Consider the following 72,089-nt stretch of genomic DNA (forward strand, 5'->3'; position numbering starts at 1 on the left):
ACATGCACCTGGTCATTTATTCGTATTTGACTGACTCTCAGTTGCAGTTATTTTATTTGATTTCCATTGACTAAATAATTATTCTCTTACAAAGTGTAAAAATACATGGCTTTACTAGTATGCCATTAATGAACTTGTCATGAACAACAATGTTCATTTGTTTCTTTGACCAGAGTACAGAAAAACTATCAATACCTACTTTTATTTCTCCTGTTAGTTGTCAGGATCTGTTTTCTGAAATGTCCTTGCCCTTTAACAAATAAATGAAATTGTTTGAATTTTTAATGACCTGATTGAATTTTTAATGAGTTAATAGAGAGGGTTGATGTGGGCAATGCCGTTGATGTGGTGTACATAGACTTCCAAAAGGTGTTTGATAGAATGCCACCTAACAGGTTTGTTGGCAAAGCCAGAGCCCATGGAATTGAAGGAACGGTGGCAGCACAGAGGGATGCCAGAGTGACAGTAAACAGAGGAGTGGACTGGAGGAAGGTATGGAGCGGCATTCTCCTGGAATCACTTCTGGAACCACTGCTTTTCTTGATCGACATTGACCACCAAACGTGGGTCTACGGGAAACCATTTCAAAATTTGCTGATGACTCATAATATGGCCATATTCAGAACTATAAGCAGGATAGTGAGAAACCTCAAGAGGACAGACAGATGGCATGGCAGACAAGTCGCAGATGAAATTTAATGCAGTGAAATGTGAAGTGATGCATTAGTACCGAGACTAAGGAGAGGCAATATAAAGGGATACAATCCGATAGTGGTGATGAGCAGAGGGATCTAGAGACCATGGGCGGGATTCTCCGACCCACCCTGCCGGGTCGGAGAATCGCCGGGGGGCGGTGCGAATCCCGTCGTCTGCCGAATTCCCCGGCGCCGGGGTTTCGGCGGGGTCGAAGGAGGCACTTCGGCGCCAGTTGGTGTGGCGCCAAACACTCCGGCGCCGGCCTAGCCCCTGATGGTGCGGAGGATTCCGCACCTTCGGGGCAGCCCGCGCCGGAGTGGTTCACGCCTCTCCTCGGCGCCGGAGTGGCCCGCCCCGCCGGTTCACGGAGAATCCTGCCCCATATGTGCTCAAACTGTTCAAGCTAACAAGACAAGTTGGGAAAGTGGTTAATAAGGCATTAGGGAGTTTGCACTTTAAAAGCAGAGAAATAGGTCAGGATTTTTGGATGGTAGGGTTTCCCACCCCTGCCACCTGAAGAGTGGGTGGGAAGAGTGGGGATAAGCTGAGGGGCATTAATTGGCTGGAGAGGGAACTACCTTTCCCCCTCAATTTGGTGTAAATCCAATCAGATTGGCTTCCAGCTCTGTAGTCTCAGCAGCTCCAGCAGCAGTTGTGGCCAGGACTGGGGCTACAAGCAGTCTCTAGATTCGAAGAGTGGAATCTTCTTCTCTCGCCACTGGCAGGCACCATGGTAGGTGGGGGCAGGCACCATGGTGGGTGGGGACGGACAATCCCATGGGAAATTAAAATGCCACGGCGGGATATGATGACAGGAACTTGTGGTCCCAACTGTTGTGGCGGGACAATGGCGCACCGCTAATCCCATCACAGGCCATTAGGAAGCTCTTTTGCATCCCATTGACGAGATTCAAATCAACAGCCACTCCCCCCTCCTCCCACCGCCTGTACAATAATTCTCACCGCTGTCATGAGCTTGTCTGGATCAAGTCTGGACCAGCATGGGTATTCTTGTCGGGACTTACCTGGATGGAGGCATGGGAGAGCTCTCAGATGCTGGGAAAAACTCTGAAGCTGTTGGTTTCCTGAGCACCACATAGTCCAGCGATTAGGTAGGCCATTGTTCAGGTGGACTCTGCGAGAAGCTGTCACATCGATCGGGTGGACTCTCCAGCAGTTAAGTGGCAGCATGAGGTTGTCTGATGCAGCAATGATCTTTGTATTGTGGGGCCAAGAAGGTGGGGAGGAGAGAGAAGAAGAGGTGGGTGTATGCGGAGGCCTAGAGGAGGATAGGGAACACTGGAGGTCACAAGGGGGAAAAGAATGAAACATTGCAGGGATCTGGGATGGGTGAGGTGGTTTATGAAGCAGGACTGTGGGAAGGTCCATGGTGGAGTACAGGCAGTGATGATGGAAAGGGTGGGGTGGGGGGTTGTGTAAATGGGCAATGAAATGGAGGTGGAATGTTTGGAGGTATGAATAGACAGCGGGGGTGGGGAAGGGGATCAGGCAAAGAGGTTTGCGGCATCTACTGCTGGGTCAAGGGGGTATTTATGATATGAATAGATGGTGAGGGTTAAAGGGGGCAATGGGATTCTGCAGAGAGGGAGGGTATGGGTTCTGTGATGGTGGGTGAAGTGTGGAAGAGGGTTGTTGCAGAGCAGATGGAAATCAACGTGGATTTTGGGGGCCGGCAGGACAAGGGGCATCTCAGTTGTTACTGGAGTGGGTTCCTTGGAAAGGAAGAGGTTGGTAATGTTAACCTGCACTGGATGAAGAGTGATGGGAGGTATATTCTAGGGTGGCAGTGGAGCGGTCAAAGGTTACATCAGGAGGATCAGTGATTATGGGGGGAGGGTGTGGGTAACTGGAGGGAGGGTGAAAGGTATTGGATTGTGCCTCAAAATTGATGCATGCCATGGCTGCTCACAGCTATCTGGTGCTTCGTGGTGGATATGCCAAGAGGCGGGATGGGAGTTGAGTCATCAGGTGGGTGCTGCTGCAGATCAGCTCAACTGGACAACTGAAGGGGGAACCCCAGCCTGTAGTTCTGCGGAGGCAAAGACTTAGGAATTGTGCAGGGGGTGAATGGTAAAGTAGTATTGTGAATGGGAGGCTTCTCATGGCTGGTAATGTCTCTGGCAAAGGCCAGTGCCTCCCTGCTTGCAAGGGGCATAGGCCCAGTCTGGGTTGTCCCCCTGAATATAGGGGATATGCACAGTCTTGCTGACTAGGAAACATAATCTTCTTATTGAACTTAGTAATTTTCTGCCAAAAAGTACAAAAAGTCCAAACAAAATAAACTAAAATAATGAAAACCATAAGCTAGTAAACCAACATTCCATTGCTCCCCTGCCCCCTCAACCAGCTAACAGTGACCAATATCTTGAAATACAATATATTCGGTTGCCATTTCCGGTAGAACCCTTCAATTGACCCCCTCACTATGTTTTTTACTTTCTCGAGGTGCATAAACCTCATTAAGTTGCCAGGTGATGCAGAGGCACTAGGTGGCGTCACCAGCTCCAACTCATCAAGATTCGCCTCCGAGCAGCAAGCGAGGCTAAGGCCAGGATATCTGCCCCCACGGCCGTCCACAGCTCCGGCAGGTCCAATACCCCAAATATAGCCACTAAAGGACAGGGCTCCAGCTCAATGTTCAGGACCGCCGATATGGGGCTGAAAAAAGAAACACAAAACTCCCAAGCTTGGGACTGGACCCCGTGTGATTCGCAGGCCCTCTCAAACAGCACTGGCACCTATCCTCAACCCCTGCAAATAAATGACTCGGTCTGGCTTTAGTGAGGTGCGCCCTGAATGGTACCTTAAGCTGTAACAGGCTCAGCTTCACACACAATGATGCGGCATTCACCCTGCAAAGGGCCTCACTGCAGACCTCCTTTAATATAGGTCCCAGCTCCTCCTCCCACTTGACATTCATCCCATCCGCCGAGACCAGTTCCTCCCCCAAAATCCATTCATATATGCCAGACCTACTACCTTCTTCCGACCCCGCAAAGGATAGAATCCTCTCTAGTAAGATTGATGGTGGCAGCTACACCATCTGTAATCACAGAGGCTGACGCTGATGGGGTCACTCTCAAAGGTGAAGTTGAATGGCTGCACACCCAAAGAGTCCAGAGTGGAGGCCCTAGGGGTGTCCAACTGCAGCTTCTCTTCCCTTTGGGTGTCTGAGGGCCCCTCACTGACTATTTTAGGAGTTGGGCACTTGGACGGAGATCAAGGTGGCCTGTCACCCTCTCACGTAGCCACTGCAAAACTTCACCCATGGAAAGTGTGATGGAGTATAAGTCTGCCTGCACCTCTGTCAGAAATAGGTGGCACGGTGGCACAGTGGTTGGCACTGCACCCTCACAGTGCCAGGAAAGTGGGTTCTATTCCAGCCTTAGGTGACTGTGAGGAGTGCACATTCTCCCCGTGTCTGTGTGGGTTTCCTTCGGGTGCTCCGGTTTCCTCCCAAAGTTCAAAGATATGCAGGTTAGGTGGATTGGTCATGATCAATGCCCGGGGTTAAGGGTTAGGACAGGGAAGTGGGCTGAGATAGAGTGTTATTTCGATAGGTTGGTGCACACTTGATGGGCCGAATGGCCTCCTTCTGCACTGTAGGTGTTCTATGGATTCTATGAAACTGGGCATTCTATCAGACAAGTGTCCGCCACCCTCCCCATGGAGACCTCAATGCGCATACATATCAGTACAAATTTATCAGAGAGCTGACGGACGGACTCCTCCACCTTACATGCCACTCTGTTGAGGGCCTCAAACGCCTCTGCCTGATGTTCCCCCACCTCTTGTAGGCTTGTGCAGAAAGTAAGGAGGCATGGGATAGTGGGACATTTGGCCAGTTGGATAACAAACTGGCTAACCGATAGAAGACAGAGAGTGGTGGTGGATGGCAAATATTCAGCCTGGAGCCCAGTTACCAGTGGCGTACCGCAGGGATCAGTTCTGGGTCCTCTGCTGTTTGTGATTTTCATTAACGACTTGGATGAGGGAGTTGAAGGGTGGGTCAGTAAATTTGCAGATGATACGAAGATTGGTGGAGTTGTGGATAGTGAGGAGGGCTGTTGTCGGCTTCAAAGAGACATAGATAGGATGCAGAGCTGGGCTGAGAAATGGCAGATGGCGTTTAACTCTGACAAGTGTGAGGTTGTCCATTTTGGAAGGACAAATATGAATGCAGAATACAGGGTTAACGGTAAGGTTCTTGGCAATGTGGAGGAGCAGAGAGATCTTGGGTTCATAGATCTTTGAAAGTTGCCACTCAGGTGGATAGAGCTGTGAAGAAGGCCTATGGTGTGCTAGCGTTCATTAGCAGAGGGATTGAATTTAAGAGCCGTGAGGTGATGATGCAGCTGTACAAAACCTTGGTCAGGCCACATTTGGAGTACTGTGTGCAGTTCTGGTTGCCTCATTTTAGGAAGGTTGTGGAAGCTTTGGAATAGGTGCAAAGGAGATTTACCAGGATGTTGCCTGGAATGGAGAGTAGGTCTTACGAGGAAAGGTTGAGGGTACTAGGTCTTTTCTCATTAGAACGGAGAAGGATGAGGGGCGACTTGATAGAGGTTTATAAGATGATCAGGGGAATAGATAGAGTAGACAGTCAGAGACTTTTTCCCCGCGTGGAACAAACCATTACGAGGGGACATAAATTTAAGGTAAATGGTGGAAGATATAAAGGGGACGTCAGAGGTAGGTTCTTTACCCAGAGAGTAGTGGGGGCATGGAATGCACTGCCTGTGGTAGTAGTTGAGTCGGAAACGTTAGCGACCTTCAAGCGGCTATTGGATAGGTACATGGATTAGGGTAGAACAATGGAGTGTAGATTAATTTCTTCTTAAGGGCAGCACGGTAGCATTGTGGATAGCACAATTGCTTCACAGCTCCAGGGTCCCAAGTTCGATTTCGACTTGGGTCACTGTCTGTGTGGAGTCTGCACATCCTCCCCGTGTGTGTGTGGGTTTCCTCCGGGTACTCCGGTTTCCTCCCACAGTCCAAAGATGTGCAGGTTGGGTGGATTGACCATGATAAATTGCCCTTAGTGTCAAAAATTCTATGATTAACCTAGGACAAAAGTTCGGCACAACATTGTGGGCCGAAGGGCCTGTTCTGTGCTGTATTTCTCTACCTATTTATCTATCTTGCTCCATTCCAAGCACCTTGTTTAGGCCTGTCCCCAGATGTTCATCACCTGATTTTGACTTTGCAGTGGCCTCTTTCCCAGCAGTCCTCTGAGTGTGAGTGAGTTTGACTGACCCTGCTTCCTCCTGGTGCAGGAAACTGTCCATGCGATGACCACTAGAATGTGAGACTCTTTCTGAGCTAATTCTCGTAACCAAAAAGGAGTGCATCTCTGGGCTTGTGGAGGGTGCAGGTTACTGCTCTAACAGCTCTATAAGTACAATTTCAGCTTGGCCCTCAGCAGCCTAGCTCTATTGGCTGGAGCTAGTTGTGGAGTCGGGTGGAGGGTCTGGCCTCACCCTCTTCTTGCTGATACCTGCAATTGCACGAGGAGATAAATAGTGACAGCATGGGCTGCCTCCAAATTGGAACCAGGCATGACCCTTAGGTTTCTAGGTCGAGGCATTAAACATTCGTCCTTACTGGATGGAGGCAGATGCCAACTCGCCTGAGTTGAGCCATGCCCTCATCCATCCTCCCTCTCTCACACTTGCTGTGCACAAACTTATCCTACACAGGGAGACAAGATGGTTTGAGAGCACTTGGGATACAGCTGGCGTACACATGCAGCCAGTCGACACCAGGAACCCACTGCTTACTGTATGCCATGTGAAAGATGCACTGCAGTGAGTTTGCCAGCATTCTTTGGCAGCACCCTCTCAAGGGGAGCTCATGCAGATAGATGGATAAGCTATGAGGAGGCATGGCATCAGTTGTGCTTGCTGGTGGCCTCTATGCCAGACCTTGCCTTCCACAATATGATTTCTGTGTGGCAGGGTCAAATACCTGCAGTTGCCTCACCAACTGCAGACTACCTGTAAGGCGGAATGGCTATGAGGTATGAACGCTTCACTTTGAGAAGCCCTTTAGGCAGAACAGGTATTGGCCTGTCCACTGAGGCCCACATCCCAGTTTCCACTCTGTGAGTTGAGTTGAAGTAGTGGAGGGCTCACTTACCTTAGGGGTGTGGACGAGATAATTCATCCTTTTCCTACAGTACAGGGCTGTCCTCTGGCAAGGATTTTCCAGCCAGGCATGAAGGCCCTGCCATAGTGGATGTGGCGAGCTAGCCAAAGGTCCATTGGCTTTGTAGTGCCATAAAGCCCCACCCCTAGTTAGTGATCGTTGCACTCATGACCCTGGTGGCTGCCTCCCATACAGGAATGATGAGTCCGGTGGGCCTCCTCCTTCTATCCCTGGAGTAGAGGATTCCCTACCTGTCCTCCATTGCATTCAGCAGTGCTTCAGAGGATGCATCGCTGAATTTTGGTGCCAGGACTGCCTGGGGTCTCTGACTACAGTTCAACGTGAGATAAAGCAGCAGATTTCTGTCACAAAAAGGTTGGGAAAACCACCGGCTGCATAATTGATGAGCACAGCATTGCACAATTCAGTGTGATTTCCCACTGAGCTCCCACTGATGGGAAATACGCCCACTTCCCACCCCTACCATAGGACTTAGGCCCGGAGTAGAAAATCCAGATTTGGGCAAGTGTGGGTGGCTTCTTGGCAGGGGAGGGAGGTGGGGCCTGAAAGGTGTGGGGATGGGGGGGGGGGGGGGGGGGGGGGGGGTGCATTGGCAAACGTGATGGAAAGGCTGAGGGGGAGGGTGCACCCATGGTGGGCAAGCTTGAGGGAGATTCCCAATGTGGAAAGGCGATTCCCTTACTGCCAAAGACCCGAGCAGGCTGACTTGCCAGGCTTCATTCTTGCCCCTGAATTCCTTCAGCCAGCCTCAAAATTAAGGTCAGGCAGGAAGAAGGCCCTAGCTAGGGAAAAAGATCATAGGTGGCATGAGCTGGTGTGGTTTTGCAGAGATCCAATGAATGTATGAAGTTGACTTCATCATCTTGTGTAAGAATGACCTTTCCAAATCATTAGTGCAAATCATTCATTTTAAAGTCATTCTTACTGTATTCAACATGAACCATTTGGCAACCTGGAGTTTTACTTTGAAATGATAAAACAGAATCCCACTGTAATAAATACTAGAATATGAAAAGTGAAAACATTGATTATCATTTTGGTTGTATAACTTCTTTCAAAACCACGAACAGGTTGCAGCCAAAACCTTTGTTCCTCTTTCCCTTGCTCTGATGTTGATGAACCTTTTGCATATTTCTAATCACACTGTGCCAAAAAATCTTTGAGCCTTCCAAGATACTGTCACAGTAACTACAACTAGGGTGCTCCAAAAGGGCTGGGACTCCGCAGCTTTGAGCTTCACATTGAGATTTCTGTGGGGCCTTTTAGGGGACAAATTCTTCCACTACCCATTACAAAACTACTGCTGAAGGAGAGGATGAAGGGACGAATGGGGTCTCTGAACATCGGTTCCTGGGCCATGCAAATGCAGTGGGTGGGATTCTCCATTGCCCGCCGCCGAAATCGTAATTGGTGATCAGGCGGAGAATCGATTCTGCCGCTGGTATCAGGGCTGGAGGCGGTTTGACGCCGGTTTGCGATTCTCTGCCCCCTCCAAACCGGCATCATCGTGACACGTGCTGCATGCAGTCACAATGCCGTCGGCGCCTCATTGTCTGGCCCATCCGCGATACTCTGCCCCCAAAGGGCCAAGTTCCTGACGGCGTGGGACACGTGTGGTCTGAGCCGGCGTGCCGGCTGCGGACTGTGTCCAGCGCTGCCACACTCTGCTGGGATCCATGCCACTGGCCGGAGGAGGTGTGTGCCAGGGCTAGGGGGACTGGTGGGGTGTGGCCGTGGGGTGGCCAGGGTGTGGGCTGTGGGGTCGCGGTCGTTAGGTTACACTCATGGCCGACGCCATGTTGTACGGCACAACTGGTGCAGGTTGTGAGTCACCCTCATGTACGGCTCGGGACCCGGCCATTCTCCGGCCGTTCTCGATGTGATCCACGGGTGTTTCACGTGCCGCCGGTGCTAGCCCCTTACCGGTACCAGAATCGGTGAGGAGTTTGCAACGATTCTTTTGATGTGAACCTCCTTCGAATTCTCCTTTGGAGCCGGCACTTAGTCACAGGAATGGAGAATCCCACCCAGTATCTTCCTATTGACCCCATAAATTCGGGTCTGGTCAATAGGTGTGCGCTGGCATGTGGTGTTCAAAATTACGAGAGACATAGATAGGGTAGATAGGAAGGAATTTTTCCTCTTATCAGAAGGGTCAATAACCAGGGGGCATAGATTTAAGGTAATGGGCGGGAGATTTAGAGGGGATCTAAGGGAAAACCTTTCCATCCTGGGTATGGTGGGAATCTGGAACTCACTGCCTGAAAGGGTGGTAAAGGCAGGAATCCTCACAACATTTAATAAGCATTTAAATGAGCACTTGAAATGCCATAACATACAAGGCTACTGACCAAGTGAGTGCTGGAATTAGAATAGATAGGTGCTTGATGGCTGAAGGGCTTCTTTTTGTGCTGTAATACTCTATGACTCTATTAATGTTAGATTTATGGCCTCTCTGATATTATTCCACCCAGCATTATGTTAATTTAAGCAGCTGTTAGAATTACCAGACCATCGGTAGGTGAAGAATGAAATTGCATTCAAAGCCACAGTCAAATAAATCCAAAATCCTGTGTTTACAGCTATACGATATCTGGAGCTGAAACATTTTGATTGATTCTGTCATAAACTGGTTCCTCCTGGTTGTAATAGCAAGTCTCAAATTGCAGCCTCTTTTCCATTATGTGGCCTTCCCGTAATCCTTGAAAACAATTGCTTTTTCCTTAAATACTTTTCAATATTTTTCCATGCAAAATCCATGGTTTTTGTAAATTACTCACAGAATTTATTGATTATTTCCCCTTTAACAAAATATTCTACTGTATCCAGTAATTTAGAAAATGCGCTTTAATACCGAATATATTCACTACATTTTAAATTAGTGCTTGAAAATTATTCAGATATTAGAAAATCCAAATCGATAGTGATAAATATTATTCAATAATGAAAAAAATGTCAACATTGTATGAGCATAATTTTGTTCTGAGAAGAGAACATTTTTTATTTCTTTATAGGATGTGAGCATCCCCTGGTAAGGCTAAAATTTATTGTCTTCCCAATTGTCCTTGAGAAGATGGCGGCGAACAGTCTTATTTAACTGCTGCAGCCCTTATGGTATTGGGTGAGTATGCTGTTGGGGAGGAGTTCCAGGATTTTGATCCAGTGACAATGAGGCCACAAGAATGTATTTCCAAGCCGGAATGGTGTATGACTCGGAGGGAACCTTGCAGTTGGTTATGTTTCTATGAACTTATTCTTCTAGGTACCAGATGCCACAGCTTTAGAAGGTGCTGTCAAAGGATCCTTGGTGGCAAGTTACAGTGCATCTTGGTATTCACTGCTGCCACTGTGCAATGGTGATGGAGGAGTGACTGTTTAAGGTAGTGGGAAGGAGTACCTCTCAAATAGGCTTGTTTTTTAACTGGATGGTGTTGAGTTCCTTGAGCATTGCTTGGAGCTGAGCTCATTCAGGCAGATAGAGAATATTCCATCACTCTCTGACTCTGCCTTTTGATGGTGGACAGGCTTTGGTGACTCTGCAGAATTCTCAGCCTCAGATTTACTCATCTCCACAGTATTTATGGCTTATCCAGTTAAGTTTCTGATTAATGATGCCTCCCAGGATGGTGTTGATGGTGGGGGATTCAGTGATGCCAATGCCATTAAATGTTAAGAAATGATGGTTAGATTTTTTTATTGCTGGTGATTGACATTGGCTCTCAATTGAGTGGCATGAATGTTACTTTCCACTTGTCAGCCCAAGCTTGAATGTTGTCCCGATCTTGCAGCACATGGACATTCTCTGAAAAGTTGTGAACGGATGTGAATATTGTTCAATCATCAGTGAACATCGCGGGCCGGATTCTCTCAGCCACGCCAGGCCGGAGAATCGCCGGAATGGGCACGGACCACGCAACGCCGCCCCGACGCCAGTCCGCCCATCCGGAGAGTGGAGAATTGGCGCCATTGGCCCCCGGTGACTCTTCGCCCGGGATGGGCCGAGTGGCCAGGCAAAAAAATCTGAGTCCCGCCGGTGCTGTTCACACCTGGACTTACCCAGCGGGACCTCGGCGTGCATGCATCTGGGGGCGGCCTGGTGGGGGGGAGGGGAGTCCAACCTCGGTGGGGGGGGGGCCTCCGCTGTGGCCTGGCCCGCGATCAGGGCCTACCGATCGGCAGGCTGGCCTCCCGGGCTGGGGGACTCTTTTGTTCCGCGCCGGCCCCTGTAGCCCTACGCCATGTTGCATCGGGGCCGGTGCAGAGAAGGAAGCCACTGCGCATGTGCGCATTAGCGCCGGTCCCACTGCGCATGCGTGCATTTGGCGCCGGTCCCACTGCATCGGCAACTGGAGCACCGTGGGTCGCTCCAGTGCCGTGCTGGCCCCCTGTAGGGGTCAGAATCGCTGCTCCTGAGGCCATGGTGACGCCGTTGAGAAACGCGACGGCGTTTACAATGGCGTCAATACTTAGCCTCAGGACCGGAGAATCCCGTCCCTCATTTCTGACCTTATGATGGAGGACAGGTCATTGATGAATCGACTGATGTTTGTTAATAAAGGGATATGGGGTTCTGGGGAGAAGGCAGGAGAATGTGGATGAGAAAAATATCAGCCATGTTTGAATAGCGGAGCAGACTCAATGGGCCGAGTGGCTTAATTCTGCTCCTATGTCTTATGGTCTTATGGTTGGGCCAAGGGCACTACCCTGAGGAACTCCATTAGTGATTTCCAAGGGAAGAGATGATTGACCTTCAATAACTTCAAACATCTTCTTTGTGCCACAAGTGATTCCAACCAATGGAGAGTTTTCCCTCTGAACACCACTGTATTCAAATTTGCTCAGTTCCTTGATGTCACACTCAGTCAAATGCTATCTTTTCTTTTAGCGTATCTTCACAACCACAATACTTTTTTTACCCTTTGTGAAATAGTGGGGGGAGCAGTGGAACAATTCCTGAGCTGGTTATCACTCCGTTGAACCGTGTTCAATGCTCCTTTCATGGCCAGCAAATCCTGGTGTTGGACTTGAATCCAGAATTCTGGTCCAACGACAGGGAAGCGACCACTGTACCATACGGACTGCACAAATGCCATCATGGTGTTGAGGACTGTCAGTCTGATCTCACCCCTGGGAATATACTCTTTGGTCCTTGTTTGGATTGAGTCTGGAGCCAAACTGCACTGTAAACAATATTTTCAAAATTTTGTAAATGATTGAGAGTAGAATGATGGAAGCAATAATTTGCTGGATTGGATTTTACCTGTTTTTTGCAGACAACCTGCAACTGAGCCAGTCTTTTCAGAGTCTTGATGTCACACTTGATCCCAAGATGAGTTTCTTACCTCGAATTTATGCCATTGCTAAGTCCGCATATTCCCATCTTCACAATATTGCCTGACTTTGCCCCTGCCTCAGCTCATCTATTGCTGAAATCCTCATTCATACTAATATTACTTCTAGATTCAACTATTCTAACACATGCCTGGCTTATCTTCTACATTCTACCCTCCATAAACTTGAGGGGTGGGATTCCCCATTAGCCAAAATCAGGAAAGGCGATTTGGCGGAGAATTGGTTCAAATGCTGAAATCTCAGCAGGTGCCGATTTGACACCAAATCGCAATGCTCCAGCACCTCGACAACGGCGTCAATGCAGTCCGGAACGCACTTACAGTAGACACTGTTTGCTTTTCATTAGCGGGCACAACCCGGTATTTTCCGGGGCCTCCGTGATTCTCCGCCTCCAATGGGCCGAGTTTCCGGTGGCGCGGTTCACTTGTGCTTTTAGAAATCCTGACACCGCTGTCCTGGCTGCAGAAGGAGAGCGAGGGGATACGGAAAGTGTCCAGCATTGCCATAGTTTGCTGACAGTTGTGCCGCTGGCCGAGGGGGCTTCTGCCAGGGCCGGGAACTGTAGTGGGAGGTTGCCAGGAGGTGGGCTGGGCACGGAACACCATTGCCGCAGCCAGGAAGGCAACCATGCAGCTAACAAACCATTTTGAATTTAGTGCCATGGGTCGTATAGGTCTCTCCCCGCACTCCCCCAGGACACCGCCTTGGTGCCCTCTGGCTCCAGTCGACCTATCAGCTGAATGGGAGCACGCCATCTTAACCAGTGCCATCTTATTGGCTGGAATAAGTGTGTGGGGAGTGTAATGTATATATGCGGCTGCATATATCAGCCTTCCGAGTGTCAATCACGGACCCAGCGAATCTCGCACCATTTTCCATTGGAATTGATTGTTCACATGGCACTAGTGCTAGACCCTTAATAGTAGCGGAATCAGTCCATGTGTGATGCCAGTTCTGTGTTATGAAAGTCTACAAATTCAGCGTAGGCGTCAGCACTTAGTCTCAGAAATGGAGAATCCCACCCGAGGTCATTCAAAACCTGGTTGCCCATGTCTTAACTTGCAGAAAGTTCCATTCCCCTATCATCCCTGTGTTCTGTGACCTACACTGGCTGCCGGTCAAGCAATGCCTTGACTGCTGGTCAATCTCATCCTTATCTTCAAAACCCTTCATAGCCTTACCCCTTCCTTACTGTGGAATCTTCGCCATCCTTATAACCCTCTAAGATATCTGCAGTGATTTAATTCTGGCACCTCATACGTTCCCAATTAGAATCGCACCATCACTGGTGGCCGTGCCTTGAGCTGCCCCAGCCCCAGGTTTGGGAAGTTCCTCCTTACCTCACTTTCCTCCTTTAGGACATTACTTTTGTGACTAAGATTTTGATTATCTGATATACTAACACTTTATGTAGTTCAGTGTCATACTTTGTTTTAAACTGCTTCTGTAAAGTGTCTTGGAATGTTACATTAAAGGTGCTATATAAAGTTGTTGAATGCGGCTTGATGGTTGAAATTTAATTTGGCGATGCTCCTACATGAGACACCTCATTTTGTTAAAAAATGCATTTATTGCTATTGGATGATTGATCATTTTGCCTCTATCGTCCAAACAGAAAGCAATTCCAGGTGTTAATAAATCTATGGAAGATATGTTATCCTACATTAATGGCTTAACTTATGAACATATACAAAACTTTTTCTATACTTTTAGCATGTTGTACACCTCTATAAGGTCTCCTCTCATTCACCTCCTTTCAAGGCTGAAGGTTACAAATCATTTTAACCTTTTCTCATAACAGCCTGTGGTACTAAACGGTAAATTAGAACTCCTTCCACCTGACACAATTAGGCTGAATTGAAGCGTCAAATTAGTGGGGGCGGCATGTGGCGCAGTGGTTATCACTGGGGCTGCGGCACTGATGACATTGGTTCGAATCCCGGCCCTGGGTCACCGTCCGTGTGGAGTTTGCACATTCTCCCCATGTCTACTTGGGTTTCACCCCCACAACCCAAAGATGCGCTGGTTAGGTGGATTGGCCATGCTAGATTGCCCGTTAATTGGAAAAGAAAAATAATTGGCTACTCTAAATTTAAAAAAAGCTAAAAAAAAAATAGTGCTCTATGTAAACATATGAACAAAGAGCAGGAGTAAGCCATTTGGCCCCTTGAGCCTGGCCCACTAGGTCCACTACTTAGAAAGATCATTGCTGATCAGATAGTAACATTGGGCGGGCTTCTCCATCTCGGGACACCTTGATCGTGTTCCCCAGTGAGTGGAAAATCGGGCGTCAAGGTACAACTGCGATTGACGCCAGCCATCGACCGATCGTGATGCTCCGGCCCACGCTGACAGGGGGGGGGGGGGGGGGGGGGTCGAGACCTCATCTGCGCGCCGGCAGGAGAATGTAAATGAATTCAATGACCCATTTACATCCCGGCACCCTTTGCTCCGGCCCTCCGTGATTCTCCGGTGCCCGTGGCTAGGTGTCACGTAGGTCCGGATCACTTGTGGTCTCTACCGGCGTGGCCCTGACGTTGTGGATCTCGCAGTTAGCTTGATTGAGAGATTGGAATGCACTTAGTGCTTGGGATGCACTTACCTCTCTTTGGGTGGTCAATGTTTGTAAACATTAGGGTTTCACCACTTATGCCAATGAACCATAAGGAAGATGAATGAATCAAAGCTGCAGATGGTTTGTAGAAGCTGTCAATCACAGACCACTACTAGAAAGCTATGAATGGCTTGCAGCTAATGGATCTGTGGGAACCAGACACAAGTCACAGCTGCTGTTCTTCCAGGAATGGGCACATGGGGGGGGTCTCCTATTACAGGGGCATTGTGGGGGGTCTCCCTATTACAGGGGCATTGTGGGGGGTCTCCCTATTAAGGTAAGTGTTACAGCTGTAATTCTTCTCACCGCCTCTGTCTGTACTGCTCTGTGGCCTCAAGACAGGAATCTCTTTTCCGGCGATGGGTCTGTATTGGGGGGTCTGTAAGGGGGACCCTTTAGGCAGGGGAGTCCCTGCGGGGGTATCCCTATTACAGGAGTCCCTGGGGGCATCTCCCTATTACAGGGTATTGTGGGGGGTTTCCCTATTACAGTGGTCCCTGTGGGGGGGAGGGTCTCACTATTATAGGGGCATTGTGGGGTGGTGTCCCTATTACAATGGTCACTGTGAAGGTCTCCCTATTACAGGAGACCCTGGGGGTGTCTCCCTAATACAGGGGCACTGTGGGGGTCTCCCTATTACAGGAGCATTGTGGGGGGGGGGGTCCCTATTACAGTGGTCCCTGTGGGGGTCTCCCTATTACAGGGGTCCCTGTGGGGGTCTCCCTATTACAGGGGTCCCTGTGGGGGTCTCCCTATTACAGGAGTCCCTGGGGGTCTCTGTTTACAAGGTTCCTTGTGGGAGTCTTCCTGTTTAATAATCTTTATCTCTATTGGTATCACATGTAGGATTACATTAACACTACAATTAACTTATTGTGAAAATCCCCTAGTCGCCACACTCAGGCACTTGTTCGAGTACACAGAGGGAGAATTCAGATTGTCCAATTCACCTAACAACCACTTCTTTTGGGACTTGTGGGAGGAAACTAGAGCTCCCGGAGGAAACCACACAGACACAGGGAGAACGTTCAGATGCTGCACAGTCAGTGAACCAAGCTGAGAATCGGACCTGGGACCTGGAGCTGTGAAGCAACAGTGATAACCACTGTGCTACCGTGCCGCCCATTACCGTGACCCCTGTATGGAGCTCTCCTTATTACAGAGGTCCCTGGGAGGTCTTTTTTACATGGGTCCCTGTGGGAATCTCCCTATAGCAGGAGTTCCAGGGGGAGTCTCCCTATTGCAATATAATAATAATCTTTATTATTGTCACAAGTCGGCTTACATTAACACTGCAATGACGTTACTGTGAAAATCCCCCAGTTGTCACACTACGGCACTTGTTTGGGTACACTGTGAAGCAACAGTGCTACCACTGTGCTACCATGCGGCCCAGTTGTCGCTGTGGGGGATCTCCCTGTAACACAGGTCCCTGGAGGCGCTCTCCCTATTACAGGGATCCTTAAGGGGGAGGGGTAGGGGAGGGTCACTGGACGGGTCAGGTCACCCCTATACTTGGTGGTTGGGTGGGACACCCAGGCAATCCAGGGGGTGGGGGCTGCTATGCAGTGTGTGCAGGGGAGTAGGAGGGAGAGGTTTGGGGGGGGGGGGAGGGTTGTTGGGGCTGATCCGTGGTGTCGGCTTACCGAGAATCTATCCACCTCTGCCTGAAGAATATTCAGCGACTCTACATCCAATATCTTCTCAGGGAGAGAGCTCCCAAGTCTCACGACCCTCTGAGAGAAAATATTTTGCCCCACTTCTGTTTTAAATAAGCAACTCGTATTTTTAAATAGTGACCTCTAGTTCTAGTTTCTCCCTCATGAGAAACTACCTCTCCACATCCACCATGTCAATACCCGTGGTTGATACTCCACTGCGCTACACAACTGGTTTAGCCCAGCTCTTTTTGCCCATTGCTTAGACATTGGACTGGATTTCCCAATGCCGCGGAGAATCCAGCATCAGGGAGAAAATGGCACTGATCCCTTTCCGATACTCCAGCTCCTCGCTGGCATCGGGATTGAGGTTTGCACCCGTGCGCCAGCGGATGGATGCAAATGAGTCCTAACGGCGGGGAAGGCTCTTTATTTAGGGTTCTCTAGGGGTAAGTCCCTTTATTTAGCAGGTCTCTGGTGGCTCTCCTTATTTAGGGGGTCTCTGGGGGGTCCCTTTATTTAGAAGGTCTCTAGGGGCCTCCTTATTTAGGGGTTCTGTGAGGGAGTCCCTTTATTTAGGGGTTCTGTGAGGGAGTCCCTTTATTTAGAAGGTCTCAGGGGGCCTCCTTATTTAGGGGTTCTGTGAGGGAGTCCCTTTATTTAGGGGTTCTGTGAGGGAGTCCCTTTATTTAGAAGGTCTCTGGGGGCCTCCTTATTTAGGGGGTCTCTGGGGGGGGGTCCCTTTATTTAGGAGTTCTGTGAGGGAGTCCCTTTATTTAGAAGGTCTCTGTGGGAGTCCCTTTATTTAGGGGTTCTGTGAGGGCGTCCCTTTATTTAGGGGTTCTGTGAGGGAGTCCCTTTATTTAGAAGGTCTCTGGGGGCCTCCTTATTTAGGGGGTCTCTGGGGGGGTCCCTTTATTTAGGGGTTCTGTGAGGGTCCCTTTATTTAGAAGGTCTCTGGGGGGTCCCTTTATTTCGGGGTTCTATTGTCTTTCTTTTCCTGGGTGGCTCTGCTCTAACTACGGCACTCAGTGGGTTTGCCCTTCTTTCTTTTGGTATCTATGTTTCTAATGCTCAGAGTCGCCAGGTACCAAATGATACCACCACGAGGCTCAACCGGCTATCGATCAAAGAGCCAAACACCAGTTAGTTAGTTCAAGGTTAAGGGTACTTTATTTACACACAATTAGTCATGCACTACTAGTTAACTACACCTATTGACTAAGACAACCTGTACTTAACTTCAGGCACCCGGCTTAGGTCAGAGGTACAGTGGCCGTTGTTCGATTCTGGATCTATCGAGCCTGGAGAAGTAACTGCTGCTCAGCTGGGCTCATCCATCTGGTAGCGGACATTGAACTTGGACTTGCTTCTGGTGGTGCTGCGATTGGAGATGGTCGTTGCCAGGGTGCCAGGTCCAAAAGAGGACGAACATATGGCGAACACCCTTTCGCGCTCTTTCGGGTGGTCCTTCAGTTTGGACCCCACTAATTGGATGATCCCTGATCACTCTGTTCGATTCCTAACCTATAAATGGGCAGGGGTTTGGATGGCTGGGCGTGTCCCAAGCGGTCACTGACCCCGTTGTTTACGCTTCCCTTGGACAGGGAGTGGCGCCGAAATGTCTGGGACTGTACCCTTGCTCGAGTACCAGTCCTTTGTCTTGGTGAAGATGGGCCATCAAATGCTAATCGGCCCATCAAAATGCGAATTGGTCGGAGTTTCGATACCGTCTGGACTCCTTGCCCCGCAAATATACATTTCAGGCTCTGAGCCTGCCTGAGGCTTGGCTTGTCCATTTTACCCGCTAGGCTTTGCGAGTTTCTCTGTTCCTGGTTGTAAGTGGCCATCCCAGATGGCTACACTTCTGTGGGGGGAATCCCTTTATTTAGGGGTTCTCAGGGGGCCTCCTTATTTAGGGAGTCCATAGGGGGCCTCTTTAGGAGATCTCTGGGGGGTCTCTTTATTTTGGGAGTCTCTTTGAGGGAGGCGGGTAGGGTCACCCCCATACTTGAGGGAAGGGTGGACACAGAAAATCTGGGGGTGGGGAGGTGAATTGCGATGCGGGGGGCTGAATTGCGATGGGGGATGAGGGTGTGGGGGGCTGAATTGCGATGCGGGGGCTGAATTGCGAAGTGGAGGTGAAGGTGTGGGGGGCTGAATTGCAATGCGGGGGCTGAATTGCGATGGGGATGAGGGTGTGGGGGGCTGAATTGCGATGCGGGGGCTGAATTGCGAAGTGGAGGTGAGGGTGTGGGGGGCTGAATTGCGATGCGGGGGCTGAATTGCGAAGTGGAGGTGAGGGTATGGGGGGCTGAATTGCGATGCGGGGGCTGAATTGCGATGGGGGAAGAGGGTGTGGGGGGCAGAATTGCAATCCGGGGGGCTGAATTGCGAAGTGGAGGTGAGGGTGTGGGGGGCCGAATTGCGATGTGGGGGGCTGAATTGCGAAGTGGAGGTGAGGGTGTGGGGGGCTGAATTGCGATGTGGGGGGCTGAATTGCGAAGTGGAGGTGAGGGTGTGGGGCGCTGAATTGCGATGGGGGGATGAGGGTGTGGGGGGCTGAATTGTGATGCGGGGGGCTGAATTGCGATGGGGGGATGAGGGTGTGGGGGGCCGAATTGCGATGCGGGGGGCTGAATTGCGATGGGGAGATGAGGGTGTGGGGGGCCGAATTGCGATCCGGGGGCTGAATTGCGAAGTGGAGGTGAGGGTGTGGGGGGCCGAATTGCGATGCGGGGGTTGAATTGCGATGGGGGGATGAGGGTGTGGGGGGCTGAATTGCGATGGGGGGATGAGGGTGTGGGGGGCTGAATTGCAATTCGGGGGGCTGAATTGTAAAGTGGAGGTGAGGGTGTGGGGGGCTGAATTGTGATGCGGGGGGCTGAATTGCGATGGGGGGATGAGGGTGTGGGGGGCTGAATTACGAAGTGGAGGTGAGGGTGTGGGGGGCTGAATTGCGATGCGGGGGGCTGAATTGCGATGTGGGGGCTGAATTGCGAAGTGGAGGTGAGGGTGTGGGGGGCTGAATTGCGATGGGGGGATGAGGGTGTGGGGGGCTGAATTGCGATGGGGGGATGAGGGTGCGGGGGGCTGAATTGCGATCCGGGGGGCTGAAGTGCGAAGTGGAGGTGAGGGTGTGGGGGGCCGAATTGCGATGCGGGGGCTGAATTGCGAAGTGGAGGTGAGGGTGTGGGGGGCTGGATTGCGATGCGGGGGGCTGAATTGCGATCCGGGGGGATGAGGGTGTGGGGGGCTGAATTGCGATGCGGGGGGCTGAATTGCGAAGTGGAGGTGAGGGTGTGGGGGGCTGAATTGCGATGTGGGGGCTGAATTGCGATGGGGGGATGAGGGTGTGGGGGGCTGAATTGCGATGCGGGGGGCTGAATTGCGAAGTGGAGGTGAGGGTGTGGGGGGCTGGATTGCGATGCGGGGGGCTGAATTGCGATCCGGGGGGCTGAATTGCGAAGTGGAGGTGAGGGTGTGGGGGGCTGAATTGCGATGGGGGGATGAGGGCGTGGGGGGCTGAATTGCGATGGGGGGATGAGGGTATGGGGGGCTGAATTGCGATGCGGGGGGCTGAATTGTAAAGTGGAGGTGAGGGTGTGGGGGGCTGAATTGTGATGCGGGGGGCTGAATTGCGAAGTGGAGGTGAGGGTATGGGGGGCTGAATTGCAATCCGGGGGGCTGAATTGCGAAGTGGAGGTGAGGGTGTGGGGGGCTGAATTGCGATGCGGGGGCTGAATTGCGAAGTGGAGGTGAGGGTGTGGGGGGCTGAATTGCAATCCGGGGGGCTGAATTGCGAAGTGGAGGTTAGGGTGTGGGGGGCTGAATTGCGATGCGGGGGGCTGAATTGCGAAGTGGAGGTTAGGGTGTGGGAGGCTGAATTGTGATGTGGGGCGGGGGATGGCCAACCCCGGGACCTCGCTGTCAGGCCGGCCACTTCCCTCGGGAATCCCTCACAATCCCCGCCATGCATAAATTTGCATGGCTAAGGATTGGGAATCGCTTCCTGATCTGTTCTCCCGGCAGGAGCACAAATCAGTTGCAATTCAGTTCCGATGGGAGAAGCCTCTCCAATGGAGAATCTCGCTCACTGTCTGTATCAGATGGGAGCCTCTTTAGTACATGCTAATACAGGTCTTATGATACTAACCCTGATAGCATTTTAACATTACATTGAAAACCACTCATTAAAACAGTCGGGAAAAGGGCGGCAGGCTGGTGCAATTCCAGGTTCAATCCCAGCCCTGAGTCGGAATTTGCACATTCTCCCTACGTCTGTGTGGGTCACACCCCCACAACCCAAAAAGATGAGCTGGGTAGGTGGATTGCCACACTAAATTACCCCTTAATTGGGAAGAAATGAATTGGGTACTCTAAATTTTAAAAAAACTGTTCGGAAATAAGCATCGGCTCTAAAACTTACCTTTGGGGTTAATGCGCTTCTTCAAACCCCACATTGAAAACCTGACTCTCTTTCCAGCAAGCCTTGATTTACCTGTGTGTAAAACAGAATTGTTACGGCACAAAAGGAGGCCATTTGGCCCATCGTGTCTGCACCAGCATCATGACTTTGTGCCATTCCCCGGTTGTTTCCCTGTACCCCTGCACATTGTTTCTATGCAAGTAATCATCTAATGCCCACTTGAATGCCTCGATTGAACCTGACTCCTCCACATTTACATTCAGTGCATTCTCGAGCTGAAACACTTGTTGAGCAAAAAAAATATTTTCGAACATCACATTTGCTTCTTTCACAAATCACTTTGTATCTGTGTCCTCTTGTTCTTGATCCTTTTACGCATGGGAACAGTTTCTCCCTATCTACTCTGTCCAGCCACTATCATGATTTTGAACATCTCTATCAAATCTCCTCTTAGCCTTATTCTCTCCAAGGAGAACAGTCCCAACCTCTCCAGCCTATTAGTAGGCTGTGGCACCCTTTATGTTCCAATGGGGCTTAATTCGGGCAGCACGGTAGCATTGTGGTTAGCACAATTGCTTCACAGCTCCAGGGCCCCAGGTTCGATTCCGGCTTGGGTCACTGTCTGTGTGGAGTCTGCACATCCTCCTCGTGTGTGCGTGGGTTTCCTCCGGGTGCTCCGGTTTCCTCCCACAGTCCAAAGATGTGCAGGTTAGGTGGATTGGCCATGATAAATTGCCCTTAGTGTCCAAAATTGCCTTTAGTGTTGGGTAGGGTTACTGGGTTATGGGGATAGGGTGGTGGTGTTGACCTTGGGTAGGGTGCCCTTTCCAAGAGTCGGTGCAGACTCGATGGGCCGAATGGCCTCCTTCTGCACTGTAAATTCTATGATATAAAATGCCCTCTTAAGAATAAACGTCATCGTCCTTTTTTTGTACCACTAACAAGCTCTGGATATTTCTCTTGTGCCTTGGTAACAAATAGTGAAGTATGAATAATAAAACAAATAATTGTTTGGCTTGAAATTAAATTTTTAGCGAAGAGCTTCTCCGTGAATCACCTATTGTACTCATTATGCAAACTAGAAGAATACATCTGAAAGGATATATATAACCCTTCATTCTAAGTGCGATTTGGTAAGGACCAAAAATAAAACTATAAAAATAAAATGAATATTTTTCTCCCAACGCAGTATCTGTAAGACTCCAGACATCACTGGTAGAATGGTAGTTTGGGTCACACATTGGTCAAGACTTGTTGAAAAAATAGGGGCAGCATGGTGGCGCAGTGGTTAGCACTGCTGCCTCAATGCGCGGAGATCCCAGGTTCGATCCTGGCCCTGGGTCACTGTCCGTGTGGAGTTTGCACATTCTCCCCGTGTTTGTCCCACAACCTAAAGATGTGCAGGGTCGGTGGATAGGCCACGCTAAATTTCCCCTTAATTGGAAAAATGAATTGGGTACTCTAACTTTATTTAAAAAAAACATCTGGGGTGGGATTCTCCGTCCAGCGACGCTGGAATCGCAAAATGCACGGTCGTACAGTGGGTAGCACAGTTGCTTCACAGCTCCAGGGTCCAAGATTCGATTCCTGGCTTGGGTCACTGTCTGTGCGGAGTCTGCACGTTCTCCCTGTGTTTGCGTGGGTTTCCTCCGGGTGCTCCGGTTCCCTACCATAGTCCAAAGATGTGCAGGTGAGGTGGATTGGCTGTGCTAAATTGCCCTTAAATTCCCCCCCAAAAAGGTTGGCTGGGGTTACTGGGTTACAGGGATAGGTTGGAGATGTGGGCTTATTTTGGATGCTCTTTCCAAGGGCTGGTGCAGACTCGATGGGCCGAATGGCCTCCTTCTGCACTGTAAATTCTATGATTCTATGAAGTGGGTGGCGAATTGCATGTCAGAGCGTAAATTGTGGCTGGCGTAGGCGCCTGATAGAATGGCATGCTTCCATGCCTTGACAGCGACGTCAATGCATTCTATTCCGCATGTATAGTAAGTGCCGTTGGCATATTATTAATGGACACAACCCGGTATTCTCTGGGGCTCCCATCATGCTCTGCCTCTGCCAGGAGGAATTACCAATGGCGGTTTCATTTGTGGTTTCAAAAATTGGGAAACAGGCGCCGTGGTCGCTGAGGGAGAGATAGGAGGTAGGATGTTCCCAGGGGCGCGACCGTGACCTGCTGGTCCTGCTGCTGGCATGGCTGGTTGGGGTGGGTAGGGGCGACGCCTACCAGGACCAAGTGGAGTAGCAGGGGTGACGGGTGTGACCAGGGGATGGGCCGTGGGGCCGAGGTATCCCCCAGGGCCAGAGAGTCCAGGCATGGATCGCCACTGATGTAAACTGCAACCCCACCATGGCCTGTGGTGGCACAGAGTGACACCAGCCATATGGGCGCTGCCAACCCAGCTACTCCCTCTACCCCACCAACCCCCCCTTACCCCCACAACCAGATGACACCTGCCGGTGGGACATCCCGCGGCCCCACAAGGGCACATCCACGGTAACCCCTAAATGAGGGTGGTAGACTGGGCCACAGAGCATGTGCCACCCCTGCCACCAGAAGCGGGTGCCAGGACCAGAGGTCCCCGGGGTGATGGGCACTAACAGGGCCAGGGGGTGCTGTGTGGAGGACAGAGTGCCGGGGAAACGGCTGGAGAAGGGTGTGGGGGAGGAGGAGAGTAGGGGGATATGCGAGGGCAGGGGCTGCAGTGCAGGCCTGGACCATTGTGTAGCCCATGTGTAGCCCGATGGTTGGGCATGGGGATACACACCATGCTATCATGTCTGTCTTTCACCGCTGCCGAAAATGGTATTCGGAATCCTACCAGGAATGGTGGCCTTCATTCTGGCTGTAGTAGGCCCTGGGGGATGCACTGAGGGCAGGAGTTGCTCGGGGAGGACACTGAAGCAGCAGAGCCTGCCCCAGTGGTACAGGAGCCGAGGATGTGGGACTGGCCTCGCAACAGGAGGAGATGGGAAGGAGGTGCCGCGTGAGGCCTCGTGTGCACTGGCAGCGCCTGTCATTCGACGACTTGCTGGACTCGGACCGGGCATGCCTTTGAAAGCTCCAGCTGAGCAGGGGGACGGTGTGACATATCTGACAGATCATAGAATCGTAGAATTTACATTGCAGAAGTAGATAATTCGGCCCATCGAGTCTGCACCGGCCTTGAAGAGAGCACCCTACTTAACCCCAGACCTCCACCCCATCCCTGTGACCCCATAACCCCACCTAACCTTTTTAACACTGAGGGGCAATTTATCATGGCCAATCCACCTAACCTCCACATTTTGGCCTGTGGGAGGAAACCGCAGCACCCGGAGGAAACCCACACAGACACTGAAAGTGCAGACTCCACACAGACAGATCATGGCATGCCTGTAACCACGGGCATGTGGGGGAGGACACCGCTCCCGGTGGCCGCCAAGGCGATAGTTCTCCTGAGCATTTCTGGCGTCCTTCCATGCACCGAGTGGGGACCTGTCCGGAAACACACAGACCACGGTGTATCGTGCATCTGCACTGTCACAGAGGCCCTATCAGATCAGTGGCCTCAATCCATCCATTTCAATGGCCTCTGCGAGCCATACCCCTTTGCTTTGCTGGTGGTGACCCTCCTCCCCTTTGAACCTCAATCTCTGACGCTCTTCCTGCTATCACTCATCTGTGCCTGGGTCCCTCCTCGAGCCAAAGTCTCAGGTGGATGCAGTACGAGCCACCACCTCCCTGCTGGCCTCTGAATAGCCTGCAGTTCTTGGCAAGTGGGACTTCTACCTACCTGGGTTCTTGAATACAGGGGAAAGACCACTCGCAGATCTTTAGCTAATGGCTGAAGCCCCCACAATATTCTGCCCACAGTCAGGTTCAGATGTGACTTTATTCAGTGGCCCTGTACTGAAGTATAGAATTAGTAGTCAATGTGCTCCATATCCCATTGATGCTTGTTATCAGTTTTAGTTCATATATAAGCCATAATTTAATTGTTCATAGTTCATATTTAGTGTCTATATAAAATGCAGAATGTTCTCACCTGAAATTATGCTTTCTATATTTCAGGGAAGTGTTGAAAATCTGCTGGAAAGTTTCATGCATGACATGTTCAGAGATTTTAGAATTAGTATACGTCATTCATTTTAAATCGTCTCAATCAAATCTATCTTTCTCCTTATTTGGTTTTGAATGCAACATCTGTTGGTAATTGCTAGCAATGGGCAATCAACAGAAGATTGGATCCATGAAGAATTACCTTTCTGGTCTATGTAGTTCCCGGCCGGGATTCTCCAATCCCGCGATAAAGTTCTGACGCCGGTGTGAAAAGTAGCGCCAACCACTCCGGCGTCCCCGATAATGAAGAATGTTCCCCTTCCTAGGGGGCTAGGTCAGCGCCGGAGTGGTCTCGCAGCTCCAACCGGTGCAGAATGGCTGGCGCGAGTTCGCCCATGTGCGCTACGGCCGACGTGATTCCCCGCATGCGCGTGGGTTCTCGTCTCCGGGCTGGCACCCGGGAAATATGGTGGAGCCCTACAGGGGCCCAGTGCAGAGGAACATAGGCGCCCACGGAACCAGCCCACCCCCCCGATCGGTAGGTCCCGCCGTGTGGGACCTGAGTAACCCACGCCGGCGGGACTCAGCCAAACTTAGCAGGCACTTGGCCTTTGGGGCCCGGAAAATCGCCGGGGCGGGGCGCTTTTAACGGCCCCCGACCGGCGCGGCGGCGATCCCATGGGCGCCAGAAAATAGGTAAGACAGCGCTGGGGTGGCTGGGCGTGATTCTCACTTCCCCCCTCGTTCCTGTCTTGTCCTGAAAAAGACATGAGTGTACACTTTGGGCTGGATTTTCCCGAATCCCCTGAAGGCCCGATGGCGGCGTAAATAAAATGGCGCAAAGCACTCCAGCGCCGGGCAAGCCGGAGTTGCAGAGTCCTCCGCACGGAGGGGTTGGCGCCGTGACAACTGGCGCCCCGCGAGTTAGCGTATGCGCAGGACCGCCGGCGTGGTTCCGTGCGTGTGTAGACTGGCTGACGTATACTGGTGCATGCGCAGGGGGGTGTTTTCTCTGCGCCGGCCATGGCGGAGCCCAACTGAGGCAGGCGCGGAAGGAAGGAGTGCCCCCACGGCACAGGCCCGCCCGCAGATCGGTGGGCCCCAATCACGGGCTAGGCCACCGTGGGAGCCCCCCCCTGGGGCCGGATCTCCCCCTCTCCCCCCCAAGGACCGCACCAGCCAGCCTCCCAACCAGGTCCAACCGCGTGGGACCATGTCCATTTCACGCTGGCGGGACTGGCCAGAAACCGACGGCCGTTTGGTCCATCGGGGCCTGGAGAATTGCTGGGAAGGGGCGCTGCCAATGGCTCCGACCGGCGTGGCGTGATCCCTGTCCCCGCCTGAAAACTGGCACCAGAGAATACAGCAGCCGGCGTCGGATTGGCGGGGCGGGAATCACGCTGCACCCCCCGGGGATTCTCTGAATCCCGCCCCTTCACTTTCTGGGATACTGGGAACTGGACTGTCCAATTCGGAGACTAAGGGACGGGTTTTGGAGACTAACGGGCGGGAATCTTCCGCACCTTCAGGGGCTAGGCCGGCGCCTGAGTGGTTTCGCCGTGCCAGCAGGCGGGGAAGGGGCTTGGCTCCACGTCAACTGGCGCCGAAGTGCCTCCGCCGGCCGGCGTGAGTTGGCGCTTGCGCAGGAGCACCGGCTTGTGCACGGGAGTGCCAGCGTATGCTGGCGCCATCCCAGCGCCTGCGTGGGGGGGGGGGGGTCATCTCCGCGTCGGCCTTCGCGGAGGAATAGAGTGTCTCATGGCACAGGCCCGCCGGCGGATCGGTGGGCCCCGATCGCGGGCCAGGCCACAGTGCGGGCACTTCTCGGGCCCAGATACCCCCACACCCGCCCGAGGACCCCGGAGGCCGCCCGCGCCACCATGTCCCGCCGTTAATGACCTACTCTAATTTACACCGGCGGGACTGCCAAAAACAGGGGCTGCCACTCGGCCAATCGTGGGCTGGAATATTGCCGGAGGTGCCGCTGCCAGCAGCTGCTGACCGGCGCGGCGCGATTCCCGCCCCCGCCAAATCTCCGGCGCCGGAGAATTCGGCAGCCATCAGGGGCAGGATTCACGGGGGGGGGGGGGGGGGGGGGGGGGGGGGGTAAGAGAATCCCGCCCTAAGTGCAGATGCCGGCATGGGAACGGTGGCCTTTTACGACCGAAAAATGGCACAAAACAGCCCCTGTCTGGTGGGGAGCTAGCAGGCAGGCAGCGTAGAGCACCCGGCTCCAGCTGCTGACAGGGCCAGAGAATTCCCGGGTCCGTGGCCGCGCATGCACACACTGGCGGCCTGCAGCAGCTGTGCCGTGCATCATGGCACCTGCCACACGCGGACCCAGCCTGCCAAATAGTGATCTCCTTTGGCCAGGCTTGCTACCCACGGACACTCCCTGTCAGTGCCCGCAGCCCCTGCCAAAGTCCCCCCAGCCTGCAGATCGGCTCTCCCCCTACTGTGGCGATGCTGGATGCAGTCTGCAGCCGCCACGCCTAGTTCCCGACAAAAAATAGCATGAGAGATCCATGCCATCGGAAACTCGGCCAGTGGGGGGCGGAGCATCGGGTGAAGGGCCTCAGGTATCATCTTGAGGTCGTCCATACGGCGTGTGCCATATTCCAAGAGTACGCCATTTTAGAGGGGGTGGAGCATCGCAAAAACAGCGCCACCCCCAATTTTGGCGCCAACGTGGATTCTCCGGCCGATCACTGAACGCACTTTCAGAGTCGAAGTCTGGAGAATCCCGCCCAGTGAATCAGCATCCACGTTACATCTTTCCCAATTTTATTTTCATTTATTTCATTCCCTTCCTAACAATTCCAGCTCCCTCCTCAGTCACGATCTCTAGTTAAACCTCACTGACCACAGTGTTGTTTTGTTGTTTGATTCGGAACTGATTTTCAGACGCTATGGCTGGGATTTTCCATTCCTCTTAATGTCAGGTAGGTTCAGCAGCAGGAGTGGGAAAGGCTAAGGTTTTACATTGACGTGAAAGCTTGACGCATCCTCTCATTTGTTCAGCCGTTCAACATCAGGAACATCATTAAAATACATTTGCATCTCATTATCGGGTCCATATATCTGAATCACATCCCTCCCCCCATCAGAAAATCCAGCCAAGGTGGCGTGATATCAGAACTATTCGCATCATGACTGGCCCATGGCCGAGCAGCAGATGCCATTCTCAGGAATAGTGCAAGGGGAGCTCGGAGGTGAGCGCAGTGCTCACGGAGCAGCTCCTCATATTGTGGGGGCTGACTTAGGGGAGTTGACTCTGACTGGGGGTGACCAGCCTTTGACCCGGGGGGTACCGGCTTCACTTGGGGGGGTAACCAGGTTTGACTTGGGGGTGACCAAGGTAACATTGGAGAGAGACCGGGGTCCAAGTCAGAGGTACCAGGGGGAGGATTCCAGGGTACCTGTTGGAAGACTCCGAGGTACCTGGGGGAATATCCCAGGTAGTAAAGGCCTTGTGATGAAGACTGGGAGGTTGACTTGGGGGAGATTGGGAGGTTGACTTGGGGTCATCGATTGGAATGAAGGAGTTGACTTGGTGGAGACTGGGGAGTTGAATTGGGGCAGACTGAGGAGTTGAATTGAGGGAGACTGGGGTATTGCCTTGTGGTAGACTGGGGGGGTGGGGGGTGGGGGGTTGCCTCGAGGGAGACCAGGGGGGTTGACTCAGGGGAGACTGGGGGAAGACTGTCAAGTGTGAAAAGCACCATTCCTGAAGTTGCGTTCCAGTGCTGGGCCATGGGCTTCTTGGAGGGGCCTCACAGAGGGAGCGGAAGTCTGAGGCCATGCAGCGGGTGGGTGGGGAGTTGTGAAACACTGACGGTTCCACTCAGATATGGGGGTATGGGTGAGGCTTCCGGAGGCAGGATGTTGACAAGGGCAAGGCTATTGGAAAGACATGTCAGTGATCATTACTCCATTGCAGCTGAGATAGTTCAGCTGTAACTCAATTGACATTCCTGGAGCCTAACTGGTCACGCAATTATGGCCACTCAAGCGCCACTTACGTACATGAATGTCACTTATCGCTGAACAGCAATTAAACCTTGGCGCACTGACTTCCAGAAACACTGACTGCCATGGTGTGCCCGTACCATTGGCTGACTGGGCAAGTAACGTTCCCTTACAGATTTGACAATGGCACACTGCCCGAGGAGACCCTCCTAATCCTTGGCTGTGTGCTGAGGTGCATATTGACAAGTTTCCCCCCCCCAATGCCCAGGTTCAGAGCAGAATGCGAAGTAAGGACTGGGCATTAATACGATGGTCAAGACATTAATCAGTGAGCTTTTAGAGGCAGCTTCAGATGATGAATGAGAAAAGAGTTGTCCTCAGGACACAAACGCTAACCGTCAAGTCTCACTTTTTGACACTGCAAAATATGGAGTCAGGTGAACTCACTGTTATTTATTGCACTCTTGGCAGGAGAGGAGAAAAATATGTTAACAGAGGCACCTGACTGATGTGTTCAGTCACTGTGATGGGACACCACCAATGTGCTGGGAATCTTGCACAAAGCACAGGGAGGAGGGCCTGGACTGAGCACCCTGCTTTTTTGTGGAGCAGGCATCCAGTTTCATATTGGGACTACAGGAACACAGCTCATCAGAACAAGCAGCAATAGAAAGGGTGTGATTAGTGAGAGTTTATTTACAGTGGTAAACATTATATACAAGTGCCTAACACCCATGCCCACATTATGCAAATTGAGCTTCTTAGCCTTTCTAACCCTGCTCTCCTCTTTGGGATAGAGGGGGAATCGGAGTGAGTTCAAGAAGCCCTGCTCTCCTCTGGCATGGATCCCAGCAAGTGCCTGCACCATGGAGTGCATATCCTGCTGCAGTGCAGGACAAAACTCTTGCACCAGTCTCCATGATGGCCGCCACCCTCGCTGTGATGTCATTGTTGCCTTACAGTATCAACACAATCACCTCAGTCATAAGATAAAAGCAAACTACTGTGGATGCTGGAATCTGAAACCAATGGGAAAATGCTGGATGATCTCAGCAGATTTGCCTTTGACAAAGGGTCATCTGGACTCAAAACAGCAGCTCTTTTCTCTCCCTACAGATGCAGCCAGACCTGCTGAGATTTTCCAGCATTCCCTCTTTGGTTTCACCTCAGTCATAAGGTGGACAGACTCCTCCAATCAGCCTTTCAATCCGGGAAGTTTACCAGACATCCCTTCCTGAGTTTTCTGGGCTTGCCTTTGGAGCTCCAGCAGCTGGGGCATGACCAAGTCTGGAGGCTCGTTATCTGACTGGGACTCAGCAGATTCCTGGCCTCCAGCAATCCTCTGAAGACTGGTCCACTGAGTTGTTCCTGCCTCCGCCTGCTGTTGATCAGACAGTGTGATGTGCTCACCAGATTGTGACCCCAAGAAAACTCTGGAGGTAGGTCCCACCAGTGGGTGTGTCTGCACTGGCGGAGGGTGTGCGTGAGCGCTGTGATGGTCTTCAATATCGGGGGTCTATGAATCCCTCCTCTGTGGTGTTGTTGGGGCTGCAGTTGAAGTCCTGGCTAATGGATTCTGGGCTGGGCTGGTTCTCAGATGTGCCTGTGAAAGGAAGGAGGGGTCTTTATTTCATGGCAGAGGCCTGAGAAACAGGAGGCATGACTCACAGCACTGTCGTCTGATAATAAAAATAATAGTCTTTTTTGTCACAAGTAGACTTACATTAACACAGTAACTTCATTTGAATCCTACTTGTGACAATAAGCGATTTTCATTTCATGTAATTTCATAATGTTACTGTGAAAAGCCCATCATCACCACACCCCTGCGCCTATTCGGGTACACAGAGGGAGAATTCAGAATGTCCAAATTACCCGGAGCACCCGGAGGAAACCCACGCAGACACTGGGAGAACGTGCAGACTCCACACAGACAGTGATCCAAGCTGGGAATTGAACATGGGACACTGGCGCTGTGAAGCAACAGTTCTAACCACTGTGCTACCGTGCTGCCCATGATGGATGATGCAGTGCTGGATCCTTACTTGGTTTATCGCTGCTGACCTGATCATTAGCATAGGAGTGGACCAGGGAGGCGCTTGAAATCCCAGGGGAGGACTTTTGGGCAACCATCACTTCCCAGCGACCTGTGAAGTGTTGGTGATGATTGCAGCGAGAAGGTGATGGCAGGGCAGTTGAATCAGAGGCCGCCCCACCGGTGATATGGCATAGATCCTGTGGCTGAAACGTTTCGGCACCAAGTGCCAGACTACACAGCAGGAAAACCCTCATTGCCATCGGTAAGCTCAACTTTCCCCGCCTGCTATCGGTCTTTGCCAATTTCTGAGAAAATCTTTCCCTATGTCTCCTTATCATTACAACTGCCTATTTCCTCAGAAATAACTAACTATGGTTCATGGAGTAAATAGACTGAAAGATGTAATGGTAAATGAACAATGGGAAACATTTAAAAAAGAAATTCAAAATGTTGAATAAAAATACATTCCATCGAAAAACATAAACTCAGCAAGAAAGACCCATCTGCGACTCACTCAGGAAGTTAAGAATAGTATTAGGTTCGATGAACCATACAGTCTATTCCTGTTCATATTTCTGCTGTTCTTGAGTTCCTTCTCTGCAATATTAATCCCCTCATTCTTTGGGTGGGGTTCTCCGTTCTTCCAGCCGCGTTTTCTGGCATGGCGCATACCCGATGGCAGCAGGATTCTCCGCTCCCACAGCCGGCCAATGGGGTTTCCCAGCGTGGCCACCCCATGCTGTCGGGAAACACGCGGGCTTGGGTGCGCTGCCGTCAGGCCGGACGAACCAGCTGGCGGAGAATTCAGCCGCTTATCTCAGTCCCTTTGCTGACAAAACCCTCATACATTCTTTTATTACCTGTAGTCAAGATTGATGGTCGATCAATTGCACAAAGACGAGGGTTGGATACAACTGAGGCTTTATTGCTCTAAGATGTGTGGCCTCCCACAGCAGCTGGCGAAATGGCTGCAGCACGGAGGACACGCACATTTATACTCCGTCTATTGGGCGGAGCCAGCAGGCAGGGACTACCGACGTACCTGCAGTACAGGTCCTACCATACATCACCTAATATAGATGCAACAGTGGTTTACCACAAAGACTATTCAAAAGCTTCTATAATCCTATGCTAAATGTGGGCATATAATGACCTGTGTTAAGACTTGGGGCGGGATTCTCCGACCCCCCGCCGGGTCAGAGAATCGCCGGGGGCTGGCGTCAATCCCGCCTCTGCCATGTCCCAAAGTTTCTGGCACTGGAGATTCGGCGAGGGCGGGAATCGCGTCGCGCCGGTCGGCGGACCCCCCCCCCCCCAGGCGATTCTCCAGCCCGTGATGGGCCAAAGTCCCGCCGCTGTCATGCTGATCCCGCCGGCGTGGATCAAACCACCTGCCTTACCGGCGGGACCAGGCGGCGCGAGCGAGCTCCGGGGTCCTGGGGGGGGGGGGGGGGGTGCGCGGAGCGATCTGGCCCCGGGGGGGGTGCCCCCACATTGGGCTGGCCCGCAATCATGGCCCACTGATCGGCGGGCGGGCCTGTGCCGTGGGGGCACTCTTTTCCTTCCATGCTCTTGTGCTCAAGGTTTGGTTTAATCCAACTCAAAGTAGTTTATAGGGTGTACCTGACTAAGTCCAGAATGAGCCGCTTCTTTGCAGGGGTGGAAGACAAGTACTTCCTCAAGAGGTCCGGCTAACCATGTCTTCACCATGGCGGAGGTGGAAGTGACCTCCTATCCTGCGCATGCGTGGGGATGACATCAGCATCTGCTGACGCTCTGGCACATGCGCGGACTTCTTCCGGCCGGCGAAGTCCCTTCGCCCCTGGCTGGTGTGGCGCCAAAGGCCATTCCCACCAGCCGGCAGAGGGCCAACCACTCTGGCGCGGGCCTAGCCCCTCAATGTTAGGGCTTGGCCCCTAAAGGTGCGGAGACTTCCGTACCTTTGGGGCGGCCCGACGTCGGAGTGGTTCACGCCACTCCATCACACCGGGACCTCCCGCCCCGCCGGGTAGGGGAGAATCCCGGCCCTGACCACCATTATCCATTCTTGTCCTTACTGATCTACATTGGCCCCCATTCCCTTATATTGACTTCAATTGAACATCTGACTCCTGTATTCAAACACTCCTTTCCTTTTGCTTTGTCCTCTTTGTCCTCCCTTCCTTTGCCGATGATAATTTTCAGTATTTTCAGTTGCCCACTCTCTCCTGCAAGCCTGTCATCTCGTCACCTCTTTTACCTCAAGTAAAATAGATCGTAGACAAAACTTCCGATCATCTCTCTGAATTTCCCTTTCCTTGACTTGAGTTGCGATTTTCAAATTGGAATTTCCAGTCGTGACCCCACGCCTGAGCTGCATGACGTGGTGGCGCTGTTTTTAAATTTAAATGGGCGAAGTGGCTGGGCGGTGAATTCAGTGTCCAATTTTAGGTGCTGAGGGCCACCAGGAGGTGGGAGCTGCTTGACTGGTGCCAGTGGCAAAGGCAGGCAGAATCCATGTTGGGGACCGCTGCTGCTTTACCGAGGAGTGTAGGCAGTTCCTCAGAAGGCTAGTGCAGGCACTTGTTGGGCCCTTACAACAGACAAAATTGAATCATTGCTGCAGAGTGATTTACCAGGGCTCAACAGTGAATCTGTCAGCTGTGCACAAATGTGTAGAATGCTGTTTGTGTTCGCAAGGAATAGCATCTGAAAATTCCATTCTATTCCCGATTGGTCCCTTAACAAATGCCTGAATGATCTTAAAAGACCATGATTTGGGGGTGATTGAGTCTCCCATTCTCTCTCTCCTCCTGCACCATCACCAACCCACCTATTGCCTCCCCCCACTCCCTCGTCCACTCCCGCCACCACCACCTCTTTATTGCAAACTATCCTGGGCAGCAAGATCCTTGAAGGGCCTTTTTCACGTGCAATTTCATTCCCTTTTCACATTTTCAAACCTATGCAGCGGGATTCTCCATCGGCGGGATCCTCCCTCCCACTGACAGAACACCCATGGCCACGTGTTTCCCGATGGTGTAGGATGGCCGAATGGGAAACCCCACTGGCCGGTTGCGGCAACGGAGAATCCCGCTGTCAGCGGGGGCACGCCGTGCCGGGAAACACCATTGTTTGCATTCAATTTCACTGTCAATTCTCTTTTAGAAGACTCTTGGGATGGGATTCTCCGTTTGGGCAAGTGTTGATGCCGGGACTGCATTGTGTGCTGTTCAGATTCCCGTTGTGGCCGTGATTTGTGCAGCAATTGAGGACATGCGAATGGGCCAGCACTCTGCCCACATGAATCTAGAGCAATTCTCATTCCCAATGGTGTCAGATTCCTTGAGGCCGGAAATGGTACTGGAGAGCTTGACAAGCTGGAGCGACTTATAAGCAGATTCCCATTCCAGCCACTCAGGGGAGTGCGACCCCGAGGCTCACCGAGTTGGAGCTCGGCAGAATGTTGCATTGGTGGAGGAGAGGTGGGACACCCTCTTCTCCAGACTGGGCAGGAGACTCCAGCCCATGGTCGTGGACCGGACCTGGGTGGAGGTGGCCGAGGTGTGCAGTGCTGTGAGCCTCATCAGGCGAACACAGTGTCGGAAGAAGATGAACGACTTCCTGTTTCCCTGGCATCACACCTGTCCCTCACTACTCACATCACACCCCCACTCCCAAAGAGGCCAATAAAAACCCACCTGCCTGCATCTCCCTCCCATCCTATCCTGCACCAAACCTCAACATCTGTATTCTCTTTGGCCAGGTACCTTGCACACACATGCCACCAGCTACAAATCCCCGTGTAAATTGCCTCCATACGTCTCACCATGTCCTTTATGTGTTCCTTGGAAAAGGCGGCCCATAACAGAACAAAGCGGGAGAAGACCAAAGGGGCGTCGTGGACCCCAGGGCTCTCACTATGCCGAGCAGAGGGTGATGGAATTAGCCGGGGTGGTGCAGGAAAAGGCTACTTCCAAGGTGGAGGTCAGCATGTGACAACCAAGTGAGCTCCCAATGCAGAGTGATATCCCAATAGCAAGGGAGTCACCCCTCTCTCCAACACCACTCTTTCCCAAGATCTCACCATGTGTCTTGTCTTGCAGGATCATCATCAGACCAGGTATACCGGTCAGCGGTACCTCGCCCACAGCCACAACCCCAGCACCAGTCCAGGGAAGTCCAGTCTGGGCACTGTATTCACCTGCACCCTCCACCATCACAGAAGCTATCAACTCGGTGGGGCATTTTAGTGAGGAGTCTCTTGGGTCACCTTCTGGTGTAAACATCACACATGCTGCAGCACCTTAGGTGGAGGTAGGGATACCCAAGGGAGCCGTCAGTCGGATAACTGTCTGATCCCAGGAAACAGCTGCAGTCCGGACAGCTATCGCGGTTCAGGAAAGTATAATCCCATCACTGGTGAAAATGCAGATGCAGAGCCAGGATCTGCAAGAGGGGGTGTCAGCAACCGTCCAGCGCCTGCTAATGCAGCTGGAGGAGTCCAATCACCTTCAAGTGCAGGAGATTCTGCCGACAATGAATTGTACCCAGGCCAACACTGAATGGGTGGTGTCGGTGGTGGAAGCCTTGGGTCAAAAAGTCACAGTCATGGGTCAAGACATCCAAGGCTTGAGGAAATCTGTGTGGTCGATGGCTGAGGATCAGGACAGGGAGCCCAGTCACAGGCAGCCATGTACCAGGCCCACATGGACATTGCTGTGGCACTCCAGAACATGGCCCATTCACAAAGGGTCATGGCTGAGGGCTTTGAGAGCATTGGCTGGGTGCTGGCTGACCTGGGCTAGTCACAGAGGAACATGGCACAGTCCCAGAGGGATGTGAAAGTGGTAGTGAGGGACATGACTTACTCGCTGAGGGACGTGGCACAGTCTCAGTGCTCCATGGCTGAGGGCATCAAGATCCTGGTTCAGATGAAGGCGGACCTCCAGGACTGGCAGCGCCAGGTGACAGTAGAGCCTCCTCAGCTCGTTGCAGCCTCACCTCCATACCATAGAGTAGCCCGGGGGAGGCGGAAGTGATGGGGCGCATGCCGGTGTCTCTCACAGGGGAGTTGCTGGAACACTTCAGGGCTTCTGAATCCCCCCACCTGATACTGGTGCATCTGATGGGCAGCGGGCAGAACAGGGTGAAACCTCGTTATCTGTGACAATCGAAAGTCGGCTGTGCCCATCCAGGTCAAGTCCCTCCAGAGGGCCACTGCCAAAGGCATCTCGGGTCAGAGGGGGAAATATTGAGCAAGCCGCCTCCACATCTGATGATCTGACTGGAGTCACACCTAGAAGGAGCAGAAGGCCACGCAAGATAAGGAAGTTAGACACCAGTTAAGTTGGCACGGGTGCAGCACGTGGGTTAGAGATAGGGGGTCAGGGCACAGCAATGCATATAGTCACTATTAAATACCTTTTAACCAACATTTCTACCTGCCTCAATCCTCTGTCTGAAGGGTGTAAGGGATTGACAGTGCTGCGTGTAGAGGGTGTACTGGGTGGGGGTGTGTGGAGGTTAGTGGTGTGGGGTTCTGGGTGTTGGAGGATGGCAGGGTCCTGGGCTCCCAGGGCAATTGAACTTTCCACGTGGGGTCACCCTCAGAGGCGTCAGGAAATGGGACCAGAAATGTGAGGCTGCCACAGCTTATCTAGCTCAACGCCTCCACCCCCAACCCCCCGCCAATGATATATGTGAGATGGAAAGGCCAACACACACGCAGGGATCACCCGGGCAATGGGATCCTGAAGGCAGGAGTCAGACTTTGTCAAACGATGAGGAGCACCAGAACTCATCTCACAGCGAGTCGTCATCGTCTTTCGTCCCTTGGACAGGACCAGCTGACACTGCCTGCCCAGGGCCAACACCCTGTAATGGTTCTGGTAGGATTCTCGGAGAGGGAAGGAGGAGCTGGGATGGTGCGATGGAGTGAAGGGAGGAAGTACAGGGGAGGTTCAGTGAAGGGAGGAGTGACAAGGGGTGGTTCAGTGAAGGGAGGAAGTACAGGGGAGGTTCAGTGAAGGGAGGAGTGACAAGGGGTGGTTCAGTGAAGGGAGGAGTGACAAGGGGAGGTTCAGTGAAGGGAGGAAGTACAGGGGAGGTTCAGTGAAGGGAGGAGTGACAAGGGGTGGTTCAGTGAAGGGAGGAGTGACAAGGGGTGGTTCAGTGAAGGGAGGAGTGACAAGGGGAGGTTCAGTGAAGGGAGGAAGTACAGGGGAGGTTCAGTGAAGGGAGGAGTGACAAGGGGTGGTTCAGTGAAGGGAGGAGTGACAAGGGGAGGTTCAGTGAAGGGAGGAGTGACAAGGGGTGGTTCAGTGAAGGGAGGAGTGACAAGGGGAGGTTCAGTGAAGGGAGGAGTGACAAGGGGAGGTTCAGTGAAGGGAGGAGGGACAGGGGAGGTTCAGTGAAGGGAGGAAGTACAGGGGAGGTTCAGTGAAGGGAGGAGGGACAGGGGAGGATGTGAGTGGTTATAGAGAAGGGGGAACCACTTGGAAGGGAATGGGAGGGTTGGAGACGATATGGAAAGGTGGGGCAGGTCGTGGAGCTATCGGTTACCAGGCCTCCTAGTTGGAAAATCTACGGGGCGGCAGCCCTGGAGCACACATTGGGCAATCCGCTGTGCCAGCCCAGGTTCCATGGGGCTGGTTTAGCACAGTGGGATGAACAGCTGGCTTGTAAAGCAGAACAAGGCCAGCAGCACGGGTTCAATTCCTGTACCAGCCTCCCTGAACAGGCGCCGGAATGTGGCAATTAGGGGCTTTTCACAGTAACTTCATTGAAGCCTACTCGTGACAATAAGCGATTTTCATTTCATAAGCAATTTTCATTTCATTTTTCACGCCCGGTTCTTCCTGACCTTCCTCTTTGTCAGATGAGGCCTGGCGTTCTTCCTCTTCTTCCAGCAGGACCCCCTATACTGCCCGTTGATGTGTAGGATGCAACAGGCCATCACGATGGTCAAGACCCTCCTGGGATATATTGGGTGCCTCACCAGAGATGTTAAGGCATCGGAAGCGCACCTAGAGGGCGGCGATGCATCGCTCAATGACGTTCCTGGTTGCTGCTCGGGCATCGTTAAAACCCTTTTCTCCCATTAGTCTGTGGCCTTCGGACAGGCATCACCAGCCAAGACCTCAGCAGATAATCCTCGTCATCCAAGAGCTGACCTCTCACCCAAGGGAGCGCATCAAAGGTGTTGGGGACCGATGAGTGTGGCAGGATGTATGTGTCGTGCACATTGCCTGGATATCGAACGCAGACATGCATGATGAGCAGCTGGCGGTTCAGAGAGTGAAAGCCCTTCCGATTGATGAAGGGCACCCCTTGATGAGCCGGTGCTCATACGGTGATATGTGTGCCATCGATCAGCCCCTGAACCTGGGGCATGCCAACGATGGTGCCAAATCCTGCTGCCTGGGCTTCCTGGTGTGCCTCGTCCAGACTGAAGTTTATGTAGTCCACTGCCCGGGCAAATAGGGCATCTGTCACAGCACGGATGCATCTGTGCACAGATGTCTGCAGTATCCAGACAGATTCCCGCCGGGGTAAAGTGCCCTATCATTTTACTCTGAGATCAGGGCACTCTTTAAAAAGTGTGCCCAAGGAACTCTGAGCTCTGAGGAACCAAACCTGCCAACATGTCAGGCTCTGCCTCTCTCTTCGCCAGTGCAAAACTCGTGCCCCCTCCAAAACATTACTAAGTGTGGGTGGATTGCAATCGCACAGTACTTCCTGTCAAAGATGACACTGATATTTCTTGGGAGCATTCTGCCCATTGTTGTTAGATACCAAATAACAAACAGCCCACTGACTTGCCTGAGTAATCGAAAAACACCTGTTAATAATTGGTTGGTAAACTCTTTGATATCTGTCTCCGGGTACTGAAGGCCGATGAACTAATGCAGGTAGATGGAATTAAGATACAGAACTGCCATTGTCTAATTGAATTACAGAACAAATTTGAAGGGCTGAATGGCCTATTCTTTTCTATGTATAGAATCTATATAAAAACCATCGGCCATTTGCAATAAGTACGCTATTGAAGTTTATTGTGAAAAAATATACTTTATTGGTATAATAATTGAAAAAACATTTCAAAATGGTATCACGCAAAGTGCAATAATAATCAGGTTTTATATATAGATCGTGTTGCACTCTGAGATGTTTTGATACAGTCAAAGACACATTACAGACATTTCAAAATGGTTGTTACAAATGGTGCAAAGGTATTTAAGTTGTCTACATAGATCAAGTTGCACTCTGAAGTGCTTCCATGCAATTATGATACATGTAATATTCACTGTATATGTTCAACGTAATGCATTCAATAGCAAGCTACTGAGTTGCATCAATTCAATAAGTAAATCTGATCACAACGACTGCTCTGTCAATTCTCATGATTGTAAAACCAAGAGCTTAACACTTCCAGCTAAGCCTTGCCTTATCTACCTTTAATTTGTCTTTGGAGAAATTGATGAAATAATTGCACATAAATCTGGGTTTCCAATTAGGTCACAGAAGTGTTTGATTTTTTTTATTGTCAAAGTCGACAGAAGACACCCAAGTGTCAAATCCTGTAAAATATTCAGAGTGCTTAACAGAAGTAACTGACACCATTGAACCTGAGAATGTATTTGCAGCAATCAGGCTTCATAACAATGCGTCTTGAGAAGGTTCTTTCATTCATAGAAGTTACTACTGTTGGTAGTTACAAATTAAGAAATAATTAGATTATTCTGGTTCCTGAATTTAAATGGAGCATGTTGTGGCCCATCTGAAGCAATTTAACAATGCACACATAAACACGTTTATCCTTAATTCAATGTAACAATTTTTCCAAAGTCTATGATCCTGCTACAAACGTTCTTCTGGTAAACTCCCCCATTACTAAGATGGCTACTTTGCAACTTCATTTCAACTGTGAGTCTGTTGGTCTTTCTATATAGGATCTCTGTGGAGTTAGCTGCCATTTCCTGGAGATAAACTCAAAAGTTTTATAGTATTCATCCCACCCTTGTGAATTGTTAAGTGCGTTTAACTTTTTCAAATTGGGCAATGATTCAAGGTCACGCACTTTGGGGAACTAAGCACTGGCCTCTTTTGCTTTGAATATAGTTAACAATCTGAAATTTGATCAGCAAACATGAAACTCCATAAATTCTGCACTGATTGATTGTATCGGTGATTTATCAGATAAGACAACTTTGATGCATTGATTGAATGGCGAGAAGCCAATAAGATTGTTATTAATTCTCTAAAAATAAAATAAATCATTTTTGGCTTTCCTGGAGAAGTAAATAAAGATTTATAAATTTAAGAACAAGTCAGCTTAAAATGTTACTAATCCAATGCAATTGGAGCATGTTATGTACTAATTTGAACTGGCATATTCATTTCCATGTCAACATACAGCTAGTTGTATTATTATCATGCCTTCATATTTCAATGACAACCCGGTTTAAATATTGGCAACGTAATATCTAAAAGAACAGTGATTTGACCTTGTATGAAAAGTGCTTGCCAGCTTGGCCTTTTAGTTTAACACTGGAGACATGTGTTCTGTTGAAGTTAATCAAAAAATAACCTTACGAAATAAATTATGTGGAACCTCTCAGGACGTATAATGTAGCAGTATATGGGGGTCGGTTACTTTAGTTGGCTGGATGGCTGGTTTTTGATGGAGAGCAGTACCGACAGCACAGGTTCAATTCCCGTACTGGCTGAGGTTATCCGTGAAGGCCCTTGCCCCTTACCTTAGGTGTGGGACCCTCAGGTTAAATCACCACCAGTTAGCTCTCAAAGTGGAGAGCAACCTATGCTCCCATGAGACGGTGGTGACTTTCATCTGTGCTTTCATAATGTGGCAGGATTAAAGATGTGCCGGAGAAATTACTTTAAAACAGTTGTTCAACTAACATGATAACAAACTGCAATACTTATTGGCAAGAAATCAGAGAAACAAATTTAACTTTAGAAACTATCATAAATAGTTGATTTCTCCTTAGAAAGCCAAAAAGGTTGAATTACTGTTGTTTACTATTGTCTTACTACCATTTGGTGATCTATTAAATGTGAAAAGCCCAGAATCAGTGTGTGATCTAGTCTGTCATTGCACAAGCAATGGGAAAGTTTTGAGACAAAGGAAAACTTTGGTCCAGTGACAACTGGAAGCATTTATGTAATGCATTTATATTTTTGTGTTCTAATATGTTTCAAATTATTTTGTATCATTTTGAGTTCACTCAAGTTCTCTGCCAGACAACTGTTATTCTGCCCCAATGTGTATCAGCCCATTTTCCAAGTATTACTTCACTTTTTTCTGAGATTTCTGTGAAGCTGCAGTATTATTATAAACTTCTAACAAAGAACAGTGAAGATGCACTGCTGTAATGGTTCAGACAGAACAGAACTGTGGTCATAATGAAGAAGAGTTTGACACTAATTCTCTTTGCATGCAGCGAGGACATAGTTTATCCCCTACTTGACTCCTTTTTCAATCTGAGCAATGTTGAGTGTTGGCTGTGAGATGTCTAGTTTGAGAGATACTTGACAGTGTCACAGGGAACATAGGCTGGGGTGTGGCGGCAGGACCCCTGCCTGGCAATAGACCTGCAGAAAAAAATTATCTGAAACTCTTCTGTTATGTTTTGGATTGTGACTTGATTGTACAAAGATCTATTGTACAGCTATTGAAATTTAAAAAAAAATCTAACAACCTGTTGCACTCAATTGATTGATAGCAATCTGCTTTGAAATGGAGGAGATATGTAAGTCCATCTGTTCATCAGTTTCAATGTATTCCATTGTTTACATTCCCAAGTGTTTGTTCTGATAGCTGGGCCTATTATGAATGTTTGGCTAAACTGTAAAACCTTCCAGAACCATTTATCTCAGCAGAGAGCCTATGTTCGCAGTTTTATTGACAGTTTAAGAGGTTATTCATAGGTTATATTTTTTAAACGATAACTGTATATGCATTTATCTTTGCCACAGATTAACCACTTGAGGGGATATGAATGTTATAGAATGGCTTTTATGAAATAAACACTTTTTTCAGTATGAAGTATATTTGAATGACTGCTCCGTTAGATTGTTAAAATTGTTTTTAAATGCCCATTTCAGAAACATGAGGTGAAAGTTTTCACTCTGAAGTCCACGTCTGGTGGGGTGTTTAGAAGTGGGAATGATTCTTACTGGGAGGCGGGGCAGCTGAACAGGCAGGATCTTGCATTGTTCAGTTTATTACATACGCATCCGTGAGGAGCATGGAGGATTATGTGGCGAGGATGGCCAGTAAATTACTATTCATGCTGTTATCTCATGGTATCAAAGGTCTTGGCGTCATATTAAAAAGGCACATGTGTTGCTAAATGTTGCTAAGTGTGCTTTACACTTAATTGCTCTGTTTTATAACCTTGCTCTAGAGTCGGCAGGTATCTTTATGATACCACCACGAGGTTCAAGTTCAAGTGCTGATCATTAACTCAATACACCAGTTAGTAAGTTTCAAATCAAAACACATTTATTATATACACAGTCAATCACTACTCATGCATAAAATACTACTCACTAGACTATCTCTAACACTAAAAGGTCAATACTTAGCTTTGGAAACTGGCCCACCAGGTCAGGGGAACAAATGGCCTTTTGTTCGCTTCTGAGTCTGCAGGCTTCCAGCTGGTATGGACTAAGGGTTAGGAGCACCTATCTCGTAGTGTGCGTTGACTGGACACTTACTTGGTTGGTGCAGCTGCTAGGCAGGTCACAGTGAAGAGTTGTTTCGAGCTGCTGAGAGACCCTGCCAAGAAGCTGTTAGGCAGGTCTCTCCTCGCTGAGAGCCAAGTGCCAAGAAGATCGAACTGAACTTGGGGACTCTATTTTATAGTCCCCATGGGCTTTGCGCCTTTTTGGGCAGACCCCGTACCTGGTTCCAATTGATGGGACCATGTTCCAATCAATTGATTTGATTTCCCCAATACTGGGGCTGTTCTCTGATCGCTGGGCGGTTCCTCAGTGTCCGTTGGCCTTCCTTTGTCTTGGCTCCCGCTGGCGCCGAGGAGTCTGGTTTGGTCTTGATTACTCTTAATGTTACCAATTGTTCCCGGGGATCGCTCAGTACTATGCAGATGGTTTTTGGTTTCGAGTCTGTCTGGGTTCTGCAAGTTCTAATATACAGGAAACTTTGCTCCTGCTTGTTTTCCTGTCCTTGGCTGAATTTCCCTACATTCTTAGCGGCTTCCATTTTGGAGTCGGGAAGTGGCCAACCCAGGTAGCTACACTCCCTCCTTGTGATCCCTAACGTGAAGCGTGAAGGATCACATAACTGTGTCGTATTCACTCCCTGGCACTCTTCCATGGCCTCTACACTGACCATAACTATGCAAGAAATTTTAACTGACAATTCTAAGTGGCGCTATGTCATGAAAGGGACATGCATTACAACACAAAAAAAATGGTACCTCTAACTATCTTCCATAAACTACACTCACTTAAACATCCAAATATACTAACTTCCTAACAATACACAAATAATAGCAGCATTCACATTTTCCTCTTGCTTGGCGGACAAGCACAGAGTTGTACAATCTTTCAGTTGTAAACGAAACACATTTCTTTATTTACAAATGACACAAAATGATTGTTCTTTATTGTAGGTCGAGGGGTTCGGGAGCTTGGTGAAAACCGAAAATAGGGGATCTCATCCTGTATACCGGGGTGTGAGAGCGGTAGGCTCTCCTTCGCCATTTTCTAATGCGGATAGTCTGCATGATGCTGCAGAGTATCGCCAATGCTAGAAGGGATTCAACGACGTATGAAAGGGAGTACCACGTTATAAACCTTGTCACACCATGATGGTGTGTTGTTACTTGTCACTGGGCTCTGGGTGCTATGGGGAAGTGAATCATTAACGGCCGGTGGAGTGGGGGTGAGGGGGTTCACGATCGCGCGCAACCACATACAAATCATAATGATAACAAAAAACATGTGGGATGTCTTCATTGTTCTCTTCTTTATTCTCTTCTCTTCCTTCTCTTCCTCTGTTCTCTTCCTGGAGCTTCTGGAATTCTGTGGATCAAGCATAGTTTCTGTTACTACCTTGTTTAACATCTTGGACGTAGCATGTCTGTCCTTTAGTGCCAATTTCCCTTTATAATTGGTCACCATCTGTGACTCCCTCATTTAAAAAAAAAATGAATTTCAGGACCAGACATGCTCTAAAATACTGAAACAGTGCGAGCCATCTCGCAGGCTGTGCGATTTACCATCCAAATGTTTGAGGATGTAAATAGCAGGAGGGGTAGCAACCGAAGGGTCACCTGAAAACAAAACAAAACTTTTGAACCAAAAGAGCTGAAATGAGGTAGGTATGGGCCACGGCGGGTAAGAGTTGGATGGAATCCCCGGGTAGGGCGGGCTGTGCTCTACCCGAGCTTGGCTGACCAGAGGGGGGTCCTCAGACAGGGAGGGAACCACTGCCGTTTATCCACTGACTGAGTAACCGACAAGAAAGGACAAGAATGTAGTCATCGTGGGGGGTTGCTGTAAAGGTTCTACCATCAAACCAGAAGAGCAGTTATGAACTGGGATCGGGCAAGCTCTGAGTGGTTTCTACTGAGAAGCATGCCGGCAAGTTTTCAAAGGTTTCTGCGGACAAATGTGGCGTGTGGCCTTAGAAGCGGTTTAAACAAAGAACATTTGACAAACACAAACAAACAAACATGCAACGAATATCGTGCAGGTTCCATCAGAAAGGATACCGTTTCTCTCTCAAGCGATTCCTTTTTAAACATAATCTGGATACCTCAGTTATCAGTTGCGAAGGGGTTCTCGTGTTGGGAGTCAGACTCAACGTCATCATCTTCTCCCGGATGCCATACTCTTGAATGGATAAGGGTTGCTAAAGCTGCATGGTGTGACTTAGGATCCATCTCGTCGTTCCGGACGAGCCTGTACGAATTGTCACGGTGCCAAACAGTCGTGTCTAGTTCTGTGGAAATGGAGTCGGGGTCGTCATCATAGGGCGGTGGTCTTGGGTGAGGGCTGTTAAGGAATGTGATCAGGAAGGGATCATTCGAGTTGTGGTCAGAGTCGCTGGGAGTGGGGCCTGTTGCATGGGGATAGTAGGGAGGCGTGCTGTGGCTGAAGTCTGTGTCACAGTCGCTGTCTCTGCTGCTGCTATCTGTGGGCGTTCCAGGGCGGAGTCTAGAGTTAGGGGGCGGAGTCGAGGTCGAGTCCGTGGATGGGTCGGTAGTGCTGTGGGAGGCTAGGGATACGTTTCCTGTGTGCGGGGCGTGGTCTGCTGCGTCGAGCATGACGTGGTGTGCGTGGTTAGACTGCGAGCCATATGCCTTGAGCTGGTTAATATGAAACCACGCAGTCTTCCCGTTGGGGTACTTAATCTTATAAACTGAGGGGCTTACTTTGTCTGCAATGGAGTACGGACCTGAGTACTTGGGCGACAGGAATGTGCTGGTGTTGTAAATAGAGAGCATGACCTGCTGTCCTACCTCAAACTCAGTCGCATGAACTGTCTTATCGAAACAGGCCTTGCTCTGTTACTTCCTTGTGCAGGGACCACTATTATTCCTATTGCTGGCTCCCCATGAACATTTTAGCATGGGTTGGGAGGACCAGGGTGACCCACAAATCCAGCGCATGCTAACATGCACCAGCTCAGATAGACTCACTTCAATGGAATAATTTTATTGAACAGCTGGATTTTCATTTGGTCACTTAGTGAGCAAGTGGGAAAGAAGAGCATGTGGTGATGGCAGGGACCATTATGGAGGGTTTGTTTTGGAGGGCGCAGCTGTGTCCAAGCTGTGGTCTGCTGGACACAGATCACAAAGCCAGAGGGCGGGATTCTCTGACGCCGAAATCCAAAAAGCGATTGGGCGGAGAACAGACTCCGACTTCAAAATTGCAGCAGGTGCTGATTTGACAGCAAATCGCGATTCTCTGTCACCTCGATAGTAATGTCAATCCATTCCGGACACACGTACAGTCAACATAATTTTCACATAATTAGCGGGCCCGACCTGGTTTTCTCCGGGTCTGTACTAATCTTCACCTCGCTTGTGCTTTTAAAAATCGTGAAACCGGTGTGGTGGCTGCTGAGGGAGAGAGAGAGGAGGTAGGACATGTAGAGGAGCAACTGCTGGCTGCCGGGCCGGGGGAGGGGGACAGGGCAACAGGCTGAATGGTTTGGGTGACCCCCCCCCATGGGTCTGGGGCGGTGTCCAGGATTGGACTGCCATTAACGCAGCCATCTTGCAGCGGCCCGACTTAGCATCCACCCTGGCCCCTGGTTCAGCAGAGTGACACTGACTGTATGGGCGCCCCCACCAGGGTACCCCATCCTCCGCCACCCCCCCCATCAACACCACAACTCCCCCCCCCCCAACCCGGCTGCCACCCGCCAACGGCCCACCGAGGGTAGCATAGAATCATAGACTTTATAGTGCAGAAGGAGGCCAATCAGCCCATTGAGTCTGCACCTGCCCTTGGAAAGAGCACCCTACTTAAGCCCCATGCCTCCACCCTGGAGCCATCTCAGATGGCCACCTGCAAAGGACCATGGGAATTATGGTCAACCCAGGATTCAGACAGACTCAGAGCTTGTGTGTGTACTTGCAACCCAGATAATGAGACACAATCGAAACCCCCGCTCGTTTGCATTCTAATGGCCCATTTCCCCAGAACAAAAGGACTGTACCCAGGTAACCAATACAGATGCAGACTAACCGGCGCCCCTCCCTTTGCTAAGAAAGCCCAAACAGCCAAGGTCAATGACCACTAAGGACACGCCAAGCCATCAAGGCACCCGCCCCTTTATTGGCCAAAATCGAAGGCAGTGATCGAAGCCTACCGAATTATTGGGTCCAAAGCTAAGGACCACCCCAAAGAGCGCAAAATCCCAGAGGGATAAGAAGAGACACAGCCATGTGCTCAGTCTCTCTTGTATCCGGCCTACGCCAACCCAAGTGCAGCATAACGACCAGACAGACAAGGTCAAGACCAATGATCGCTACCAGACGGATGAGCCCAGCAGAAACAGAGCCACGTCTTCCACCCAGTCACGCAAGATCCGGACAAAGGCCTTGTCCATCTGCATAGAGCCGGCTGCCCTGAAGTCAAGTATAGGTTATTGTAGTTGTTAGGTGTAGTTTAACTTGTAGTGTTTTATGTTGCATGTCGAAGTAATCCTTGTGTATAAATAAACTATCATTGAACATGAACTAACTAACTGGTTGTTTGGTCCTTGATCGATATCCGGTAAAGCCTTGTGGTGGTACCATTTGATACCTGGCGACTCTGAAAAGCAATATTATCATTAATAACTGCCATATTTTGTTAATTTGGCAATATTATTGGTGACTCCAGTGCCGATTGGCAACAAATCTATCCCCTTTATCTCTGAACCCAACCTAATCTTTTTTTTGGACACTAAGGGCAATTTAGAATGGCCAATCCACCTAACTTTTGGACCGTGGGATGAACCCGGAGCATGTGGAGGAAACCCACGCAGACATGGGAAGAACGTGCAGACTCCACAGAGACAGTGACCCAAGCCAGGAACCTGGGACCCGGGAGTTGTGAAGCAACTGTGCTAACCACTAGCACCCACAGTAGCCCCTATGGGGTCCGCGGTGCATATGCCTGGTGGGGGCAGTGCCAGCTGATGGTACCCCTGGCATCAGGGTCAGGGACCAGGGCCAGAGGCCCTCACGGGTTGGGCCACTGATTGAGCCGGGGTGCGCGGATGGGGAAGGGAGGGGGGGGGGGGAGGGGAGAAACATGCATTATATGACGCCATCTGACTCCTGCCCATGGTAGCATTTTCCACTGTCCACCTGGGTGATACCTGCATGCGGGCTGGCCATTCCATCACATGGTCCCATCAGATCCTTGGGCTGGCGGTGGTGGAGACGGTCAGGGGAGGGGGGGGGGCAGGGAGCCCCGACCATCCACAGGGTATACTCATTTCAGGCCACCCAAAATCCGCCCATTCCCCCCCACCCCCCTACCACCACCAGTCTACCCCTCACACCCATCAGACACAGAGGCAGGGTGTAACCATGGCAACAGGTGTTTAATGTGAACATATATACACAAATTTGTGGCCTAGCCCCTATAACTAAACATTGCCCTGCCAACTTAACCGGTCTCTAACTACCTGGCCTAACGCTATGGCTAAGTGGTTCCCCAGACAGAACAGCAGGAGTGGAGACAGCCTGCTGTGATTCCTGTTCTTCAGGACGCCAAACACATCCAGGGCCCTCTGCCCATCCACGGTGAAGGGCCACAGCTCCGGCGGTCCCCCTCCTGTCTTCTCCTGCTCCCGGCAGATGTGCGCGGACTTGTCCCAAGGGGGTAGGGAACAGACAGTCCAAAGCATGCAGCCCAAGGGGTGGGTAGCTGGTGACCTCAGTGGCCAGAGTATGGGTACCGGCATGTGGTGCAGCAGGGAGGAGTTCTGGGTGTTAGGAATTTGGGTTATTGCCAGGGGCACAGTGCTGCCTATTCACTCTGGCTGTCTTGAGGAGGTTGGGCAGTTTTTTTCTGGCACTGCTGGCCCGTGCGGACAGTGTTACCCACGCTGCTCACAGCCTCTGCTACCATGCCCAGTGTTATGGGCCAGGGTTTAGAGAATCCCAAAGTGTATCATGGAGTTCACCTGACCCACAACTTTTAATAGATTGTGGTATGGGGAGCACATGGCCCACTCTGCAGGTGTGGTACAGCAGAAATGGAAAAGTATTTTTTTAAAGCAAATTAAAAATAAAAGAGTTATTCTATGAACTCAAGTTAACCTTTTTAAAACATACAGTGAACATCTTAGCAACCATTACTTCAAATACAACCCCCAAAGAATACAACACTAAGTAATCCTTTAAGCTTTCCTTTTAACATCCAGAAGACTTAAGAAACACCTTTTAACAGAAGTGCATTAAGTTTACATTCACTACTGAGAACATTTATAATTTTGAATTCACCAAATGATCACAAGATAGTCTTTTCATGGCAGAGAGAACTGAAAACGAAACTAAAACACACCTTGCAGCAAACAGCCTAAAAAGCTGACAGACAGCCCAGCTCCACCCACAGTCTGACATCACTGCAGTAATATGAGCAGCCAAACATTTCTTAAAGTGACATTCCCATGACACCAGGCACAGCAAACGGCGGCAGCTGTCAGCCTCCTTCCCGGGCCAGGGTACAAGGTCATCCGTCACTCCTCCACTGCGTCCATGAGGGTCTCCAGCTCGACATTGATAAACCTCAGGGCTGCTCTCCTCACTGCGGAGAATCTCACCGAGTGAGTTTGAGGGGAGAATGATTGAACAGCAGCAGAGAATGAGTGATGCAGTAACGATATTGTAATGATGTCATCTTGAAGCGATAGAGTGGCCAGTTCCAGTGGCAGATTTACAGTTAGTGGGGTCCTGTACTACTCCATTTATAGTTATTTAAGTACTGAAGTTCAGCTTGCATCCTGGTAAATCCCCCCCCCCCCCCCCCCTCCCGCCCCGGTGTGCCGGGCAGTGACGATTACAGGGACGGGAGCCATTTTATGCCTGTGAGCCAAGACACCCTAGAGCTCGAGTCCAGGGATGACACTGATTTCCCGTCACGGCTGTCTCCAACACCCTCCACCATGCCAGGGACACTTACCTTGGTTTGGCACCAGTGAAGCGGCTCTTGGGACATCCTCTGGTACACAGCCGCTCTTGTACATAAGGTGGAGGTAGGAACTCCCGAGGGGCCGGACGGTTAGAGGGCAGGCTGATCCCAGGGACCAGCTACCATCCAGGCCGGTTTGGGCTTCTGGAACGGACATTCCCATCTATAGTGAATTCAACATTTTAAATTCTCCCTCAGTGTCCCCGAACAGGTGCCGGAGTGTGGCAACGAGAGACTTTTCACAGTCATTGCAGCGTTAAGCCTACTTGTGTTAATAATCAGTGGAGATGCAGTCGCGGACCCAGGGACTAAATGTTGTCGGTGAACATCCATTACCTGCAGGTGCAGTTGGAGGAGTCCAAACGCGTGTAGGAGCAGGAGGTGGTGCCGACAATGCGTGCCACCCAGGCTAACACCATACGGATGCTGTATGCAATGGAGGACTTGTGAGCGAGAGTTTTGTCTATGGACCAGCGTTTCCAGGACCTTGGTCATTCTTTGCAGGCACTGGCCTAGGCCCAGGACAGGGCTGTCCTCTCATAGGCAGCTATGTGTCAGAGCTACTTGGAATTCCTCCTCCTCCAACACGTCGCATCTCTGCTGCGTGCTGTTTTGGAGGGCGCTGCAGGCCGCCACGAAGTGGGCGACCCTCTCAGCATCAATGGAGGGGCCTCCAGAGCAGTCCAGGCACCTGAACCGCATCTTCAGGATGCCAAAACACTGCTCGATCACACTCCTGGTCGCAGCATGGGCATCGTTGTCGTGAGTCTCCTCGCCAGTCTGTGCCCTCTGGATAAGCGTCATCAGCCACGACCACAGTGGATAACCCCTGCCGCCCAGGAGCTAACTCCCCAGCTGGGGGAGGGGGGGGGGGGGGGGGGGTTGGCGTCTCATAGAGTCCGGGAGTTGCTGGGTGTGACAGGATGAAGGCGTTGTGCACACTGCCCCGGTATCGGGTGCAGACGTGTATGATGCGCAGCTGATGGTCACATATCAGCTGCACGTTCATTGATTGGAACCCCGTTCGGTTGGTGGAGAGCGGCCTGTCATCTGCAAGTACTTGGAGGGGCACATGCATCTTGTCGATCGCCCCCTCGGGCATGGTGGCGAACCCCACTGCCCGGGCATCCTGGTGGGCTCAGTCCACATTGAAATGGTATTGTTTCCATTGGGCAGATAGGGCCTCCATGAGGGCGCGGATGCACCTGTGCACTGAACTCTGTGAGATCCCGGACAGGCCCCCACTTGGTGTTTGGAAGGACCCCGTGGCATAAACGTTCAAGGCAACCGTCACCTTGACGGCCAACTGGAGCGGGTGACCTCCCCCGTTCTCTCGTGGTGCTAGTATGCCATGATCTGGCAGATATGTCGCACTGTCTTCCTGCTCAGCCAGAGTCCTCGACAGCATTCCGGTCCAGCAGGTCTTCGAATGACAGGTGCTGCCATTACATGTGGGGCCTCTTGTGGCGCCTCCTTTACACCTCCTCCTCCTCGGCCTGTTGGGCACCCAGCTCTCCATCCTGGGCAGCTGTCTCCTGTTCCTCTGCTGCCTGCTCCATGGCTGCAGCTTCCTCCTCCTGAAGCAGCTCCAGCTCATACAACTGCAATGCATCCCTCAGGGCTGTGGCGACTAGCAGGAAAGCCACCATTGCTGGTCATATTCCAATATCCATTGTCGCAGGGGGTGAAAGGCCGACGTGTTAGCTTGGTGCGTACCCGCATGGCCAACCGGGTCAATGGCGTACATGATGGCCCCAGTTGGCACTGCGGACTTTGCCCCTGCATGTCTCCCCTCCCCCATCTCTGCACCGTTGTGCCTGTTACTATGGGGGCCTCAGGCCATGCCGCCCGTCCCTGCTGCCAGGGGTACCATCAGCTAGCGCTGCCCTTGCCAGTGGTACGTGCCGAGACACCCGTCCAGTTCCGCCGTAGGGGCTACAGTGGGCATTGCCATGGGTGGGCCGCTGGATGCCCCGCCGGCGGGTGGCAGCTGCGTGGGCGGGCGGGGTGGCGGAGGGTGGGGTGAGGGGATGGGGGCACCCATACAGCCAGTATAACTGTGCAGAACCAAGACTAAGATGGGTGGTCATTGGGGAGCGCAGCAAAATGGCTGCCTGGGCACAGCCCCCGTCCTGTGGGGGGTCGCCATGACGCTGGTTGCAAGCGCAAGTGGACCTCGCCGTCAGGAATTTGCCCCTGTGGAGGTGGTGAATTGCCGAGGCCCCGGAGAATACAGGGTCAGGCCCGCTAATGATATGCCAACATTCTTTACTGTACAAGCATTCTGCAATGCTTTGATGCCACTGTCAAGGTGATGGAGAATTACGAACTGACGTGAAATTGGTGCCTGCCACGATTCTGGCCTTGGAACGATTCTCCGCACAATCGTGTTTCCCGATTCCGGTGTCAGCTGACGGAGAATCCCACAACCAGAGTGTGGAAAGTTAAGTCTTAGCAAAGGGGTGTAACCAAACCCTTTCCCTTTGGCAGGTACGAAAACAGATGTGAGAACTGAGAATTTATTGCAGTATTTCAATGAGTTTTAAATCTCCTTATTAATTACCACTGTTCTCTCGCCTGCGAGCTTCAGGAAGCAAGGAGACTCATGGATGCATTGTTGGATTTAAAAGTCAGTGTAAATATTCCTCCAACTGAATGTTTAGCATATGTTAGTAGGCAATGGGCCCCATCCAAGATGGTTGCAAGCAAGCAGTTTAATGGGTTCAAGTTAAGGCTGCAATTGGTGGATTGGAATTGCGGCTTCTCAACCTTTTGCTGGTTTTAATCTGCACCCAGTTTAAGTTAAAGCTGCACCAAACTCGTCCAGTTTACAATTGCACTCAGTGTGGCTGCAGCTTTCTAAAGCCCTTTCAAAATAACAAGAAATAAATAAATAATAACACATATCACACACAACAAAAATGGAATCCATCCCTCTACGTGGTATTGAATTGTTGACACTTTGTCCTGCAGTTTATCCCATGACAAGACCCGGATAATGTCGTTTATGGAGGAAAGGTTGAACGGTTTAAAACCGACACCAAAATGGTTACAATGATTCTTCATTATCAACAAGTTAAAGATTAAAACATGCAAGTATTTAACTGATAATTAACACAGCAGAACAAGAACGGATATCACCTGTTTCAATCTGGATCGAGTCTGTTATCTCCTTGGCCAATTGCCCAGTCAAGTTGCATGTTTCTACCGTATATTGGGCGGGATTCTCCGTTGGTTTATACCGAAATCACAAAATGTGATTGGGCGGAGAATAGGTTCCAACGCTAAAACCACGGTGGGTGCTAATTTGACGCCAAATCGCAATTCTCCGTCACCTCGACAGCGGTGTTAATGCAGTCTAGAACACATGTACAGTAAACACCATTCGCATATCATTAGCAGCCCGACCCGATATTCTCTGTGGCCTCCAATATGATCTGCCAACGATGGGCCGAGTTCCCAACAGCACGGTTCACATGTGCTTTAAAAATTGTGAAACCGCCGTCCTGGCTGCTGAGGGAGAGAGGGGGTACGGAAAGGGTCCAACATTGACATAGTTTGCTGACAGTTGTGCTGCTGGCCGGAGCACCTCTGCCAGGGCCGGGAGGAATAGCCGGGGGTGGCCACGAAGTGGGCAGTGGGGTTGGGGTGGACGGACACGGAACACTATTGCCGGAGCCGGAAAGGCAACCATGCAGCTGCGCACGCCGCTGACAGCCCACTTTGAACTTAGGGCCATGGGTCATATAGGTGTCCCCCCAGGGCACGCCCCAGGTGCCCTCTGGCCCCAGCCGACCCATCAGCAGTATGGGTGAGCTCCAGCATAACCAGTGCCATCTTGTTGGCAGGGTGAGTGTGTGTGGGGTGTGTAATGTGCATATGCAGCTGGAGCTCGTCAGCCTACTGAGTGTCACAGACCCGGCGAATCCTGCACCGTTTTGCATTGGAATTGATTGCTTTCCACATGGCAACAGTGTTACCCCATGTAATGTAGCTGAATCAGTGCGGGTGTAGCAACGTTTTTTCTGTTGTAATTTCCCACGCTGTCGCCGGCCTTTAGCCGCAAAATCTGAGAATCCAGCCCATAGTGTCAGAAATGGAGAATCCCGGCGGGATTCTCCGTTCGGGGACTAAGTCCCCACAGCGGCGGGACAACCGGCGCGAACCACTCCGGCGTCAACAGCCCCCGAAAGTGCGGAATTCTCCGCACTTCTGGGGGCTAGGTGGATGCCAGCCGGCGGCGAAGGGACTGCGCGTGTTCGCGCATGCGCCAAAGGGCCGGTGTGATCTCGCGCATGTGTGTGGGCACTCCTTCCTTCCATGCCAGCCATGGCGGGGCCTGCAGGGGCCGGCATGGAAGGAAGGAGTGCCCCCACGGCACAGGCCTGCCCGCAGATCGGTGGGCCACGATCGTGGGCCCGGCCACCGTGGCCCCCCCCCCCCGGGGTCGGATCCCCCCGCGCCCCCGCTGATTGAGTCGACACTTTCCCTGCGGCTGTTGCTCCTCGTCTGACTCACAACTTTTCCTGCAAATCTGGATCTGTGTCAAACTCAGAGAACAAAGGAAGCACTGCATCAATCATTCCAGCAACATATCTACACTGACCCCATAACCGAGTAAAACTTTTCAGTGCTTTCCCAAAGTTATCCTGTTTGTCTAATCACTAATCAATTTCAGTTATTAATTCAAAGGAATGAGATGCCTAAACCCATCTGAGGCAGTGGGCAGGATTCTCCGATCGCCAATGGCGGAATCGTGTTCGGCTGGAGAACCAATGTTCATGCCAACATCGGGGGCGGCGCCACTTTCGTGATGCTCCGCCCCCTCCAAGGCATCATACTCTAGACGTTGCCTAGGCCCTCCCCCCCGATGCTCCGCCCCCGATCGGCTGAGTTCCCGATGGCGTGGTCTCATGCTATTATTTGTCGGGAACTCGGCATGGCGGCTGCGGACCGAGTCCTATGCCTTCAAAGTCGGGGAGAGCTGATCCGCGAGCAGGGAGGACTTTGGCAGGGGCTGGGGGCACTATTGGGGGGTGCTCCAGGTGTCGTGAGCCGACCAAAGGGGAGGCACTATTTGGCATGCACAGCCAAAGACCCGGCAATTCTCTGGCCGTATCGGCAGCTAGAGCCGGGTGCTCTACGCTGCCTGCCTGCTAGCCCCCCACCAAACTGAGGATCCGTGGATATTTTGTGCTGAATTTTCAGTTGTAAAACTCCACTGTTCCCACGCCAGCATCATGACATAGCCTGAAAATCGGAGAATCTAACCCAGTATTTATAAAATTGCTGTTGGTTCTCAAACAGGTCCTGCCTCTCTTATTGACCTAACTCAGGTATGAACATCTCACAGAAGAACGTGAGAGGCCTTTCCCTCATGGGGGATGAGCCTGGCCAGGTGACTAAAGTTTCAATAGGGAACATTTTGGTAATAGTGATCATAATTCCATAGGTTTTCAAATACTTATGGATAAGGACAAGAGTAATCCTCAAGTGACGGTACTAAAACCAATTACAACAAATTTCAGCAAGAGCTGGAGAATGTGGATTGGGATCGGCTGTTTGGGGGTAAATCCATGTTTGTCATGTGGGAGTCTTTTAAAGACTAATTGATTAGAGTGCAGGACGAGCAGGTCCCTGCAGAAAGGAAGGACAGAAATGGCAGGATTAGGGAACCATGAAAGACACGGGAAATGGTGAGACTAGTCAAAATGGAAAAGGAAGCATACATAAGGACTAGGCAACTAAAAATAGACAAAGCTTTTGAACAATATAGGGAAAGCAGGAACAAACTCAAACTAGGAGTTAGGAGGGCTAAAAGGAGCCATGAAATGGCAAGCAGGATCAAGAAAAATTCCAAGGCCTTTTATACATATATAAGAAGCAAGAGAGCAGCTAAGGACAGAGTAGGCCCATTCAAGGACAAAGGAGAGGAAGTTATGCATGGAGTCAGAGCAAGTCTGTGAGATCCTAAATGAGCACTTTGCATCAGTATTCATCAAGGAGAGGTACATGCCAGATGTTGGGATTAGGATGGGTATGTTAATACTCTAAGACATGTCAGGATACTGAAGGAAGTATTGGATATCTTAAAATGCATTCAGGTTGACAAGTCCCCTGATCCGGAAGGGATATATCCCAGGTTACTGTGGGAGGCAAGAGAGGAAATAACTGAGGTCTTAACAGACATCTTTGCATCATCTTTGACCACAGGCGAGATTCCAAAGGACTGGGGAATAGCCAATGTTGTCCCTCTGTTTAATAAGGAAAGCAGGGATAATCCAGTTAATTATAGGCCGGTAGGCCTGACTGCAGTGGTGGGGAAGCTGTTGGGGAAGATACTGAGGGACAGTATAGAATGGACTTGTTAGTGATAGGCAGCGTGGTTTTGTGGGGGGAAGGTCATGTCTTACCAACGATCGAGTTTTTGAGGAGGTGACAAAATTAATTGATGAGGGAAAGGCTATGGACATCAGTAAGGCATTTAACAAGGTCCCTCATGGCAGATTGGTACAAAAGGTAAAGTCGCATAGGATTTGGGGTGTGCTAACTAGATGGATAAAGAATTGGTTTGGCCACAGGATACAGAGAGTAGCAGTTGAAAGGAGTTTTTCAAAATGTAAATCTGTGTAACTAGTGGTGTTCCACAGGGATCAGTGCTCAGACAATTTTGTTTGCAATATATGTAAATGATCTGGAAGAAAATGTAAATGGTCTGATTAAAAAGTTTGCAAGTGACACTAAGGTATGTGGAGTTGTAGATAGTGAAGGGTACTGTCAGATAATAAGCAGAGTATAGATAGAGTGGAGAGTTAGGCAAAGAAATGGCAGATGGAGTTCAACCTGGACAAATGTGAGATGATGCATTTTGGAATGTTAATTCAGCTGTGAATTATACAGTAAATGGCAGAATCCTTAGGAGCATTGACAGACAGAGGGATCTGGGCGTTCAGGTTCATAGTTCCATGAAAATGGCAATACTGGTGGATAACGTGGTCAAGAAGGCATACGGCATGTTAGCCTTCATTAGCCGGGGCATTAAGTACAAGAGTTGGCAGGTCATGTTACAGTTATATAAAACTTTAGTTGGGCCACATTCGGAATATTGTGTGCAGTTCTGGTCACCATACTACCAGAAGGACATAGTTGCTTTGGAGAGATTGCAAATAAGGTTTAGCAGGATGCTGCCTGGTCTGGAGGGTGTTAATTAAGAGGAGAAATTGAATAAACTCAGATTATTTTCGATGGAAAGACGGAGGCTGAGGGGAGACCTGATTGAGGTCTTCAAATTACAAGAGGTATAGACAGGGTGGATAGTCAGAAGCCTTTTCCCAGGGCGGAAGACTCAATTCCAAGGGGGTACAGGTTCAAGGTGAGAAGGGGAACGTTTAGGGGACAAATGCAGGGAAAGTTTTTCACGTAGAGGGTGGTGGGTGCCTGGAATGCATTGCCAGTAGAGGTGGTGGAGGCAGGCACGATCACAGCATTTAAGATGTATCTGGATAGACACATGAATGGGCATGGAATGAAGGGATACAGATCATTTGGGCATTAAGTGGTAGGCCTATATAAGCAATCTTTACTGGCAGAGGCTTGATGGGCTGAAGGGCATAAGAACATAAGAACTAGGAGCAGGAGTAGGTCATCTGGCCCCTCAAGCCTGCTCCGCCATTCAATTAGATCATGGCTGATCTTTTGTGGACTCAGCTCCACTTTCCGGCCCGAACACCATAACCCTTAATCCCTTTATTCTTCAAAAAAATATCTATCTTTACCTTAAAAACATGTAATGAAGGAGCCTCAACTGCTTCACTGCTTCGCTGAGCACTGTGAAAAATCGCTTGGAAGGTTCTCCACTGTTCCTCAACTGTTCCACCATAAAGTCTTAGCTTCCAGTCTACCTTAGCTAGTTCTTCTCTCATCCCCTTGTAATCTCCTTTGTTTAAACACAAAACACTAGTATTTGATTTTACTTTCTCACCCTCCATCTGTATTTTAAATTCCACTATATTGTGATCGCTCCTTCCGAGAGGATCCCTAACTATGAGATCATGAATCAATCCTGTCTCATTACACAGGACAAGATCTAGGACCGCTTGTTCCCTCGTAGGTTCCATTACATACTGTTCTAGGAAACTATCGCGGATACATTCTATAAACTCCTCCTCAAGGTTGCCTTGACCGACCTGGTTAAACCAATCAACATGTAGATTAAAATCCCCCATGATAACTGCTGTACCATTTCTACATGCATCAGTGCCTGCCCCACCATATCGTCACTATTTGGTGGCCGATAGACTACTCCTATCAGTGGCTTTTTCGCCTTACTATTCCTGATTTCCACCCAAATGGATTCGACCTTATCCTCCATAGCACCGATGTCATCCCTTACTATTGCCCGGATGTCATCCTTAAATAACAGAGCAACACCACCTCCCTTACCATCCACTCTGTCCTTCCGAATAGTTTGATACCCTCGGATATTTAACTCCCAGTCGTGACCATCCTTTAACCATGTTTCAGTAATGGCCACTAAATCATAGTCATTTATGATGATTTGTGCCATCAACTCATTTACTTTATTCCGAATACTACGAGCATTCAGGTAAAGTACACTTATGTTGGTTTTTTTACCTCTGTTTTGAATCTTAACATCTCCAGTTTTATTCCTTTTGTTATTACTGGGCCTATTCACTGAGCTCCCCTCAGTCACTGTATCTTGTACTGTCGCCCTTTTAGATTTTTGACTATGTCTTCTCTGCCTTGCACTTTTCCCCTTACTTCCTTTTGCTTCTGTCCCTGTTTTACTACCTTCCAACTTCCTGCATCGGTTCCCATCCCCCTGCCACATTAGTTTAAACCCTCCCCAACAGCTCTAGAAAACACCCCCCCTAGGACATCGGTTCCAGTCCTGCCCAGGTGCAGACCGTCCGGTTTGTACTGGTCCCACCTCCCCCAGAACCGGTCCCAATGCCCCAGGAATTTGAATCCCTCCCTCTTGCACCATCTCTCGAGCCACGCATTCATCCTATCTATCCTGACATTCCTACTCTGACTAGCTTGTGGCACTGGTAGCAATCCTGAGATTACTACCTTTGAGGTCCTACTTTTTAGTTTAACTCCTAACTCCCTGAATTCCGCTTGTAGGACCTCATCCCGTTTTTTACCTATATCGTTGGTGCCTATGTGCACCACGACAGCTTGCTGTTCACCCTCCCCCCCCCCCCCAGAATAGAACATATAGAACATAGAACAGTACAGCACAGAACAGGCCCTTCGGCCCTCGATGTTGTGCCGTGCAATGATCACCCTACTCAAACCCACATATCCACCCTATACCCGTAACCCAACAATCCCCCCATTAACCTTACACTACGGGCAATTTAGCATGGCCAATCCACCTAACCCGCACATCTTTGGACTGTGGGAGGAAACCGGAGCACCCGGAGGAAACCCACGCACACACGGGGAGGACGTGCAGACTCCACACAGACAGTGACCCAGCCGGGAATGTCCTGCAGCCACTCCGAGACATCCTTGACCCTTGCACCAGGGTGGCAACATACCATCCTGGAGTCTCGATTGCGTCCACAGAACCGCTTGTCTATTCCCCAAACGATCGAGTCCCCTATCACTACTGTGCAGCAGAGCCAGCCACGGTGCCATGAACCTGGCTGCTGCTGCCTTCCCCTGGTGAGCCATCTCCCTCAACAGTATCCAAAGCGGTATATCTGTTTTGCAGGGAGATGACCACAAGGGACACCTGCACTGCCTTCCTACTCTTGCTCTTTCTTTTGGTCACCCCTTTTCTATCTCCCTCAGTAACCTTCACCTGCATGTTCTTGTGCTGCAATGATCTTTGTTCTCTATTTTCTGCACCCGATATGGAATGGCATCAACTTGTCCAATAATTCTGGCTTTTCCATTTGTTATACCGTCGATTCACTGCAAGACTGTGAGAATGAGTGAATATAAGGGTTTATTATCTAGGAACCCGCCTGCCAGTGTCTGCTGTACAAATTAGTGCCGCCCACAGGTGGCCGGTCTATATATTGCCCGGTGGGGTTCCAGTACAGTACCTGGAAGTAGACCGTATTATCATTTCCAGGTCATAGGTCATAGCACTATACAGACAGTTCATACTTAGGTGATTACATTCACCACACCATTATGCTGACTAATCATCAATATTAGCATATCGTTATGTGCTCAGGACCTTGTGATCTGATTGTCTTCTGACTTACATCAGTATCTTTTAGGCTTAAACTTCAATGATTCATAATATAGGATGAGTAATATTACCAAGCATGGGATTTCTATATTCAATATTCTTTCAACAAAACAATAAGACAACAATACCTCCAGCTGCTAACCATCCATACCAACATGTCTCCAACCTTTATTTCCCCAACCTCCATGGATGCTACTTCAAGCTAAGGTCAGAGATGCTGAACCCTGGTGCCCTGTTCGCTCTGAATGCATGCTCCTTCCCAGATATGATCCATCACCAAGACTGCTTTCATTCACCAATAAAACATTGACTGGCTCTGGCCTCAAATTTCCCTCTTTTGCCAAAATTCTAAAGTACCCTTTATACCACATTGCTGCATATGTCCAAGCATTTCCTTGCTGGATTTTCAACTTCCACCATTTACGAACCAGATTTCATCCAAGGCCTTAACTAATGGAAGCTAGTCAGTCAAGCCATAGTTGTTATGGAAACAGGAAAAATCCTTTCACTAATTTGCAGAACCAAGAATCTCCAAAGAATCTGCTCATTGCCAAAGTAAGCACAACTGGAATCACCCAACTTAATGGCAACAATGTTTCTCTATCTACCCCTGATGCATAACTTAAAGACTGATTCATAGATCTTTTCTAACTTTTTTTTTTGCACTCACTTCCTATTTCTAATCGATGTGCATGTTTGTTGTGTTTTAACAGTTTCTTCTCACGTTTTAGCAACTAATAAATTCACTCTTTCTTTAACTGAAGAAAGCCGGTTAACTTCGCTCCTTTAAAAACATAAATATATTTGGACTGGGAAAGGGTATCCAGGAGGGAAAGATGCCTTTTAAATGAAACTTATTGTGACTAACCGAGGAGGGTGAATAAAGAGGAGCCAGTTAATCCCTCCTCAATTCCTTTGTTCCTGTTTTCTTTCTGACTGTGGCTTTGGTGACAGTTTCCAGCAGAGAGAGATTCTTTACCTGGGAGCAGCAGGGATGCCTGGTCCATATTTTTCAGCTGTAACCATAACCAGAAAACACCAGCACAATAGAGCTAGAGCACCAAACTAGCACACGAGACCAGGGTTACAGCTGGTTTTAACCCCTTTTCTTGTGTATTATGGAAGAGGAAAACACAAACATGTCTGCGATATAATTCACATAATCTATGTTCCATTTTTCTGAAAGCTCGCAGCATTTTCGCTTTCTTACCTTCCGGATGTCCCTTCCCCTCCACAATACTGTTACCCTCTCTTAACATTTCTCTTCACTGTTTCTGTCCTTTTTGATGTGCGCTATTCAGTAGAATGCTTTGAGACATGTGCATTGCAATGGAAATGCAAGGGGCTGCATTCTCCGATTCTGGGGCTATGTCCCCACGCCGGCATGGGAACGGTGGCGTTTCATGCCAGAAAAAATGGCACAAAATGGTCACCGATTCCCTGTTTTGCTGGGGGCTAGAATGCCGGCAGCGTAGAGCACCCGGCTCTGGGCTACCGATACTCCCTGGAGAATTGCCAGGTCCGTGGCCGCCCACAGTGCCGGCCTGCAGCAACCGCGCCGTGCTACATAGCAGTGGCCACTCGTGGACCCGGCCCGTGAAACAGTGCTCCTCCTTTGGCTGGCTCGTGAGCCTCAGACCACCCCCCACAATGCCCCTAGCCCTGAATAATGTCCCCCCCCCCCCCCCCACTGCCGCCTGTGGATCTGCCCTCCTCCAACTGTGGACTGAGTCTGCAGCCGCCATGCCGAGTTCCCGAGTCCCGACGGATGAGACCACACGCGACCTATGCAATCAGGAACTCGGCAATCTCCTGAGGCCGTCGATATGTGGCATGGTGTACTCCTAGAGATCGCCGCTTTAGAAGGGGCAGAGCATCGCAAAACTTAGATTCTCCGGCCGAATGCCGAACGCGATATCGGTGACCGGAGAATTCAGCCCAAGTAGTTCTGGGGAAGTTCCTGATGTGATGTTGACCTAAATTTCAATTTAAATTTTCAATCTCAGTTTCTTCTTTTGCATATATAGCTCATTCACTGCCCAAAGTGAACGTGGACCAGTATGTAAATGTCAACTCTTATATCATTCCTATATTTAAAAGCTAAATTAACATAACAACCACTAACTTCAAAAGTGATCTCACTTCTGAAGAACGTAATGTCATAATCCAAAATAAACTTTCATTACAGTATTGTATTCCAAAGTAAATCACATAAGTTGTATAATAGATCAATTATACCTTTTAAGTTAAAATTTAATAATTTTGTAGCTACAATTTCCAGCTTACCCAGTTCTGGTTTTGATATTCTATGTTTGTTAGCAATCAGGGACAATGCCAGAATCAACTGTTAGAAAACAAAAATGAGGGACAGTATATATAGAGCAGGGGAAGGAGAAGGAATAGAGTTATAGTAGAGTGGGAAAAATTAGGGTTTTTCAGAATTGTGTTCACACATTTTTCTTATCAGCCGCTCCCTTGATAGAGCTGATAAATTATTTTGCAAAGAGGGTGGCCTTTGTTTTTCCTTTTATGACCGTACAGAATACAAAACAATCAACAAGACAAAACAATCGTTCAAGGTGATAGCACATGTCATAATATGCACATCAGTATATGATGGTGCAGGGACACACACTGACTGACACACTGCAAGACCAATCAACACACACAACACAGCAGCCAATCACCAGTTAGAGCACGCTCACTATAAAGCCAGAGGGCACTAGTTTTCCCGCTCATTTGGGATGCAGCGTCTGAGACAGACAGAGCCAGCAGTCAGCAGCACAAACATCTACCATGTGTTGGCAGTGTAGGCTGGTCAGGTTAGGCATAGGTCTTCAGTCATTCTAACATAGTGTCGACCCACAATGCAAGTATGTTTAACATCTCATAGTTAAATAAAATAGAGTTGTACTTCTACAAGTGTTGGTAGCCTGTCTATGCTACTGCTAAGGTAAACGCAGTCTCCACAGATCCAGAGTACCCAACACATCAGCACAGTAGGTTAGCATAGTTGTTTCACAGCTCCAGGGTCCCAGGTCGATTCCTGGCTTGGATCACTGTCTGTGCGGAGTCTGCACGTTCTCCCCGTGTCTGCGCGGGTTTCCTCCGGGTGCTCCGGTTTCCTCCCACAGTCCAAAGGTGTGCAGGTTAGGTGGATTGGCCATTCTCAATTGCCCTTAGTGTCCAAAAAGGTTAGGTGGGGTTTCTAGGTCATGAGAATATGGTGCAGGTGTTGGCTTGGTGGGGTGCTCTTTCCCAAGGCTGGTGCAGACTCCATGGCCATGGCTCCATGGCTTCCTTTTGCAATGTAAATTCTATGATTCTAAGAAGCCTAGTCTCGTAAATCCAAATTCTTTCTTTCTCCTCAAGATTAGTAAATGCGTTTTTTTGCAGAAAATATGGGGCTGGATTCTCCAGTCGCCGAACCTGAAATCGCGTTTGGCAATCGGCCGGAGAATCACAGTTCCCGATCAAATCGGGGACGGCACCACTTTTGCGATGCTCTGCCCCCTCCAAAGCAGAGAGTACGCCCCGCCATGAATTGACAGCATAAGGTTATTGCCTGAGGCCCGCCCCCAATGCTCCACCCCTGATGCTCCGCCCCCGACCGGCCGAGTTCCCGACGTTATCGGACACATGTGGTCTCATCTGTCGGGAACTCGGCATGGCGGCTGCGAACTCAGTCCAGCGCCGCCACAGTCGCGGGAGGGCCGATCCGCGGGCAGGGGAGACTTTATTAGAGGCTGGTGGCACTGTGGGGGGTGGTCTGGGGTGCACGAGCCGGCCAAAGGAGGGGCACTATTTCGCGGGCCGAGTCTGCGAGCAGCCTCCGCCAGCATGGGAACATAGCCCCAGAATTGGAGAATCCAGCCCATGGAGTTTATCTTCCATCATTACCACTATTCAGTCTTCTTCTCATATATTTACAAAGGGGAGTTCACCAACCTTTCTTGAAAGAGTTATGCATTGTTGGATGCAGAAGTATAGATATGAAAATTAAATGCATGAGTCACAAGCACAACTGCAACCTTTGTTTTACTAGGGAAAGGCAAATTTTCAAATCTTGAATCAAGCACTGACAAAAGTGAATTGCATGGTGGAGTTTTCATGCCCCAGCATGGCTCCAGAAAGTATACACTCACAGACAAACTATGTCACACAATGAGAAGCCACAATAGACAAGAACCTCCAGACGAAATAAGCCCAGACATAAAAGCTTGCATGCCAAGTTGTCTACTATGATTTACAGGTACAGTCAAATATTTCCACATTATCAGAATTAGTGAAGGTCACCACTGCCTTCAAAAATAGGACATCATTGACTGCAATATGTGTAACCATTCAGGCACCTATCAAAATTGCCCCCTTTGTCTTCATTGCACTTTCTATGAAGCACTGGTACAAAATGTGCCTGAACTTCTATTGCCATTAATTGCCTTATATGGTTCTTATATAATCTCTGGGACACATCACTGCCTGGTTCACTCAAGCACGAGGAAATGCAAATGAAATGAAATGAAAATGAAAATCACTTATTGTCACGAGTAGGCTTCAATGAAGTTACTGTGAAAAGCCCCTAGTCACCACATTCCGGCACCTGGTACGAGAATTGAACCATACTGCTGGCCTGCCTTGGTCTGCTTTAAAAGCCAGCGATTTAGCCCAGTGTGCTAAACCAGCCCATAGACAACCATGATTCAATGTTAGCACTCTTCCTTCCAAGCCAGTGGTTCAAGATTCAAGTCTCACTTCCAAGACTTGAGCACAAAATCGAGGCTGACACTCCAGTGCCACCCAGAGGGATTGCTACATTGGCAGAATACCTGTCTCCCAGATGAGTTGCCAAATAAGGTACTCTCTCAAGTGAACAAAAAAGAACTAAAAGAAAAATTTGAAGACAAGCACAGGAGTTCTCCCTGGTGTCTTTTTTCATTCTTTCATGGGCATTTCTTGTCCATCCCTAATTTTTTAATAATCTTTATTAGTGTCACAAGTAGGCTTACATTAACACTGCAATGAAGTTAATGTGAAAATCCACTAGTCGCCACACTCCGTTGCCTGTTTGGATGCACTGAATTCCCAGTATTCTCTGCAGCCTCCACGATTCTCAGCCTCCGATGGGCCAAGTTCCCGACGGCATGGTTCACTTGTACTTTTACAAATTGTGAAACTGGTGTCGTGGCTGATGAGGTAGGACACAGAGGCGCGACTGTGGGCTGCCGGACCCAGACACTGGCCGGGCTGGCTGGGGTGTGGGAGAGAGGATGTTGGGGGGGGTGGTGTTGGGCGGGGGGGGGGGGGGGGGGTTGACACATGTGCCAAGTGGAACCGCAAAGCAGCAGGGTCTCACTTCCTCGCCTGCAGCCAAACTCCACCCCAGCGAATTTCCTTTCCTCCGAGCTGCTGACCACATCCAAGGCCCTCTGCTCTGCCACGATGAGGGACCGCAGATCCTGCGGTCCCCTTCTATCTTCTCCCGCTCCTGGCAGTTGTGGGCGGGCTTCTCCTGGGAGGAGGGAGGTGGGCAAACAGAAAGCAATAGCGTTAGACAGTCCAATGCAAGCAACCCAGGGGGTGTGACGTTGGTGGCTTCAGTGGCCAGGGCATCCGGCCATGGTGGTCGGTTTGGGTGTCGACACGTGGTGCAGGGTGTGGGTTCCCCCACCCTCCAGGTTGGGAGGGGTGGGATTATAGGTGTGTGGAACAGGGGTTAGTGCCAGGGGCACAGTGCTGCCTACTCACCCTGGCCACCCTGAGGAGGTTGTGCAGTTTTTTCCGGCACTGCTGGCACAGTGTTGCTGGTGGCACTGACCACCTCTGCCATCTGCACCCAGGCACGGCAAATGGCAGTAGCTGGCAGCCTCCTTCCCGGCCCGGGGTACAGGGTCATCCGCCTCTCCTCGACCGCATCCAGGAGGGTCTCCAGCTTGGCATCTGTGAAGCGTGGGGCTGCGTGTCTTGCTGCCATTTTGTGTGCTGGGATGGTTTGTGTAGGGAGTGCAGTGTGTATTTGCGGCTGCACCTTGTCAGCTTTCTGAGTGTCACTCGCGAAACCGACGAATCACGCACCATTTCTCATTGGAATCGATTGTGTCCCAGGTGGCGCTGGTGCTAGCCCCTTAACAGTGGCTGAATCGGTCCAGGTGCAGCGCCAGATTGGTTGTTGTTGAAATCCACAGTATCTCCGTCGGCTTCAACATTTAGTCTCAGAAACGGAGAACCTGCCCTGTAACTTGTTTTTAATAGAACATTGAGGTACATTGTCTCTGGACCTCTAATAAGTTTGAACAACCAGAATTTTTTTTAATTAAACTTGAAAAAGTTGGATGATGATAAAATATTCCTTTACTCCCCCCTTACCTCAATAACTATATATAGGTTATAGGATTAACACGGATTACAAAGTACATCTTAGTCTACAATTGGCTCAATAACACAAAATCCCTTTTAACCACACAGGATGAGTGGATGGCATGGTAGCATAGTGCTTAGCACTGTTGATCCAATTTCCTCCCACAAGTCCCGAAAGACGTGTTTGCTAGGTGAATTAAACATTCTGAATTTCCCAACAGTGTACCAAAACAGGTGCTGTAGTGTGGCAATGAGGTGATTTTCACTGTAACTTAATTGCAGTGTGAATGTAAGCTTACTTGTGACACTAATAAAGAATATTATAAAGATGATTGGAGGCAAATGTGCTCTCCACTCTGGACCCCAAGTGAATATTTGTGAATGTTTCCTCAGAATCCCCCCAGATCATTGTCATGTGAGGGTTTCCGAACTCCACTTCCAGAACACTCATTAAAATCTTCTCTCATAATTAAGCTTTCCCTTAATGGCTTTCATTCCAAAATCCAGACCAGGTGTTCCAAATGACACTTTAAGCAACGCTTCTGCTCCACTTTTAACAGAAGTCTGTGAGGGTTTCCAAACTCCCTTCCCAAAAACATCCAAGATTTTACACCAACACATTTAGGATTTCTTTGTCTTGACTGCTGTGCAAACTGTTCACAATTATTTTAATTCCCAATTCCCTGGACTGTATTAATATAGGACCTAATGTTTGATTTACCTTTAAAGGCTCCTTTCCCACTTTAAATTGAGTTACTGCAATCATCTCTTCAACTCCGAACACTGTTTACTCTTCCTTGAATTCTTCTGAACAACACCTTGGTCTCTGTTCACTTAACTCCAGTCGTCTTAAACCTTGTTCCTGTCCCAATTCCCTGCTTATCTGGACTGGAATTTGTACTTCAGGATAGCTGCCTCTCTGCAGCGTCCATCCTGTCAAGTGTATCTTCTGACAGAGGTAAGAGATGCTCACTCACCGAGGTCCTGTTTCCAACTGCCAACTCATTCAGCAAATACTAAGACTTAAAAACTCCCAGTTTCTAAGTAATCTCGGCTTGTTCTATTTTTTCATACCTTAACCCACTCTAAAGACAACAGAATCACAGTTGGAATTGAAACTAACCCCACACATATGAGCCCTGTCCAGAATAAATCCAACGATAGGTTTTACCCTTCCAGACACAGAAACGCGAAATTAAACCAACTTAAAATTATACCTTATTTCTAATGTTTACCAATACAAATATAAAGCCCTTAAATCTACCTTTGTTTACCTAACATCCTTGTCAAGGTGTTGATGAGCCACTTTTTTGAATGATCCCAATTCATGCGATGTAGGAGTACACGTACAGTGCTGTTAGGAAGGAGGTTCCAGATTTTTGACCAGTGACAGTGAAGGGACAGCGACATAGCCCCAGGTGACGATGTGGCTGAAGTGACATTTGCAGCTAGTGGTGTTCCTATGGGCGGGATTCTCCGACCCCCTGCCAGGTCGGTAAATCGGCGGAGGACGGCGTGAATCCCGCCCTGCCGCTCTGATGCTGGCTGCAGAATTCTCTGGCGCCGGTCTTCGGGTGGGGGTGGGGATCGTGCCGGTTGGGGGCCATTGGCAGTGGCCCCCCGGCAATTCTCCGGGCCCCGATGGGCTGAGCGGCCACCCGTTTTCGGTCAGTCCCTCTGGTGTGAAATGGACATGGTCCATCATGACCTGGCTTGTCGGCCGTCTAGCGGGATCCTCAGGGGGGCACAGGGGGATCCGGCCCTGGGAGGGCTCCCATGTGGCCTGGCCTGCGATTGGGGCCCATCGATCTGCAGATGGGCCTGTGCCGTGAGGGCACTCTTTCCCTCCATGCTGGCCTCTGTAGGGCTCCGTCATGGCCGACGCGGAGAAGAACCCCCCTTGCGCATGCGCAGGAACACGCCAGCGGTTCTGCACTTGCGCCAACCCCTCCGCCGCTGGTCTAGCCCCCGGAAATGCGGAGGATTCCGCAACTTCCGGGTGGCCCGACGCCGGAGTGGTTTGCGCCGTTCTTGGCACCGGCGTCGGGCCATCGCGCCAAGTGCAGGAAAATCCCGCCCTATGTGTCTGACGCTCTTGTCCGTAACCTAGGTGGGAGAAATTGCAAATCTGGTAGCTTCTGTTGAAGGAGGCTTGGTGAATAGCTATGGTGCGTCTTGTATATGGTACACACTGCTTCTATTGTATGTTGGTGGTGGAAAGGATGACGTTTTAAAGTAGTGGAAGTGGTATCAATCAAATGGGTTGTGTTACTGGATGGTGTTGAGCTTATTAAGTGTTGTTACAGCTGCACTCATCCAGGCAAGTGGAGACACTTTCATCACACTCCTGACTTGTGCCTTGTAGGTAGTGGGAGAGTCAAGAGGTGAGTTACTCTCCACAGAATTACCAGCATCTGACCTGCTGCTGTAGCCACAGTGTTTATATGGCTGGTCCAGTTCAGTGTTTGGTCAATGGTAACCCTTAGGATGTTGAGGGAATCTGTGATGGTAATGCCATCGGATATGGTGAAATTATCCCTATTGGCAATGGTCATTGCCTGCCCTTGTGTGGCAGGAATGTTACTTGGCACTTATTACCCCTAGCTAATCCACATTGACTCTTACCAATCTTTAAAATATGCACCATACACAGCATCCTATCTGGCTGCACCACAGCCTGTTATGGCAACTGCTCGGCCCTGGACTGTAAGAAACTGCAGAGAATCGTGAACACAGCCCAGTCCATTTTGTGAATCTGCCTCCCATCCATTGACTCTATCCACACCTCCCACTACCTTGGGAAAGCGGGCAGCACAATCAAAGACCCCTCCCACCTGGGTTATTCTCCCTTCCAACTTCTTCCATTGGGCAGGAGATACAAAAGTCTGAGAACACGACAAACAGATTCAAAAACAGCTTCTTCCCTGCTGTTACCAGACTCCTGAATGACCCTGTTATGGACTGACCTGATCTCTTCACACATCTTTTCTACTGAGTAATACTACACTCTGTATGCTCACCCGTTGCCTGTGTCTATGTATTTACATTGTGTATTTATGTATGTCCTATGTTTTTTTCATGTATGAAACAATCTGTCTGGACTATACACAGAACAATACTTTTCACTGTACCTCGGTACACGTGACAATAAATCCGATTCAATCCAATCCAAGCCTGATTGTCTTGCTGCATTCGGACAGAGACTACATCAGTGTCTGAGGAGTCACAAATGGTGCTGAACATTGTGCAGTCATCAGTGCTCATCCCCACTTATGATAAAAGGAAGGCCATTGCTGAAGCAGCTGAAGATGGTTGGACGTAGGACACAACCCTGAGGAACTCCTGGAGTGACATCCTCGGTATGAGATGATTGACCTCCAAACACCACAACCATCTTCCTTTGTGCAATTATGACTCCAACCAATGGAAAGTTTTCCCTTTGATTCTCGTTGATTTCAATTTTGTCAGGGCTGCTTAATACCACATTTGGTCAAATATCAAGGGCAGTCACTCTCACCTCACCTCTGGAGCCCAGCTTTGGACCAAAGCTGTATTGAAGTCAGGAGCTGAATGGCCTTAACGAACCCTAACTGAGCATCAGTGAGCAGGTTGTTTTGGAGTAAGTACTGCTTGGTAGCCCTGTTGACGACTCATTCCATCATTTTGCTGATGATCGAGAGGATGTAGATGGGGTGGTAATTGGCTGGATTAGATTTGTCCTGTTTTTTGTGGGCATGGCATTCTGTAACTGACTTTGTAAGCAAATATCAACAATAACCCACTGCCATCGGACCGGAATATGTGGACTTGGCATACTTGGCAAACATCCACATTGTTGGGTGGATGCTGCTGTAGGAGTCATGATAAAACAGCTTGGTTGGAGTTTGGCTAGTTCTCAGCACAAATTTTCAGTAGTATTGCTGGGATATTGTCAGGGTGAGCTGATATTATTGATATTATTATAATATTGATATTTTTAGCCTTCATCCATTCCTTGATATCATTTGGAGTAAATCCAGTTGGCGGAAGATTGGCATCTATGATGCTGTGGCCTCAGGAGGAGGCCAAGATAGATCCCCTACTCAGCACTTCTGGCTGAAGATGTTTTTTAAAAAAATATTTTATTTAAGTTTTAATATTTCAACATTTTAATTACACAACAGAACAAAGCAAAAACGGCACAAACTCCAAAACTTCCCCCTCTGCTGGTTTAGCTCACTTGGCTAGACAGCTGGTCCATGATGCAAAGCAAAGCCAGGCAGCAAAAACGGCACAAACTCCAAAACTTCCCCCTCTGCTGGTTTAGCTCACTTGGCTAGACAGCTGGTCCATGATGCAAAGCAAAGCCAGGCAGCATGGGTTCAATTCCCGTACCAGCTGAGGTTATTCATGAAGGTACCACCTTCTCAACCTTGCCCCTCACCTGAGGTGTGCTGATCCTCAGGTTAAATCACCATCAGTCAGCTCTCCCTCTAGGAAATGCCTATGGTCACCTGGGACTATGGCAACTTTACCGTACATATTTGCAGAGCCTCCTCTTCTGATTAGTTTTTGGATTGCCCACCACCACTCATGCATGAATGTGGTTGATCTATAGAGGTTGGATCTGATTCATTGGTGTGGGATCACCTAGCTCCGTCTATTGCCTGCATCTTCCACAGTTTATCAAGGAGGTAGTCCTATTATCGCGTTACCAGGTTGGCATCTCAATCTTAGTTTCAACTGGTGCTCTACCGAAACTCTCATTGAACCAGAATTGATCTCCCGGCTTGATGATAATGATAAAGTGGGGGCTATGCTGGGCCATAAGGATATATTGTGGTTGAATACAATTCTGCGGCTGCTTATTGCCCACAGCACATCGTGGATGCCAACTTTGTGTTGCCAGCCCTGTATTCCGTTTTGCATGGTGCTAGTACCATACAATATGATGGAGGTATTCTCAATATGTGGATGGGAGTTTGTCTCTACAAGCACTGTGCATGGCCCCTGCTATCTATACGTCATGGCAAATGCATCTGCAAACAGTAGATTGGTGAGATGGGTCAGATAGTTTGTTCCCTCCTTTTGGTTTCCTCAGCACCTGCCGCAGGCCTAGCCTGTTTGATGTGCCATTCAGGACTCCACCAGCTTCGATACGTGGTGCTACCAATCCACTCTTGGTGATGGACATGAGATTCCTCAGCCACAGTACATACTGTGCCCTTGCTACCTTGGTGCTTTCATCCAAATGGTATTCAACATGGATAAGTGCGGATTTATCAGCTCAGAGGTTGGGGGGGGGGGGGGGGGGGGGGGGGGGGAAGGGGGCGGTGCGGGGGTGCAGGGGGTGGTAGTATGTGGTAATTAGCATGCGGTTTTCTTACCTATATTTGACCTAATGCCACAAGACTTCATGGGATTCAGAGTCAATGTTAAGGACTTCCAGGGCAACTCTCTCCCAACTACATGCTGCCACCCCGCCATCTCTAGTCACCTATGCCAGATGGAAATTGGCAATTGGGGAAGGGGTCAAATACCTTCTGTGAACCTACAAAACCATTCCTCGGCCAGGTAAGCAAGGAAGGGGAATGGTGATCAGAAAGTCCATATCGGGGGAAAGAAAGGAACTCCATGAAAGGGGAGAGCCAAAATGCTTTTATAGAATGAAGAGGAGAACATTTGCCCCTCCCGCTCTTCAAGGAACATTTAAGAAGTAAAAGTAGCTGCTTCCACCTGTTGTAAACCCTCACTGGCAGGTTTGAGAATGGGGGAACTATGTGGTCCCTTGTAAAAATGGTGAGCACATCTGGGACAATGCCTTCAGGATGCAACTGCTGTATTTAAATTAAGCCTTTGCTTC

Source organism: Scyliorhinus canicula, chromosome 8, assembly GCF_902713615.1.
Source record: "Scyliorhinus canicula chromosome 8, sScyCan1.1, whole genome shotgun sequence".
NCBI lineage: Eukaryota > Metazoa > Chordata > Chondrichthyes > Carcharhiniformes > Scyliorhinidae > Scyliorhinus > Scyliorhinus canicula.